Source organism: Bubalus bubalis, chromosome 4 (assembly GCF_019923935.1).
Source record: "Bubalus bubalis isolate 160015118507 breed Murrah chromosome 4, NDDB_SH_1, whole genome shotgun sequence".
Lineage (NCBI taxonomy): Eukaryota > Metazoa > Chordata > Mammalia > Artiodactyla > Bovidae > Bubalus > Bubalus bubalis.
Genome location: NC_059160.1, coordinates 44224562 through 44295128, shown reverse-complemented (window position 1 = coordinate 44295128; position 70567 = coordinate 44224562). Strand labels below are relative to the sequence as shown.

General features: G+C 49.5%; 2 protein-coding genes across 4 annotated transcripts; both read right to left on the bottom strand.

Moving 5' to 3' along the window:
- Positions 1-8835: 8835 nt before the first annotated feature.
- LOC102392192 (interleukin-2 receptor subunit beta) lies at positions 8836-25874 on the bottom strand. Of its 2 annotated transcripts, XM_025283507.3 has the most exons (11): positions 25726-25846; positions 22468-22564; positions 22210-22330; positions 21665-21881; positions 20745-20847; positions 20088-20193; positions 18303-18451; positions 16716-16881; positions 16054-16174; positions 14623-14707; positions 8836-11077 (listed from the first exon to the last, which is right to left on the bottom strand). In XM_025283507.3, the coding sequence occupies exons 3-11, from the start codon at positions 22295-22297 to the stop codon at positions 10322-10324; spliced, it is 1791 nt and encodes a 596-aa protein (XP_025139292.2). In that variant the 5' UTR covers positions 22298-22330; positions 22468-22564; positions 25726-25846; the 3' UTR covers positions 8836-10321. The 2 variants fall into 2 exon arrangements, with proteins under 2 accessions (XP_025139292.2, XP_025139291.2); XM_025283506.3 differs by lacking the exon at positions 22468-22564 and having other exon boundaries at positions 25726-25874.
- A 17184-nt stretch (positions 25875-43058) lies between these two features.
- Positions 43059-52022, bottom strand: LOC102391873 (interleukin-2 receptor subunit beta). 2 transcript variants are annotated; one of them, XM_006056997.4, is made up of 8 exons: positions 51911-52022; positions 49627-49747; positions 49078-49294; positions 48162-48264; positions 47483-47588; positions 45633-45781; positions 44129-44294; positions 43059-43849 (listed from the first exon to the last, which is right to left on the bottom strand). In XM_006056997.4, exons 2-8 carry the CDS (start codon positions 49712-49714, stop codon positions 43794-43796), a joined length of 885 nt encoding a protein of 294 aa, XP_006057059.4. In that variant the 5' UTR covers positions 49715-49747; positions 51911-52022; the 3' UTR covers positions 43059-43793. The 2 variants fall into 2 exon arrangements, with proteins under 2 accessions (XP_006057059.4, XP_044797290.2); XM_044941355.2 differs by lacking the exon at positions 51911-52022 and adding an exon at positions 49967-50112.
- Positions 52023-70567: the final 18545 nt, after the last annotated feature.

Here is a 70567-nt window from a genome sequence, read left to right as displayed (position 1 = left end):
CCTCTCAAACGCTGGAGTTGACCAACACCAAGCCCTGACCCAAGCGATCCCAAGTCCCTGCAATCCAATGTCTACTTTGAACAGTGCCGTGCACACAGTAGGAGCTCAATAAATACATCAGAATGAATGGGGATGGGTTGCTTGCAGCAGACTGGGCTACCAATCATGCCACACGAGGTTTATCTAATTAGTATCTCCCCTGGGTACTTAACATTGAGACGGGGGTTGGGGAGGAAAATTGCCAAGGCAAATTTTCTGGGTCATTTTTAGCTGAGTGAGTGGGGACTCCATCCAGAACAGACTGGTTGAGTCAGAAGAGAGCTTTAAGGTTAGACAGACTCCCCTCCCCCTGCACCTTTCACTCCAGTTTACAGTTGAAGAGACTGAACCTCAGAAGGGATGAGTGGCTCAGAGCTGGGACAAATGGGACAGACTGAATGCCCTTGACCCTGGACTTGGCTGGCAGCAGCTCATGTGGATGGATCTGAGAGGCAGGCAGAAGATGCAGATTTCCTTCTGCCTTTCTCACACCTCTGGAATCCCCCCTGTTAGAGACTGATCCCTTGGGGCATTTGCAACCCCTAGGGAGGGTCACACCTTAACCCATTATCCCCCTGAGACTTACCAGGTGCTTGGGGTAGATAGACACTGCAGTGACATCCAGGTCAGCCCTGCCCCAAACAGCAGAGAGCATCTGAGAGGCTGCCCAGCAAGTCAGCTGCCTCCACACTTGCAGCCCTTGGGTTTTCCCTGGTCACAGCCCTGTATCTGTCTGTCCTATCTCCCCGAAGCCAGCTCATCTCTTTTAAATACTTTGTATACACTTGTTTCTTTAATCCTGACAACAGTCCCTGTCCTTCCCTCTGCCTTTTACAGATGAGAACACAGAGGCACACAGAAGTTTAGGCACTTGCCCAAGTTCACAGCTGGGAAGCGGCAGAACCAGGATTTAATCCACACCACCTGGGTCTAGAGTGAGAGCTTTAACCACCAATCCGTGGTCCATAAGGGGCTGTAGGAGGCCTCCAGGCAGGCTGGACTGTGTTTCGTCCACTGCTGCATTCCCGGCAACTAGCACTCGCCCTGCACATAAAAAGCCCTCAGTAAATACACACTGAGTGAATAAATGAATCTCTCAGAACACTTCCTCCAGGACCAACTTCGGTCAACTACAGTAACCCCCCTGTATCTGCAGTTTCAGTTGCCCGTGGTCAACCTCAGTTCAAAAATATGCAATGGGAAATTCCAGAAATCAACAAACAACTCCTAAGTTTCAAATCATTTTCTACCTCAGCTGGGCCATGAAATACTCCTTTATCCAGCTTATTCTGTCGTTAGTCACTTAGTAGCCACCTTGGTTATCAGATGGACTGTCGAAGTATCTCAGAGCAGTGGTCAAGTAGCCCTTGTTTACTTAGCAATGGCCCTAAAGTTCAAGAGTAGTGATGCTGGCGATTCAGATATTCTCTTATTGTGCCTCATTCATTTATTAAAAAAAAAAATTTTTTTTTAATGTTTTGGCCATACCATGCTGCATATGGGATCTTAGTTCCCTGACCAAGGATTGAACCCATGTCCCTTGTATTGGAAGGCAGAGTCTTAATCACTAGACCCCTGGGGAAGTCCCCTGGGCCTCATTTATAAACTCTATCATAGGTATGCAGGTACAGTATAGGTAAAAACAGTATATATGGGATTCGGTTCTCCAGTGTTCTTGCCTGGAGAATCCCACGGACAGAGGAGCCTGGTGGGCTACAGTCCACGGGGTCTCAAAGAGTCGGACACGACTGAAGCAACTTAGCACACAGCGCTATCCTCAGTTGGAGGCATCCACTGGGGGTCTGGACTGTGTCTCCCGGGGATAAGGGGAGACTGCTATTTGTGTATCTGAAACCAATGGGGCTGAACTCCTCTTGTTAAAGACCTGTACAAAATTTCACCCTCCCTCCCCAAGCTAGGAGACTTTGGAGGTTTCCCAGGTCGGGTATTTCCATAAAGGCTCTGATTGACAGCACTCCAGAGTAGGAGGGTGTGACTGTGTGTTGACTCGTCCATCCCTCCCCCAAGGGCTGGAGTCTCTGCTGGCTGGGCAGCAGGCAGTCTTTTCTTTGTGGCTGGGGCTTGGCACTCGGCCAGATGCACAGAGGACTGGAAGCTGATGCATCTCCCGCCAGCTCCTCCCTCCCCTCTGCATCCTGACTTCCTGGAATTGTAGACTGGGTACCTTTTCTCCCCGCAGGCAACTCTCCCCCCATTCAGCACTTCCGGCCTTGCTTTCTCACAGCTCTGTCCAACAGCCTCCCTCCTGGGCGCTGTGATGGGACGTGTGTCATACCTGCGGTGGTGGAAAATGTCTCAGAGCCACCCAAGGGGATGTCCCGGGGCTGTCACAGGGGCCAGGCCCAGGCTGTTGGTGCTGAGCTCAAGTTTAATCAACAACCCAACCACCCTCCCCACCCCCAGTGACAAAGGCCAGGAGACAGCAGGCTCCAAGGGTGGGAGTCTGGGTTTCCAGTCATTCCCCGAGTCAAATTCACTGAGTGGCCTGGCACAGGGCACCCTCCTCTCAGGATTGCATGTCTGTATCTGTGATGCAGAACCTGGAATCTTCGTAATTCTTGTCATGCTGGGTTGCTGAGAGATTGTATGAGATCTTTGAGTGCATACACTTTAAAGCAGTAAAGAGCTAGCCTGTGTGAGAGCTGAAGACTGCCTGGGTTCAAATCCTTGGTCTACTGTGTTCCAGTTGTGTCCTTGAGCAAGTCATTAACTACTCTGTGACTTAGTCTTCTCACCTGCAAAATGGATAAGAATAGTCCTTCCCTTGTGGCAATGTTGTAAAGATCAAGTGAGTTAGTAACACAATGCATTCAGAACAGAGTCTGATGCCTGCTAAGTGCTCAAAAAATGCCCCTTTGATGAGACCCTCAAGGATGGAGAACATTCCACTGTGGCCCTCACAGGTCCTTGTCCCTGCACCTGCCCCTCCCACACTGCCTGTTGATAAAATCCAAATTGCTAAATGGTAGCTGCTGATATGTAAGAACAGTTTCTCTTTCAAGAACCACCCTCAAACAATTGTTTCCAATACAAGCTGAACTCCAGCAGAGCCCCTACTACAGCCCCGCGCAACATTCTGCCTTCCGTCCCTGAGTCAGAAATTCTTTCATTGTCTTCTCGTGCCTGGTATTTCCAGATAAAGGCTTGTGCTAGTGGGGCTCTAGCTGGTTTTCTCCCATTGCTGTTATTATCAGCTCTGTAGCTCCAGAATCTAGCTCAGGATCTCTCTGGCCCATAGCATGAGAGATGGTTAAGAGAGGGATCTCAGGAGGGGCACTGTAGGAGGAAGTACTCAATCCAACTTGGAATGAATTAGAGGGTCTTCCAGAAGTGGGGATGCTTGAAGGTCCTGATGGATATGTAGGAGTCCAGGAGTGAATTGTTTGGGTGGCGGGTCTGCTTCAAACCCAGAGACCAGCATGTCCCAAAGCAAGTGAGTCAGGTGTGGTCTCTGTCCTCATCCCCACCCTCAAGCCCTAGCCTCCCACTCTTGAAGAGAAATGCGTGTAATCCCAGCCACCAGCCACATTCCGTGTAACACCTGAAACTACAGACTATCAGGGCCTGGAGAGCACTTAGAAATCATCCATCTGATTACACCATTCACAGATGGGTGAATGAGCCATGAAATCAGATGGGACCTGCATGGAGTCCCCAAGTCATTCATTATTACATTAATGCTTTCAGCTAGTGTCCTGAAAACAACAGGGATTTGTTGGGGATTTAGGTGGGGATGTGGCATGACCCAGATGTGCCCATGATAAGATCACCCTGGAAGGGCTCAGAGGTGGAAGAATGGGGGGCACGTGGAGGGGGACCGGTGGACCAGGAGGAGGCTGAGCAGGAACCTGAGTGAGAAGTGATGTTTCCAGGTCACAAGAATGGGATGGTTTTGATCACAATCAAAATCATGGAATATAGGCTGTTTTTCTTTTTTTAACTGGTTACCAGGAAGCATCCAGTCCCATCATTTCATGGCACATAGATGGAGAAAAAATGAAAACAGTGACAGACTTTATTTTCTTGGGCTCCAAAATCACTATGGATGGTGATTTGCAGCCATGAAATTAGTTTTCATCCCAATCCCAAAGAAAGGCAGTGTCAAAGAGTGCTCAAACTACCGCACAATTGCACTCATCTCACATGCTAGTAAAGTAATGCTCAAAATTCTCCAAGCCAGGCTTCAGCAATACGTGAACCGTGAACTTCCTGATGTTCAAGCTGGTTTTAGAAAAGGCAGAGGAACCAGAGATCAAATTGCCAACATTCGCTGGATGATGGAAAAAGCAAGAGAGTTCCAGAAAAACATCTATTTCTGCTTTCTTGACTATGCCAAAGCCTTTGACTGTGTGGATCACAATAAACTGTGGGAAATTCTGAAAGAGATGGGAATACCAGACCACCTGACCTGCCTCTTGAGAAATCTGTATGCAGGTCAGGAAGCAACAGTTAGAACTGGCCATGGAACAACAGACTGGTTCCAAATAGGAAAAGGAGTACGTAAAGGCTGTATATTGTCACCCTGCTTATTTAACTTCTATGCAGAGTGCATCATGAGAAACGCTGGACTGGAAGAAACACAAGCTGGAATCAAGATTGCCGGGAGAAATATTAATAACCTCAGATATGCAGATGACACCACCCTTATGGCAGAAAGTGAAGAGGAACTCAAAAGCCTCTTCATGAAAGTGAAAGTGGAGAGTGAAAAAGTTGGCTTAAAGCTCAACATTCAGAAAACGAAGATCATGGCATCCGGTCCCATCACTTCATGGGAAATAGATGAGGAAACAGTGGAAACAGTGTCAGACTTTATTTTTTGGGGCTCCAAAATCACTGCAGATGGTGACTGCAGCCATGAAATTAAAAGACGCTTACTCCTTGGAAGGAAAGTTATGACCAACCTAGATAGCATATTCAAAAGCAGAGACATTACTTTGCCAACAAAGTTCCGTCTAGTCAAGGCTATGGTTTTTCCTGTGATCATGTATGGATGTGAGAGTTGGACTGTGAAGAAGGCTGAGCGCCGAAGAATTGATGCTTGTGAACTGTGGTTGGAGAAGACTCTTGAGAGTCCCTTGGACTGCAAGGAGATCCAACCAGTCCATTCTGAAGGAGATCAGCCCTGGGATTTCTTTGGAAGGAATGATGCTAAAGCTGAAACTCCAGTACTTTGGCCACCTCATGCAACGAGTTGACTCATTGGAAAAGACTCTGATGGTGGGAGGGATTGGGGGCAGGAGGAGAAGGGGACGACAGAGGATAAGATGGCTGGATGGCATCACTGACTCGATGGATGTGCGTCTGGGTGAACTCCGGGAGTTGGTGATGGACAGGGAGGCCTGGCATGCTGCGATTCATGGGGTCGCAAAGAGTTGGACATGACTGAGCGACTAAACTGAACTGAACTCCTTGCAAGAAAATCTATAAAAAACATAGACAGCATATTAAAGAGCAGAGACATCACTGCCAACAAAGGTGCATATAGTCAAAGTTATGGTTTTTCCTGTAGTCATGTATGGATGTGAGAGTTGGACCATAAAGAAGGCTAAGCATCGAAGAATTGATGCTTTCGAACTGAGGTGCTGGAGAAGACTCTTGAGAGTCTTTTGGACAGCAAGGAGATCAAACCAGTCAATCCTAAAGGAAATCAGTCCTTAATATTCATTGGAAAGACTGATGCTGAAGCTGAAACTCCAATACTTTGGCCACCTGATGCAAAGAGCCAACTCATTGGAAAAGACACTCATGGTGGAAAAGATTGAGGGCAGGAGAAGGGGATGACAGAAGATGAGAGGGTTGGATGGCATCACTGACTCAATGAACATGTGTTTGATCAAACTCCAGAAGATGGTGAAGGACAGGGAAGCCTGGTGTGCTGCAGTCCATGGGTTCATGAAGAATCGGACGTGACTGAGTGACTGAACAACAACAACCAGGAAGCTTAGAATGGAATTTTGCTTGTTTTTTTTCCCATTAATTGTCCCCTGTGCAGCCTTGTATATGCAAAAGGGCCAAAATCTCTGGCACCAAATGCACCGAGTTTGAATACTGGATCCACCAACAACCAGCTGCATTTCTTAACCTCCATGAGCCTCAGTTTCCTAATCTGCAAAATGTGGAGCGTGTCACCTGCCTCACAAAGTTCTTTTCAGGTGATGAAATGCTGCTTGGAAAATGTCTGGCACTGTGTCTGGAACATAAAATATTAGCTGCCTTCCCACTTTTAAAGGTGCTTCTTGATCATTTTTTAAGTTATCTAGGATGTCAATAATTCGGAGGACAGTGGTAAGTGATTCATCCTAGCCATGAACTGTTTCGACAGTAATTTGCTTGATAACTGTGGACAGTTAAAGTTGCTTGGAGTGGGAATTGGTAGGTAGGGAGAGAGCAGAGGTATTGGGGGGTTGGGGAGGTGAAGGAATAAATACAGCTCAAGACATTGGAGACCTGAAGGGCTGGAAGGCCCTTCTCACCTCTCCTCTCTGTTCTTTTATTCCCCAATCAGCTCTGGCTGCCTCATACTTACTGCTCCGCACCTGACAGTTCTTTGAGACCCTAGGCTGCCTGGTCCCCAGCTGGTGCCTCTCCTCTCTCCTACAGTCTGACCCAAGCAAGCCTGTCTTTCCTTCATCTCTTCTGCCCCTGCCAGCTGCCCCCTCCTTACCCCATCTCCCAAGACCCATACCCTACTGCACACTAAACATGCCACACTGTGGCTTCCAGCCCGTCAATCCATCTCCGCTTGGTGTAAGGTGACTCCCTACTCTGCTCACTGCTGGCTCAGGTCTCCTGTCAGACTGCGTAGGGACAGCTGGGTTCCCTGGGTGTGCCTGCTCATAAGCCCTTCTCAGCTTTCCTCTCTCCATCATCTCAGCCTCAGTTTTACCTGCCAAGAAAATTGGAGTCGGGAGCAACAACTTCTGTTGTGGAAGAAACCTGAGGAGTTATCTGGTCTAGAGCTACCACCAGGTGCCAGCTATGATCAATTGGGACCTCCCTACAGAATCTAAGACTGTGTCCAAGCACCAGAGAAAGGAGGACTGTGGTCAGCTAGGAGTGTCTGCCAAGCACCAGTACTATTGATATGGTTGATTAGCAATGTCTGCCCTGAGTGCAGCTTAATGAATGCCAAACATTGCTATTCATGATCCTGGCCAACTTTTCAGAATCAAGGATACTGAAAAAAATAAAATTATATTTTCAGGAGATCTGGGTTCGACTGCTGGGTTGGAAGATCCCCTGGAGAAGGGGACAGCTACTCACTCCAGTATTCTGGCCTGGAGAATTCTATGGACTACAGTCCATGGGGTTGGTTGCAAAGAGTTGGACACAACTGAGCAATTTTCACTTACATATTCAAGTGGAATATTTTTCCATAAGACCATGTCAAATGGTGCCTGGACACAGAATAAGATAAGTATGATTCCTTTTAGTGAAAAAGACATTCCATTTATAATCCTTCTGCATTTTCTCAAGAAAGAAGTCTCTGTTTGGTTTTCATATGCCTTCATCAGCTTCCCAACACTTGTTTATCTCCCCTTTACAATAAGAGAGCAGATTTTCAGCAGGCAATAAATGGAAACATTCTGTTTTACCATATTTACTTTGTGCCCTTGCCTTTTATTTATACTGAATATTGGTTTTTCAATTTACAGAATCAACATAAAGATTTTTCGTTAAATAAAACTATTTAAACAAAAATTGAACTGATTTAAAGAAAAATACCAAGTAAACAGTAACAAACATGATATACACAGATAATTAAAATATATACATATATACACATGTGTGAGATTATATATATATATATATATAACCTCACACAATGATCAAGCCCTGAGAAATGTAACCTGTGGAGAATTTTGCAAAGTTGAAAATCACTTGCAGAGAGATTTCCTAGTTTGCCCCAGAACACACAGCACAGGTGCAGGCACTGAGTCTGGGACTGGTGCTCTCCTCAGGACTGAGATGACTCATGGTCCAGAACACACAGCATTGTGAGACAAGAGGCAGGAAGAGAAACAGGAAGGTAATTAAGCTATTTTGTGGTAAGTATCCAAGATTCAGACGTCCTCAGGAAAAGGGGAGTTTATTTTGGACATAAAAGCAACAGGAATCCTGAGTGAAGGCAGCAGTCCCCTATGGAGCAGGTGTATCCGTACTAGGAGCCCAGACACCCTCTGCTAACTCCCCTCTAGCCTTTTCCGTCCCTCCAGTCGCTGTTCACATGGCACCTGCTCCCAGGGGCTCCCCGCCTGCTCTGTATTCAAATACCCGACTGAGAGAAACCTGATTGGCCAATTCAGGTCCAGCCTTCCTGATTGGTCAGAGCTTCTGTTCTCAGTCATCTCATAGGCTGCTGATGAACTAATGGGTGGGCTTGTGTCAGGTGCCCAATCAGTTGAAAGCAGGGCCTATAAATGCAGGCACTGTGCTCTTTCACACCTTGGCTGATTAGCGGGAACCGCCTGTGGCCCTCACCTCCGGGAGAATTCTTGTCATCACAAGCGTGATCAATGCCAGGGATAGAAGGACGAGAAGTGGACGGGTAGTGGGAACATCGAGAAGGAAGAGGCTCGCTGTGTGTGGTGGGGCAGGACTGCCATGTGAGGGGATGAGCCTCTTGCTGGGGCGGGCATGCCGGAACCTAATGGATATGGACTGCCTGCCTCTCCAAGGCTTGACCTCAGAAACGTCAAAGTGCCAGGGGTGCCCCTGAGAGGTCGATGATATCCACCCTGCATGAAGGCAGCAAGGGCACAGGGAGACCAGGCATGGTGATGCCAGATAGTTTATTAATTCACTCAGGGACTATGATAGGATGTAAAGTCCACTCTATCAAGGGCGGGGAATGGAACTGCCATCTGGAGGCAGTGTGCCAGCCTTTGAGCTGCAGAAAAGACCCCTCCAGTGGAGGGTGGAGCAAGAGGGGCCTGAGGGAGGCCTCCTACAGCATCAGGACCCGCCACTTGGAGGGGTTTACTTTCCAGCGGCTTGCCATTGTGGAAAGATCCAGCCAGCGTCCCCTTTGCTGGGCATTTGTGCACAGACGGGCCACAGCTGTAGGCAAGCATTCCGAGGTCACGAGAGATCCCAAAGGGGATGTGACAGAGACACTTTGTCTCGCCACCCTGTGTCCCTGAGAGCCTGTCCCTCCAGCACTGAATCTCGAGTTTGGGCACATGAAAGGAGGCAGTGTTTCCCTGCAAGGGAAGCAGAACTGCCACCTGAAGGATAAGGGGGGTTTGTCAGCCAGATGAGGGAGGAGATGGCCCCCCAGGAACAGGAAATCACACGTACAAAGGTGTGGGGAAATGAAGGAGTTCCAAGTGGCTCTGCAGGACTGTTGTTGTTCAGTCGCTCAGTCATGTCCGACTCCTGAGACCCCCATGGACTGCAGTATGCCACGGTCCTCTGTCCTTCACTATCTCCAGGAGTTTGCTCAAACTCATGTCCGTTGAGTCAGTGATGCCATCCCACCATCTCATCCTCTGTTGCCCCCTTCTCCTCCTGCCTTCAATCTTTCCCAGCATCGGGGTCTTTGAGTAGGACTGTTGGGAGGGTTCTAGACAGGAATGTCCCAGCATGATGCTGGAGGACCAACGGGTAGGCCAAGAAGTTGTACTGAGGGCAGTGGTGAGCCATGGTGGGATTTTAAACTAGGAGCAGCTCATGTATGGTCATTTGCTCTGTTGTGTCCAACTCTTTGCAATCCCATGGACTGTAGCCCGCCAGGCTCCCCTGTCCATGGGATTTTCCAGGCAAGAATAATGGAGTGGGTTGCCATTTCCTTCTCCAGGAGGAGCGGCATAGCTCCATTTATGTTTTGGAAAGATTCCGCTGATTGTCCTGTGGTGGGTGGGTGGGAAGGGTGTGATCAAGGCAGGAAGCCCAGTGAGTAAGCCAGGGTGAAGACCACTGGAGAACCACAAACTCTCCCTGAAAAGTAGCTGCAGGGCTGGAGAGGAGAAATGGTTCAGAGGTAAAACCCACAGTACTCCACGACGAATGAGGGAATGGGGGAGTCAAAGGACCCCACCCCCAAAGTTCTTGGCTTGGGCTGTAGGACCAGGGAGCAGCAAATGAGGTTTGGAAATCAACAGCTGAGTGTGCAGGGCTGGGTGAGGCCCTCTGGGCAGGGATGTCCAGAGGCTGCTGGACACCGTGTCTCAGCAGGGGAAAAGCTTCATGGACAGAGAGTCCTCAAGCAGGCCTGGCACAGCAGTGGATGGCCACCTGCCTCCCAGCTCTGCCTGTCTGTCTATACCAAGTAAGCTGGGTCCTGATCCTGGAGCTCTTGAAGGGATAAGTAGGCATCAGTGTTCAGGGTCAGGCAGACAGTGGGGGCCCTGACTTGGCCTTGCCCGGGAGGGCTGGCCCAGGGGAAGCTGGTCCCCTCCCTTGGACTGGGGCCAGGTACCTTCTCTCTTGCTTCTCCCAGCTCATGCTCTGGGGGTGACTGCAGATCCACCAGGTCAGGGGCTTCCAGAGCAGGAGGCCCCAGGGGCTGGGGGGTCCAGTCTCCAGGGACTCCCTCCTGTGGGCTGGAGACCAGCCTCTCTTCACCAGCCCCAGTGCCCCACTGGGCAGTGTTCGGGGGACCTGGGCCACTGAGGAGACTCGGAGAGAAGAGTAACAGGTCTTCCCCGGGGGGGAAGGTGCAGTAGGCATCGTCATCCCCTGGTGGAGTCGGCAGGGGTGGAAGGAGAGCTCCCTCGGGGGCCCTGGGCCCACCTTCATCAAGCTCCTCTGTGCAGGGGTCGTAAGCGAAGTACACCTGGCAGGCCTCAATCTCCAGGGCATCTGGGAGGTGGAAGAAGAAGTAGCCTTGGTTGGTGAAGCAGCTGGTCACCGAGTGGCCACTGGTCTCAGCTGAGGACGATGAGCCCTTGTCCTGCTGCAGCAGGAGCAGCTGTGTGGCCTTGGCGTCCCTGTCCAACACCTCCAGAGGGGAGATCTCGGGGTCCAGGCCACTGCGGCTGAAGGAGGACGAGGGGAAGGGTGAAGAGAGCCACTTCTGTAAAGAGAAAGGACAGTGGGAGGATGAGGGGGCCGTCCCTTCCAAACTCAGCAATAACCCCTAACTCCTCCTTCTTTAGCAGTAGACTCAGGGCTGCCACCTCTGGGAAGCCCTCCCTGACTGCAAACCCACCCCCACCCCACCCCCACCCCTGCTGCCCTACCTCCCAAAAGCACACACATGCACACACACACAAACTCTGCCCATTGGTTTGGGGAATGTTCCACATCAGTGGGTGTGCCTGCTTCCCAGCCTCAGGGGCCCAGGGGATGTGTTGGGTCAATACCTGACTGCTTATTGAGCAGCTAGTATATGCTCTTGCCTGGAAAATCCCATGGACAGAGGTGCCCGGTAGGCTGCAGTCCATGGGGTTGCTAAGAGTCGGACATGACTGAGCGGCTTCACTTTTACTTTCATGCATTGGAGAAGGAAATGGCAACCCACTCTTAGTGTTCTTGCCTGGACAATCCCAGGGATGGGGGAGCCTGGTGGGCTGCCATCTCTGGGATCGCACAGAGTCGGACACGACTGAAGTGACTTAGCAGCAGCAGCAGTATTGGGAACCTAGCGCTGCTCCAGGTCCCAGGGACACAGCGACAGGTGGAATCCTCAGAATGACTCGTGGGGACCAGTGTGAGTGTGTGAACCAACCAACCAACCACTGCCGAAGCAGAAAGAGCCCTGAGAGTACATCACGACCACCATACAAATGCCCAGAGAGAGCCTGTGTCCTGGCCCTGATCACACAGCCAGCAGGTAGAAAAGCTGGGCTTCGGGTTCCCCACTCACACTGCCATGGAACCATCTCCAGCGGGGAACTAATGGTCCTGGCCCCTGCCTCCCACACCCTCCACCCACTGAGAGAGGCAAGCACTTCTCAGTTGCTCTGGAGTGTGGAGAGCCCTGGCAAGGAGCAGGGAGACCCAATTCCAGCCCTGGCCCTGGAACTCATGAGCTGTGTGACCCTGGGCAGGTGACTGCACCTCTTGAGCCTCAGTTCTGTAATAGTTAGCTGCCTCCTTCCTGACTGCCTCACTCTGGCCAGGCAAAGAGATGTTAAAGAAGAAAATGAAGATGGAAACTCCTGGCACAGGTAACATGCACATGCCCAGCAGAGGTGTAGGGGACAGTACCTGCCTGAGGACAGGGTGATGGGGCTTCAGGAGGGTGCACTTGAGAACCCCAACAGCCTTCTGTCCTGGGAGCCCTCTGCAACTGGACTGTGGCCCCCTGAGCACAGGGGCCAGGTGTGACGGGTCCCCCTGCACCCTTGTGCCCAGCGTGGGGATCCAGAGGCCCAGTGGATATATTGCAGGTGAATTAATGACTGAACCACTCGACAACATCTACCCTCTTCCCCAAACCAGGTGTTCGTGTTACAGGAGAACAGGCCAAGAAAGAAGGACAGTGACGGCCGACTAAGGATGGCAAAGGACAGAGGCGCTGGAGAGAGGGCAAGAGCCAGGCCGGGTGGGGCTCCAACCCTCCAAGAGGCAGTGGAAGGCAGGGCCAGGCAGCAGTGCTGAGCAGCGGCCAGAAGAAAAGGGCAGCCCTGTGGCCTGCGCTGGTGTGCTGGGCCTCAGAGCTGTGTGGTCAGCCACTTCCGGGGCCTGGGCTTCCATCCACAATGCCTTGAAGTGGACGTGGGCAGGGGAGGGGGGATTGTGGTGCGACACAGGAAGAAATTCATCCTTATCACACACAATGGCACATGCACTCCTAGCTCCCACAGGCAGTGGGCCCTGGGGTCTTGGAGCTTGGGGTTCTGGGGCAGAGAGACAGAGAGGAGCTGGCCTGTCACCCAGATGCAGAGGAGAGGGTGGGGTCCCTCTCGGCTGTCTGTCGCCCCGAGTCACATCTGCATCCCCAGGGCCTTTTCAGGATACCCCCCACCACACACAGAAGGACTGGGCCAGGCATTTCGACCTGGGGTTGATCTCATGGGAAGATGCAGCTCTCTAGAAAGGACCCCAGTCCTGCCTCAAAATGTCCCAAGCCCATTGACTCAGAAGGACCTCAAGCTGGAAGAGGTCTGAGGCTGCATCTAGTCCAGCATCCCACCAGGAATCCCTTCTGCCATGTGACCAACACATAGTCAGCCAAGGCTGGCTTGAATACCTTTGTTGGTGAGGAGATCACTACTTTTCAGACTAAAGGAAGAGTTTTAAGGAGATGGGGTCGCTGAGGGTTGGACACGACTGAGCGACTTCCCTTTCACTTTTCACTTTCCTGCATTGGAGAAGGAAATGGCAACCCACTCCAGTGTTCTTGCCTGGAGAATCCCAGGGACGGAGAGCCTGGTGGGCTGCCGTCTATGGGGTCGCACAGAGTCGGACATGACTGAAGTGACTCAGCAGCAGCAGCAGCAGCAGCAGCATAACCCCACATAAAGAGCACTGCAGGCAAGATGTGACCAGACCTGGGAGTTTTCCAGAGACTTCCAGAAGGGGCCCTGATCAGCCCCGATAGAGAACGCCAAAGCCAGATTGTGACAGGTCTGCTCCAGCATGGCTTTCCAGCCTCTGGGCATTTCTCTCAACCTCTGTCCACTCCCGCCTCACCCCCCTCCACCAACACCAATCCAGGGAGCCTAGAGTATGGGGTGGGGTGGTATAATTGGCCCACCACTCCCCCCTCCCCACTGGAAGCTTCCTGAAGCACGTGTGGGCTGAGGGAGACAACTGAACTCTGCATGGCATTCAGAGCGTTCCGACATACAGGGGTGCACTTTTAAAATGAATCTGTTTTGTAACTAGAAATGCCTAAAGGCCTTGCTAGTGTTTGTGATAAATCATGGAGACTGGCTGGGAGGATTTTTCAAGAGCAGGGAAAGCACTAGCCCCTCAGAGCAGATCTGCACAAGAGACAGGGTTGAGAACTTGGACCTGGTGAATCCTGCTCCAACAGCAGCCCAGTGCGGGTAATTCCAGTGAGGGTTTTGTGAGCATTAACTGTGTGCTGGGCTATGTCCTTGGGATTGTAAGCATATTAATATTATCTCACCTTACCCACCCACACATTTTACAGGTGAGGAAACTGAGACACAGGTTCTATAACTTGCCCCAGGCCACACAGCCAGGAAGTGGCGGAGCCAGAATTAGAGCCCAGGTAGGCTGGCTCACTCAGATGTACACTACCATTCAGCCGGAGAACTGTGCCAGAACTGGGGAAAGGGGTCCAGGGCTTCCCCGGTAGTGAAGTTGTTAAAGAATCTGCCTGCCAGTGCAGGAGATGCAAGTGACTTGGGTTTGATCCCTGGGTCAGGAAGATCCCCTGGAGGAGTTCATGGCCACCCACTCCAGTATTCTTGCCTGGAGAATCCCATGGACGGATGAGCCAGGCTGGCTACAGCCCATGGGGTTGCAAAGAGTCCAACACGACTGTGCACACACATACCCACGAGGCAGCTGACTTTACATTTCTTCACCCAAAGTGCAAAACCCGCTGTTCTGCACCTCCTCCCCACCCTGTCCACAGCCCAGCCCACCCTCTGGCCAGCCTGCGTCAACTGCCTGCCCTGTCCTCCTTCGCCAGACTCCTACCTGGAAATCTCCTCCATGCTCAGAGCTCAGTTGGGAAAAAAACTCCGAGGGGTCTGGGATGTGACACTTGAGAATATTCTTCAGCCTACAGAGGGGAGAGGAGGGAAGAAAGAAGGGTGAGAAGGGAAAGGGTCCCACAGTGCCCTGCCATCAGTCCCGCAGCTCTGAGCGCAGGGCACAGAGCCTCACCACACACATTATTTTGTCAATGTTGATTGCATGCCCAGTAAGGGAGGGTATTGTGCTGGGCGCTGGGAACACAAGAAGAGTCAACAGAGGAGGTCCCTGCTCTTAAGAAGCTGACATTCTAATGGGGAGCCAGTCAATAAACCAAGTGTGCAAGTATACTGTTTGTTCTGTGGAGACAAAGAGCAGAAGGACGTGAGGGTGACTGGAGCAGAGTGAACCACGAGGAGGCGGGTAGGAGAGAGGCCAGACCATGGGCCTCCTAATCAAGGCTGGCGTGGACGGTGGTTCAAGTTGTGCACTGCCCAAGGGTGCCTGGGTTTTTCTTTTTTTTTTTAAGGGGGAGGACCGATGCTGATTGGAAGCTGAATACCAGCCCATGCACTGCTTGCCAAGCTGAGTGCCCCAGTGTCTGTGTGCATCCACTTCAAGATGTATGTCTCAAGACCCCAGGAAACCTTGCTGCTGCCCAGAAGTCCAGGCTCAGATCCCAGACTTCCTTCTGGTCTCTGACCACACCCACTTTCCTATACTCTCTGTTCCTGGAATGCTCCTCCCTTGTTCCCACCCAAGGTCTTTGCACAAGCTTTTCCTCTGCCTGGAATGGATGAGCTCCTGACCCTTCCCTGCCTGGTTTGCTCCTCCTCCAGATTTCAATGCCATCATCACCTCCTCGGAAATGCTTACCCTGGTCACCCCTGAGCTGAGGCTGCCCTTCCTGTTGTCTACTTCTAGTACATCTAGCACCTTCTTTCCTTCACCACCCTAATCTCATGTCATTATAAACCTGCATGATAAATATCTGCCATTCCCCATGCGACAGTGAGTCCATGAAAATGTGATGCCATGCCTGTGGCTGTGCTTACGTTCCCAGCACTCAGCACCATACCTGGTTCTGAGCTGGGACTCGGAAAATAAAGGAAAGAACAAATGAATGGTCAGACCCATAATGACACTCCATCCCCCACCACAGGCAGCTGGCTCGTATACATATACATACTCAACTCCTGAACCTAATGCTCGGGGCAGAGCTCCCATGGGGTTCTCCCTGTGCCTCTCCTCTTGGGCTGGTCCCTTAGGCCTCCCTCTTTGGGAGGAAAGGCCAGATGGTAGGCAGGGAGGACCCTTGGGATGGCAGAGGGAGCATTGGAGTGTCAGAACACGGGGCTCAGCCCAGAAGCTGACCTGGCCATGGGGGATGTCATACCGAAACGTGAAAGACGGGGAAGGGAGCATTCTCCTTACCATAGCCTGATGCACCGGAAGCTGCCCAGAAAGTAAACCAAGAGGACAAGACCAAAGAAACTGCCAACTCCCAAGAAGATGTGGTTCAACCAAGGGAGAGGTGGGATCTTCTTCTTGGTTTCTGCCCGAGGAGTAGAAAGAGGAGAAGAGGAGGGGTTAAAGAAGTGTGCCCTGCCCCGAGTCACTCCAGCATCCCCCACCCATAACGTGGTGCTGAGGGACAGGATGACCACTGACCCAAGGCCTTTATAGGGTCCCAGCTGGTCCAGCAGAGCTGCTGTGTACCTGGCCGACATGGGGCATCGCATGCCTTCATCACAGCAGCCCTGCCGTGGTACCATGGTACCCACTTCATAGACGAATAAAAAGGCTAACAGGTGAAAACAGCCCACCCCAGACCTTGGCAGAAACCAAAAGCTTGAGGTTAAATGGTGGAGAAAAAGGAAAGAGCCTCCCCACTAACTCACAAAGCCTCTGAGAAGTCCCACCCCAACATCAAATCCCTGTTCCCATCTGCAAAACTTGCCTACATTTCCCACCCTACAGGTCACATCCAGTGAGCTAAAGATGATCAATGGGTGCTGTACACATACCCCAAGACTGCCCCGCCAGTCCCTGCCTCCTTCCCAGGCTGCATCCCCACCTCTGCTCCCCATAAGTACCTGCAGGGACCGTCCTGAAGGCCAGGGGCTGGCTCCAGTGGCTCCAAACCTCATGGCTGCCTAGCCGGGGCTTGGCCCGCACCTGAAGCTCATATTCCATGCCTGGAGCGAGATTCTCCAGGGAGATCCATTGCTGGTTCTGCCTGAGGGTCAGTAGCTGGGCGTCCTGGGGCAGAGACAGGGCTGTCAGAACAGAGGGGTCTGCATTGCCCCCTCACTTCCTGTGGCAGGGCTGGCTGAGAGTATGAGCAAAGCAGTGCCTTCCTTTATCCCTTCTAGCCATCCACCCTGCACTGTCCCCCCTCCTACAGAAAGGCTCCCCAACTAGCCACTTGCAGGGGCCCTAGGAATCAGGGTCTTCCTGAACTCCTCCCCCTCTCTCAACTCCAGTATCCAAAACCATCTGTCAATCAGCTGGCTCCACCTCCAGAACCTATTCTGGACCCTTCCCTCTTCCCTCCACTCCTTCCTCCTGCAGGTCTGAGCTCCCACGACCTCTGAACCCCGTCCAAGGTCTCCCTCCTTCCCTGCTCCCTGCACCCCTGTGCTCTGCAGCAGTCTCTTCTCCACTCAGCCATAAAGAGGGGTTTCCCATAGACCTCTCCCTGCTTGGTGTCACCCTTTTTGCTTTTTTCTTCAGTATGCCAGACACACAGGCCGTGTCTTGCCTTTGCAATGGTTTTTTCCTCTGCCTGGAAGACCCTCCACAGATCCTCAAATAATCAGCTCCTACTTGAGCCCCAGATCTCAGAAAGGACTGGTCACATGAGTCTGAAGGAGCCTCTCCCAGGCCTTCTCAACTGTGTTATCACAATGAAATTTCATGCTGCTGCTGCTGCTGCTGTCTTTTCAGTTGTGTCCGACTCTGTGCGACCCCATAGATGGCAGCCCATCAGGCTCCCCCGTCCCTGGGATTCTCCAGGCAAGAACATTGGAGTGGGTTGCCATTTCCTTCTCCAATGCATGAAAGTGAAAAGTGAAAGTGAAGTCGCTCAGTCGTGTCCAACTCTTCGCGACCCCATGGATTGCAGCCTACCAGGCTCCTCCATCCATGGGATTTTCCAGGCAAGAGTACTGGAGTAGGGTACCATCACCTTCTCCAGAAATTTCATGAAAGTATGTAAAAACATCGCAGAGTTGGTTCCTATCCCCCATGTGAGTTTCTTCAGAAGCAGCTTGTCAGGCTCTCCCTTCATTCTCTCCCCAGAATCCAGCACATAGTAGGTACTCAGGGAATGTTTGTTGAGTAAATGAGCAAATAAAGGAATGGGTAAGTGAATGAATAAGTGATTAACCTCTGTGGCTTAGACCACACTGGATTTGAAGAGGGCACAGTGGCTGCCCAGGGCCTCTGAAATCTTCAGAGGGGGAGTCTGCTGCCTCTTAGCTTTGTAAATCTTGCCTAGAAATTGCCACCGGCAGGACCCCTGGGGTGTCAGGGGACATCAGAGGGATGGTGTTGGGGGGCAGTTCCAAGGAGCAGCAGGGGTTGATTAGGGGCTTCTGTGGCTTTGCTGAGATGAAGGATGGATAGGGTGACCAGGACAGGGAGGAGTTAGGGCAGATGGGACGGAGCCAGGTACTCACCTCCCAGCTATGGCCCTCAGACCTAGTCCGGGCCTCAAACTCCACATCGTTTTGGATGTAGTGGGATACCTGGGAGACGGTCCAGGTTATGTTGCACCTATGGGTCTCTATGTGGACGACCTGGAGTGAGTGGGGTGGAACCAGACGAACTGGAGACAGGAGAGAGACAAAGGCAGAGAGAACAAACTTGGGGGATGCCACATGCCGAGCTCCCACCTCCACCTTTGTACCTGCTGTTCCTCCCTCCTGGTGCTCTCTTTTCCCAGGGATCAGCATGTCCCTGCTCAAATATCACCATTCAGAGAAGCTTGCCCCAACCACCCACCACTCTCTGTCCCCATCGCTTGTCATTTTTCTCCCTAGTACTTATCATCATCTGATATATTAAATATCTACTTCTGATTCTTTATTCGTTTTCTGTCTGCCCCACCAGACTGAGCTCTCTGAGGGCAAGGACTTGATCTCTGGAGTATCCTTGGTGCCTGGAACGTTACCCAGCACGTGGTGGGCACTTGATTAGATATCTGCAGAATGAATGAATCAAGGCAGCCTTTCTCTGCACTCAGATTTGATCAGAGATTTACCTGGATCATCGCATTTATTTAATTTAATTCTACTTCAGCAATCTTGTATGATAATAAGATTGTATGATTCTGAAGTTCAATTGATCTAAATTTTTATACTTCTGAGATTCTATAGAACTCCACAAATAATAATAAGCAAATGTTTATTGTGATATTTCTGTGTCTTGGCTTATAGATTCCTAAGCAACCATGGTGTTGTGGTTGTTCTTTAGTCACTAAGTCGTGTCTCTTTTCGACCCCATGGACTGTAGTCCACCAGGTTCCTCTGTCAGTGGAATGTCCCAGGCAAGAGTACTGGAGTGAATTGCCATTTCCTTTTCCAGAGGATTTTCCTGATCCAGGAATCAAACCCACGTCTGCTGCATTGCAGGTGGATTCCTTACCTCTGAGCCATCACAGAAGCCCTACAGCAACTATAGGCAGCAGGTAACTGGTTATCCCCACTTTACAGGTGAGGAAAGTGAGGCTCAGACATGTTAAATGACCTGCCAGTCAGATTACACTCAGTTAAAGTAGGGTTGCGTTTAGAACCCTGGATCTCACTCTATGCTTCCATCTCTTTCCTAGAGATGACCTCCAAGGTTGGAGATGGAAGGGGGGATAGGCTAGAGGTGGGGGAAGCCACTTAGTCATTCACCAACCTTCCCCCAGCACCACCCAGGTCAGCCCTGATGCTGAGTATTCAGAACAGAGATGTAAGGAGGGCAGAAGCTCTGCCCTCAGGAAACTCACAGCCCAATGAGGGAGACAGACCCTCAGGCAGCAAAGACCCAGAACGTAAACACCTTGAAAGAGGAGGTACCAAGGGCCCCAGGAGTCTGGGAAGGCCTCCTGGAGGAGATGACTCCTCACTGAAATTCAAGCGTGAGTGGCAATTTTCGGGGTGACAAGAGCCTTTCAAGCAGTGGGTCCATGGTGTGTGAGTATTTAGAGGCATGGAAGGGCAAGTTGAGCCTGGAGAGCTGGCCCTTGGTGTGGCAGGTATATAAGACACAAGAGGAGGCATCTGGAGAAGGAAGCCAGGCCAAGTGGCCTTGAACACTAGGGTAAGTGTCCGGGACTTCATCCCAAGTTCAGTGGGTAGTGAGTTGCTCAGATGGGGATGTGGAAGTTGATGGGGAGAGAGTAGAAACTAGAGAGAGAGACAGGGAGGGAGGTGGCTGCCCACCCCACACCAGCTCTACCTGGAGTCCTCACTCACTGTAATCAAAGGGCTTGATAGCCTGGGTCATCATCCTCCTCCACTTCCCGCCTTCAGAGCACATCACCGTCAATTTCATGACATCCACTACGGTCAGTTTCTGAGCCTGCAAGGGAAGGAGGCTGGGGATGTAACTGCCAGTAGCTGGTATGGGGATGGAGAGGCTGCTGGGATGTGGATGGCAGGGGAAACCACGGCTGTAATAAGCTGGACCCTCTCCCTGAGATCCTCCATCTAAGGCACGGCTCAGCAAACTTTATGAAAAGGGTCAGATAGTTAATATTTTTGACGCTGCAGGTCATGTGATCTCTATCACGACTATTCAGTGTTGTCATTGTTGCTGTCCTGCAAAATCAGCCATAAAAAAACAAGAGAGCAAACGGGTGTGGCTGTGTGCCAATAAACCTTAATTTTTAAAAGCAGACAGTAGGCAGGAGCAGAGCTGAGTGGCTGATACCTCAATAACCTTGGATCCCTCCGCCCCTGGGTCAGTCATCTGCTCTCCCTGGATGCTGCCTCCTTCCTCCTGCCTCCCCAGCCCAGGAAGCCCACTCTGCTGCAGCCCCTGACCACTGGGTGTGCTGGCACCTCCACCAGAAAGATGCTCCTCTGCACCTCCCCCCACCCCGGCTGCCCCTCCCAGCTCTGACTACTCACTTCTGGAGAATGTCCCAGGACCAGGTTGCATGCCCAGGATCCTGGCCTCACTGGCTGCAGCTCACAGGTGTGGTTCCACTGTTTTGTAGGAAAAAGCACCTCTCTTTGAAGAAAAAGAGGGACCCCCTCAGAGCTGGCCTCAGGAGGGTCCCCATGCAGCATTACTGTTCTAAGCCCGGGCTTTATGCCAACCCCACCTGCCCTGCTTCCCTTGTGAGCATCTCTCCCTCCCTCCTCATCTCAGTCAAGCCCCAGGGCAGCTAAAGTGATCCAGAAACAAATCCGTTCAGGGCACATGGCCCTTTCCACCTAAAGCCCTCCAAATTCTCCCCATAGGGTGCAGACTATCCTTGACAGGCCCTCCAGAGCCCCTTAGAATCACCACCCACCTGGGAGCCAAGGTCAAAGCCACCCTGCTGGCTGCTACCAGCAGGATGTTTGGATCAGTGACCCTTCACTGGTTCCTTCCCAGCGGGCAAGTTCGTTCCCCCAGCCTCTCCCCAGTCCCCTGTCCCCACAGCTGCCCTAGGCATCTCACAAAATCCCAGGTTACTCAAACACTTTGGGGAACCCCATTCGGTCCTCCTTGCCTCTAACATCGAGTCCATCCTCAGCATATCAGGCGAGCGGCCCAGTGTCCCCAAACTACCTAGTCTGGCTCATGCCCAGCCCTGCTACTGCAGCCCGGACCCCACACCCCACTGCAACTCAGGCTCCAGGAGTCTAAATATCTGACCCCTCCGTTCTTCCAGACTCCTGTGACACCAGCAGTCTGTGGGTCTTATTAGCCCAAAATTCTCAAAGTGCAGAGTTCTTGGAGTCTGAGAGCTGTTAGTAAGATTTCAAGAGTCTAAAAGTCAGGATGACAAGATCTCAGCACCCTGCAATTCTGTACATTTGCCCGTCAAGCCCACACGCACCTCTGAGGCTGACGGCTGTGCAAGCAGCAGGTGGTGGCCCGCAGGCCCTCATCATGGCTCCAGACGCAGGAGACGTTGGCTCTCGAGTTATAGAAGCATGTGATGTTGGAAGCATATGCCGTGAAGATGTGGCGTGTGGGACTGGCTGTAGGGCACCCATGGCCTTCAAGGGTTCCCCCGCCACTCCTGTTCCTACCAGGTGAGGAGATGCTCAGTGCTGGTGGGCAGAGAAAGGGTTAGTGGGTCCACTTCAGAGAGGACAAAACTGAGTCCCACAGCCCGCAAGGACCCCCAGACTGGTCGAGGCAGGGCAGGGACAAGAACACATTGTCTTCCAGGGATTCGGAGAGGCCCGTGGATGCAGTGTAGACAGGATGGTCGAGGGAGAAGGTAGATACCCGGTCCCTCGTCTCATTGGTCCCTCCCCCACCTCCTGCCCCTGCTGATGGGGCTTCTGCCAAGAAGGGGTCTCAGAACAAGTTCTAAAAGGGCCTCAGCCTCCCTCCTGAGGGAAAGCCCAGCTCTCCAGATGCCAGGGTCCTCACCGTTCACTGCTGTAGATGTCTGAGGGATGGTCAGCAGCAAGAGGAGGATGAGGAGGGACAGACAGCAGGACAGAGCCGGAGCCGCCATCACATCCACGGGCGGGGGCTGGGGAAGGGAGCCCTGGATGGAGGAAGAAGGGGAGAGAGCACGAGTGAGCAGCCAGCCACCTCCTCCCCCACCCAAGAGACAGGCTGGGCTCTGCCCTCCCAAGGTGCACCCATCAGCTCCCCACCATGCCAGCCTCAAGGATTTTGTACCTGCGAGTCCCTCTGCCCCACACATGCTCTTTCCTTTCCTTTCAAGATTCAGGGACCCATGTTGTCATTGCTGAAAGGACTCTCTAGCATGTCCAACCTTGTTCAAAAGTTGGGGAAAATAAGGCCCAGAAAGAGGAAAGACCTGCTTACATCCACGTAGAGAGGCTAGCACAGAGCTAGAATTAGAACCCACCTCCTCTCTAGCCAGCTACCCCCTTAACCACACCAAAACCATTTGCCAAGAGATTCCTCTATGCCAGTCTCTATTTTAATTAAACCTTTAACCATGGCGATCAGGGTATCTACTGGATATACACTCATTATTCCCATTTTCAGATGAGAAACTGAGGTGCAGAGAGGTGAAACAAATTACTCAAGGTTGCACAGCTCATAAGAGGCAGCTGTGAAACCAGAGCCAAGGAACACTGCTTGGAGCCCAGTAAATCGTGCTGATCACCTCATAACAATACCTCATAGCAGTTCTAGAGGAGGTGAGTGCAGTCGGGGATGGGAACTAAGCCCTCACGCTGTGCTAGGGTTTCTTGTGCACCAGCTCATCTAATGGAGAAGGCAATGGCATCCCACTCCAGTACTCTTGCCTGGAAAATCCCATGGACGGAGGGGCCTGGTAGGCTTCAGTCCATGGGGTCGCTAAGAGTCGGACACGACTGAGCGACTTCACTTTCGCTTTTCACTTTCATGCATTGGAGAAGGAAATAGAGGCCCACTCCCAGTGTTCTTGCATGGAGAATCCCAGGGATGGGGAAGGCTGGTGGGCTGCTATCTATGGGGTCACACAGAGTCGGACACAACTGAAGTGACTTAGCAGCAGCAGCAGCAGCTCATCTAATCTGCCAGCAGCAGGGGCTGGGGGTGTGTATTTTCTCTTTATACTCAGATGAGGAGGCCAAGGCTGTAAGCCATGAGCCCACCCAAGGTCACATCGCAGAAGAAGCAGAGCTGGATTTCCACCCCCGGACTGCACCCTGAGGCCCATTCCCTCCCATCATTCTGCCCCACCCAGACTCTGTCCCAGAGGTACGGCCCACAGCTTCCCCTCCCTGGGGAGTCAAACCCTGGCAGGGGCAGAGAGCATCTGACCTGGTTGTGGAGAAGGGCCCAGAGAGGTACCTGGGGGCACCTCCTTGCCTGGCCCACTGTCTCCTCAGGGCAACGCTCCCAGGATGGGGCTATTTGCCTCTTTCTTTGGATCCTCCAACCCGAGATAGCACAGAGCACAGGGCTGGGACCCCAGAGGCTGGGAGCACAGGAAAGCAGCTCCAACAAGCCCCTGGTGCCCTCTCTTTGTGGATCATGGCCCTGGAGCCCCCCAGAGGGAGTTGCCTAGGGATAGACCTCCACCAGCAGGGTCACCCTAGGCCCAGGACAGGATCTGGCACAGAGCCTCTGTGTAAGAGGAGAAGGGTAGAGGCAAAGGTGTGCAATATCACAAGAAGGTCAGGGCCAAACCACAGACCCAGCCTGTGTGAGTCGGGCAGGAGAAGACGCATCATCGAGAATGAGTTCCCGCCACCCATAGCCAAAAGGGTGCAGCGGAACCCCGAGAGGGCAAAGAGCAAGGAGGATGGGGTGAGGAGGACTCCCAACTGTCTCTGAGGCTGCCCCCTCCTGTAGAGGAGGAGAGAGAGTCTCAGGTCAATTAAGAAACCTGCTCAAGCTCGCAGAGGAATGATGAGGCCCAGCCTCAGAGAGGGCAAGTGGGATCTCTGAGTCCCCAGCTGGCTCCATCCTGGATTCTCACACACATCCACGCACCTGTGCCCTGCCCTTCGTGACCGCACAGCCGAGCACACTCACAGACTTATTAGGTCCCCACCTCGCCCTGGGAATGTGTGTTGTTATCCCCATTTGATAGGTGTCAAGACTGTCAGAGCTGCCCAAGGAACTGGACTCTAACGCAGGTTATCTGATGTCAAGTTAGAGGAGGATAATGATGATGGTGATGGTGATAATGATGGAGTTGATGGCGATGGTGGCGGCGATGGAGTAAATGATGATGGTGACGGTGATGGTGGTCGTGATGCTAGTGGTCATGATGACTAATGCTCAGCCCTCACTCTGCCCAGCATTGTCCTTAGCACTTTCAGATATTACCTCATTCAAAGCTCACAGCAACCCTATGAGTAGGTACTGTTATGACTCCTTTTCTCAGATGAGGAAACTAAGGCCCTTGTAAGCCTCTTGGGCTGGGGTTGGGATTTGAACCCAGTCAGTATAGCCTGAGGTTCTGCCAGGGCTAATATCGTGGGATGTGGGGTACCGAGGGGCTGGGGGAGGGTTTGAAGCAGGGGCTCGGTAGTCCGAGTCACATCCCACCTGACCTTTGAAGCAGGGGCTCCATCTCCCCTCGGCTTCTCTGGCCAATCCCTCATCTCCCACACTAGGACTCCCTCTTGCTGTTTAAGTTTGGGAGCATCGCCCCAGCTGGGTGTGGGATGCTGGCTTTGGGGGAAGAAAGGGGACCCTTGGGGGTGGCTCTAACCCTTAGGTGTTCCAAACACAGTTCAGGGTGGGAGGCCTCGGCCCCCAGGAGTGGAGGGAGATCCTGACCCGAAGGGAGTCCTGCCCCGTTTGGGGGTACCTGGAGACCCTCTTGACCTGCTGGGTCACACATACAAGTAAGGGACAACAAAGATGAACTCAAGCTCAGGAGTCTGGCCTCCAGCCCAGGGCTCCCAGAAACCTCCCAGAACACCCACTTCATAGCCAGGTTTCAGAGGGGTCCCTCTCCTTTTCCCTCACCCGACAGCCTCCTGAGGCGCTCTTTACACAGGGGCACCTCCCCGGTGCAGACTACATCTCTCCCACCCACACCCCACACCCTCTCTGGGCACCCAGCACATCTCAGTCTCAGCCAGCCTTCCCCTTCCCAGGCTCGAACCTCCTTCTCCACTCCTCTCGGTTGGGGGACCCAGCACAGGGCCTGGGAAAGCCCATCATCCCAGTGTAGCTCCCGGTCTCCCACAGGGAGAGTTGGGAGGGAGGGAAAGACTAGAACCTGAAGCCAGAGCCATGGGAACAGGGCCTGCCCCATCCCTGGGGGATTCTAAGATAAGCTTGGGGGCAAGGGCTGAGAGATGGCAGATCAGGCAGAAACTTCTGGTGGGTCTGAGTCAGAGCTGAAAGAAATCCCCGTGACCTTCATCTCCAGCCCCATGGCTGGTGGCAGGGGTCAGGAGGGAGGCTTTGGCTACCTGGGGACCAGGCCAGGCAGGGCCAGGGCAGGGTGGGTTTTACCTGGCTGGGACATGGAGCTGGGACGCGCTCTCTCTGCTTCTCTCCGCTGCTGGGACCGCAGCCATCTCCCCAGGGCCGGGCTCCGGCTCCCTCGGCCCAGGTAGTAGACGGCTGACGGCCGAGCAGGCAGAGACTAAAACCCCAGGGCCAGCCCACTTCCTGTGCAGAGGATGGAGGGGGTAAGGCCTGGGGGTGGGAAGGCGGGGGAGATCTGACTGGTTAGAAAGCCTGAAACTCCTGCAGCACCAGGGGCCAGATAAAGATCTCCCTCCTCCGCTGGGGGCGGCCGGGGTATGGGGGGGTCGGGGGGGCCACTGTGGGTGTTGCGGCAGCAGGCGCGCGTGTACAGTCACACACATGCCCTCTCTCACTCTCAAATAGGTGCCGCGCTGCACACAAGAGCCCATGGGGACAAGGTCCCTTCTTTTCCCTCTCATGCCACCCCCACCCCATCTCACAGGCCACCTCAAGCCTCTGACACCTTCGTCCAGTCACACACATGTCCACTAACACCCAGGCCTCACTCAAACCCGACCCTTTAGGTGTACCCCAGCCATGGAATGAGACACCCCAACTACCTCAGACACCCTTTCTCACCGGCCTTCCAATAAGCCCCTGACTCAGTTTAGCATTCAGGGGTGACTATCTGGGGGGCCTTTGCAAACAATTGCAATCAAATTGGCCACTTATTGAACATTCTAGAACCTTCCTCTGCCTCTCAAGTCACGGTTTGTAATCCCCTTTCTCCTCCTTTCTTTGGCAGAGAGAATCAGTTCCAGGCTTTTTCTTTTTTTTAATACCAAGCAGTTACAGACCCCCTGTTCGGGAAGGTGCATGTCCACCTATTCCCAGTGTCACAGGCCTAGGGACCCCGTGACATTCCATCCAGTGTCCGAAGAAGCAACTCTGCTGTCTCTTGATTCTAAACTCTCTGCCTCGGGGAAGGTTTTCCTGTGAGCTGCCACCTCTTTCACCACAGGGAATGGGGTTAGCAGGACGAGGAATAAAAAGAGCAGTTCTGCAGAAGTTTCTGTCAGCAGAGAAGTAAGAAAACAGAGTTGAAGACCCTGAGAGACAATCAGGCCGACTCCCTTCTGAGCAGGAGGCAGGAACCAGTGTGGCCGAGAAGAACAAGACCAGATTCGAGGCTCCTGGAAGCTGAGTGACCTGCTCGCCTGTGCTTCCCTGTCCACGCCTGTAGAATGAGGGGTGGGTGTTCCTGCGGGGATGTCAGGAGGACTGAAGAGCAGGAGGGCGTGAGTCTCTCACCTGGTGACCCCTGGAGTGGGCCCTCAAGAAGCCCATCTCCCCTCTCCCCTAGAGCAAGTCTTCTGACTGCGGGTGAGAGTGACAAACATGAGCACCACAAAGATAAGGATAATAGCCGAGATTTATTAAGGCTAGAATAGTTCTGGAAGCTTCTCAGGAAACGAGGGATGCAGATTCTCCCAGGCAGGAAAGCCGGCTCAGGAAGGGAGAGGAAGGCTGCTTTTTGCTGTAGACCCTTTTATACCACATGCATATATTTCCTGTCCCCAAACTCATGAATCCATGCATATAAAGAAAAATCCAAGGAAGACAAATACCACATGGGACTATCATGTGGTATTTCATATATATCACTTATATGAGGTGGTAAGTCATATATATCACTTATATGGACTCTAAAATATGACACAAATGAACCTATCTATGAAACAGAAACAGACTCCTAGACATAGAGAATAGACGCAAAGCTGCCAAGGCGGAGGGGGGAAGAGGAGGCATGGGTTGGGAGCTTGGGGTTAGCAGAACTTGCAAACTCTTACGTGTAGAATGGATAAATAATGAGGTCCTACTGTACTGCACTCTACAGGGAACTATATCCAATCCCCTGGAATAAACCATAATGGAAAAGAATATTAAAAAGACTGTCTATGGGTATATACCTGAGTTTACTATACAGCAGAAATTAACAACATTGCAAATTAGCTATGAAAGTGAAAAGTGAAAGTGTTAGTCTCTCAGTCATGTCCAACTCTTTCCAACTCCATGGACTGTAGCCTGCCAGGCTCCTCTGCCCATGGAATTCTCCAGGCAAGAATACTGGAGTGGGTTGCCACTCCCTTCTCCAGTGGATCTTCCCAACACAGGGATCGAACTCAGATCTCTGGCATTGCAGGCAGGTTCTTCACTGTCTGAGCCACACTTCAGTTTAAAAAAAAGAAAGATAAAATCCATCTGCAGGTGAAGGCAGAAACTGTGGACCCAGCTTTGTCCATGCTCAGGCATGGCTGCTGTCAGCAAGCATGCCAAGCACCCCATCTCCACCCCCAGCCCCTGTGTACACACTGATGCCCACCTAGCTGGTTCCATGCTCCTTGCAGAGCTAATGCCTTCCTTCCAATTTTATAGGCAAGGAAACTGAGGCTAACTGGTCACCCAACCAAAATGCAGCAGGACTGGGATTAGAACCAGTGTCTGTCTGATGGACGACATCAGATTCTCTCTGAGATGACCTGAAGAGGAATCCAGGAACTTCTCCAATGGCAGGAGCCTGACAGAGCCCCTCAGGCCTGCCCAGACCTTGGTCTCAGGAGATTGGGGGTTACACCCAGCCTCCTCCAGCCATCCTCCTTCTGTCCCAGCACCCAATATACAAAGCCCCTTAAACCCTGTCCTGGGCCTTCCACAGTGTCCTCAGGGTCCCACTGTGAACCAACTTCCCTGCACCCTTGGCTCTCATGGACAGAGCCATGGCTCCTGCCCAGGGACCCCACTTTCACAGGAGCTGTGGGGCATGTGTATTTGGGCTTTTCTGGTTCCTGTGTCCTTTCTGACCATGATATTTCCACCCATCACAGGGCTGCCTCTTCTGGAGATGCCAGACCCTGTGCCTACCTCAGCCGTGGCCTCTACCAAATGCTCCCTCCCTCTTCCTCTGTGTTCCAGCTCCCAGGTAACTTCAGGGCCTCATAGCAGCCTTCAGACTTCTGCACCATCTTCTCCCCAGGGACCCTCTGCTGACTCCACATTGCAGCCCAGGTCCACCCTGGGACCCCGTCATCACCCTGACTTGTGCCACCCCAGACCCCCTTGCGGCCACCACCCCTTCCACTCTGCAACAATGTCCCAGTTTGCGTTGAGTCCAGCTGTGTCAAAAGAGAATTGAAGAGCGTAACAGGACCTTAAAGTAAGAGAGCAAGTTTATTTCTTTTTCACATAAAAGCCATCAAGGGACTTCCCAGGTGGTCCAGTGGTTAAGGGTCTTCTGATCAACGTGGGGGACATGATCAGGGAACTAAAGATTCCACATGCCACGGAGCAACTAAGCCCATGTGCTGCAACTACTGAGCCCACGTGCCACAACTAAGACCCGACAGAGACAAATAAAATACAAATAATTTTTAAAAAGTCGTCAGAGGAAGGCTGTTGAGGGCTGGTGGAGGGGCCCTATGATGACATCAGAATCCTCAGTTCACGCCGTTTTGCTACTGGGGCATCCCCAATACCTTTCTTCTATCTCGTGGGCCAAGAAAGCAATTCAAGCTCCATCCATCACATATGCATTCCTGCAGTTGGACAGTGGAGGAAGAAGCAAAGAAGGATATCCTCTGCCAGGTAAGGATCTTTCCCCAAAGTTGCACTAGACACTTCCAACTTACATCCCATTGGCTATAACTGAGTCACATGACCATATGTTTGCATTCCACCATGAGTGGCCTGGTTCATCAGCCTTTCCAGCACCAGCCCTGAGCAACTCATGTCTCATGCAAATCATGACATTCACATAGAAAGTCATTCCCTGTTCCTGTTCCTCACCAGCACGGCTCCAGGGGAAGCAGCTGTCCTGCTCGGCCTGAGGCAGTTTCCAGAACACAGGACTTTCAATGCTAAAACTAGGACAGAGCTGGTCACCCCCATTGCCAGCCCACTCTTCCAAACTAACTCAACTGGCTGATTTAAAATTGATTCTTCCCGGAACCACCACCCAAGCCTGATCAGATCCAAGACACACATCACTTGCTTATTTTGGGTCATGACTTTCCGTTCAGGTGTCTACATTAGGAGTTGCCTGAGAAGAGGGATCATGTTTGATTCACCCAGATTGTCCCAGAGCCTCAAAAATGACCTGACACAAAGAGGTGTCAAGCTGCAGGAAAGGAAGGAAAAAAAGGAAAAGGAAAAGGAAAAGAACTGAGTGCTGGGAGCCACCACGGGAGATCCCACCTATGACAAAGGTCATGCGGAAGAGACCTGACAGGCAAAGGCAGATCAGGCCTCGAGGGACCCCCTGAATCTGCTCGAGCATCTACTCCAAAACCAGAATCTGTCTGTCTTACTATTTTGTGCCTTTCACCAACTCTTCTGACATTAACAGGGGGCTATCCCCGACCACCTTTCTCTGGAAAATATCAGCTTATGGCTTTAGTTAATAAGTCTCCTGAACAATAAAGGAATATTTCTATTTTAACCCCTCTGATGGCATTCTAGCTTGTCTGACAGGTTTATCCATACTCTTGCAATTAACACACATGATTGTTCACAACTCCCCAACCTTGAAAGGCATGGGAAGCCAAAACATTCTAAAAGTCCTAATGAGTATAGAGTCCTTTAAGGGATGAAAAATTATTAGAATAGATAGTACTGGTAAAGGGCTTCATTACTGGGCCAATGCTTGCTGCCAAGTTCCCATATCCCTTATCCATTGTGCACCTGGGAGTGCATTGGTTAACATAGTTGGAATGTAAGAAAAACAAGTAGCAGCCTTGGAATTAACCACATCAGACCTTTGAGCTAAATGGTTCTTTCTTTCTTGTGACCCACTGCACCTTTGCTCCATGAGAATGTAACTCTGTTTAGTACTTTCTGAGGCTGGGAGAAATAAAGAAGAAACACTTTAAGGGAAAACTAGTTTTCTGGCTGATCAGCCTTTATCAATAAAGGGTCATAAAATGTCCACAGGCCTCCAAGGCCAGAAGATAATGTACACAACATTGTTTATGGGAAAGGTATGCAGAAAAAAATCCTGGTTCTGATAAAGACAAAACAGATGTACTGTTTGGGCTGACTCTGTATGACTTTGTATCTTTCATTTCCCTCTGTGTATAAGTCAAGGTATAAAAGTTCCTTTGGAAAATAAAGTTATGGGCCTCGCTCACCGAAGCTTGGTCTTCCCGTGTCATTCTTTTTTTCCTTTTCCCTCCTTTTCTCTCTCTGTTCTTCTTTCAGGATGACTCCTTGGAACACAGGAGCTTTATTGGCTTTCTGTGTTTATCAAGGAAGATCAAGCCCTGCTCTCCGCTTTGCTATCCTTATCTCCTAGGCCGTCATCCTGAGGGTACCCCTGGATCCTGCTGGGGCTGGACCCCAGCAACTGAGGTTTCCAAATCTCTAATGCCCTAAAGGACCCAGAAGTGGCAGATTAGAAACAACACAGAGAATATCAGTATTTGAAGCTTCAAAAGGTTTGCCAGGGCTTCCCCGGTGGCTTGGTGGTAAAGAGTCCACTCGCCAGTGAACACCGAGTCAGTCCCTGGCCTGGGCAGACCCCACCTGCTGCAGAGCAACTAAGCCCGTGTGCCACCGCTGTCAAGCCTGTGCTCCAGAGCTCGGGAGCCACAACTACTGAAGCCTGAGCTCCTCAGCAAGAGAAATCACTGCAGTGAAAAACCTACGCAGCACAACTAGAGAAAAGCCCAAGCAGCAACAAGGACCCAGCAAGGCCAAAAACAAACACATAAAATTCATTTTTTTTTTTTTTAAAGGAAGAGACAGTTGTCTACTCCTGATGTGGAACAATCCCCAGGATGTGCCAGTGGGTGAAATCAAGCCAAGTTCAGTTCAAAGTGTGCAGTGGAAGGGTGTAACTGCATGAGCGTGTGACCGTGAGAGGACATGTGCCAGGGTGTGGGTGTGTGTGTTTGTGAGGGTGTGTGTGTGGGGGGGGAGTGGGTAGGTGTGAGTGCCTATGGGTGTAGGGTGAGTCTGTCTGTGTGTGAGAGGGTGTGCGTGTGTGAGGGGGAGTGGGGTGTGTGTTTGTTGTGCGTTTGTGAGAATGTGTGTGCAAGTGAGTGTGTGTTGTGTGTGTGCGTCTGTGACCTGGCAGGTACAGGCACCGGGTTGTTCTGGAACTAATTCTTAGGGACTGGATTTACCTAGGGAGGGAGCTGGGAGACCCAAGAAGCAGTGGAGGGTGGGGAATATTTCCTGAATAACCTTTGGTACATTTTGAACTTTGCTTCATGGGAACATAATACCTATTTAAGAAAATAAATAAAATAGGAATCAAAATTAAACTCTAAAAGCATGGGACCCTTGGAGGGGGCTGGGGTTCTCCTCAAGGATCACCAGACACCAGACCTCCTACTGCTGCTGCTGCTGCTAAGTTGCTTCAGTCGTCTCTGACTCTGTGTGACCCTATAGACGGCAGCCCACCAGGCTCCCCCATCCCTGGGATTCTCCAGGCAAGAACACTGGAGTGGGTTGCCATTTCCTTCTCCAATGCAGGAAAGTGAAAATTGAAAGTGAAGTCGCTCAGTCGTGTCCGACTCTTAGCGACCCCATGGACTGCAGCCTACCAGGTTCCTCTGTCCATGGGGTTTTCCAGGCAAGAGTACTGGAGTGGGGTGCCATTGCCTTCTCCGAGACCTCCTACTACTCCTGTTTAATTCCAACCTCTACAGAGGAACGCTGGGGTCACGTCCCTGTGCCGATGGAAGGGAAGCGTTTTGTCCACAGTCACACCAACTCCTCACCCCCGTCTCCTGACTGCCAGGCCAGAGTCCTGCTATGGGGACAGTCAGGAAAGCTCTGAGGACCCTTTGACAGCTCCCACAATGGTTTCCCCCCCTTTCCCGTGAGAAACAGGTAGAAAAAAGATCTTTTCACTTGCTCTTATTCTTAAGTAGGTTTCACCAAGATCTGTGATCTTTCTCAGAAGACAATCTAGGTGTTGCAGCGAGGAAAGAGGACGTGTGATGTTTGCAAAGTGTCTGTGAGAAGTTCCTCTCTATCTAGAGGTTATGTTGCTTGCTTTTCTTTTCTGGGTGTTTTTATAAAGGAATGGCAAAACATTTAAATGTCCCTTTGCTTAGATTGTCCCCAGCTGTCAGTATTGTCTACAGCGTCTGCTTGGAGGAAAGCAGTAAACAGGGTCAGAAGCTCACCCAGCTCTGGAATGATGGCCCCAGTCAAGCCTGGCCACAGGGGTGGGAACCCTAGATGGCTGCCTCCACCCAGAGAATGGGAACCCTGAACTCCCCTGAGCAGTTTAAATGCCTGCTTCAGGCTGTAGGCACGGGCAAGGTGAGGCACATCTGGCTACCACCTGGCCCAGGATCATACAGAGAGACTGTGAAACCTTCCCCTGGCCCTTGATTCTTGGCATCCTGGTATGTGGGTCTCATTGCCACCTCAAGGATCTAAATAAGGTGGGACTGAGAGAAGAGAGGCAACCATATTTTAGCAGATTCTGAAACAACCATGATGAGAGTATAGAAAAGACCCTGAGTCTCCTTCAGAACAAAGGGGCTGAACTGAGCCAGATGAGGGGGAGCTCTGGGCAAGTGCAAAGCCTCGAAAGGTGTTGGGCCAGCATCGAGAATTCATGGAGGAGGGCCCCTCTGGGTGGCACTCTGGGAAGCATGCTGGTGGGGGGAGGCCCTGTCCTTATTCCCCCACACCTGCAGCTCGAAGCTTTCCCAGCTGTGTGCTTCTACAGGGGCTCCACCAAGTTTAAAACAGGATTCTCTTGACATCATTCTACTCACTCAGGTTCACAGGCCCACTCGAGGGCCACCCCAGCTGTACTGTAGAGATATCAGGGATCAAGTAGAGTTTTTGGACAATCGGCAATTCACTAAAATACATCCAACTCCCTCAGCCTCCCAACATCAAAGACTTTTCTTTGGGTGAGGGAGGTGGCCTCGTCTCCCCCTCCCTGTGGGTTTGGGTGGGGGACCCCAACTCAGATGCCACAGGGGCCAGACAGGAACCCACGCTTGAGGCTGGCAGGAGGGGACCATGGCAAACTGGGGTCTCCACTGCTGTGGGAGATGGCAGATGGGAACAATGGTTCAATACTGCCAGGAAATTCTCAATTTTCATAAAAAGCAGAAAATTGAGAATTGTTTTTTTAAACGTGAAATTCTCTTACTTAAAATAATGGTCATTTATTTTAACTTCAACCCACAGCAAGACACCCACCACCAGGCCTGCCCCAGAGAGAACACACTGCCGGCCACGAAGTGTGAGGAAGCCGACTTTAGGAGGGAGGGGTGGGGCTGAGGGCTGACAAGGACCCTCTGCTGGGGATGTTTCTTCTTAGGTACTGGCCGGATATTTATTTTTCATCGTGGTCACACTGCAGCTTTGCAAACCTTTCCTGTGTTTGTGGTGTTTACCTCTTTAGGAGCCCTGGGTCCCAGGCAACAAGCTCAAGCTTTACTTTCCCAGTCTCCCTTGCAGCGGGGGCAGTGAGCACGTGATCGGGCTCACCCATTCAGGAGTGTCTGCTGCAGACCTTCCTCGGGATGGGAGCCAGGGATGCAGTTTAGGAGGCAGAGAACTCCAGGAGGCTGGAGAAGGTGACAACAGAGCCTTTCAGAAGCTGTACCCCTTCAAGCCTGGTTTATAGAGATTCTTGAGCTGCAGAAGATCCTGAACCAAACGCTTTTCTAACGAAAGTGGCCAGGTGGGGCTCTTTGGTTTGCATTTGAGATTCCTGACTGACATAGGTGTTTTGAAGCTGGGCAGGGTGGACAATCACTTAGAATGCAGATTAAGACTTGAAATCATCTTTAATTACTAGCCCCCCACCCCATCCCGGGACTTGGTGGCTCAGACAGTAAAGAATCCACCTGCAATGCGGGAGACCCAGGTTTCATCCCTGGGTTAGGAAGATCCCCTGGAGAAGACAATGGCAACCCACTCCAGTATTTTTACCTTGGAAATTTCATGGATAGAGGAACCTGGTGGGCTACAGTCCATGGGGTTGCAAAGAGTTGGACACCACTGAGGGACTAACACACACACACACACACACACACACCATCCCACTCTTCATGTAGAGCTGACCAGCTATGGCAAAGTGGGAACCAAGTGAGAGGGCACAAGAGGAATGTGTCTGTGTGGGGTTTTCTCTCTGCCGCAGCCCTTGGAATAAAATCTGTGTTGTAATGCAGATCTGATGGCCAGGCGTGAGCACTAGCTCTTGAGGGCAAAACAGGGGGGTTTAAGACAAAAACCTGCCTTGTGTTCTCCAGTTGTAGGTGACTCTAAAGAGGCAGTCACAGCTGGATGTCCTCCTAGCTGATTCCATGATCGAATGCCTGGGAGGCCCATGCACACTTAGTGGGCTGGCTGACATTGAATCTCTCTCACTGACTGGTTTCCACTTTGGGTGCTGGTTAATAAAGAGACAGCCTGCAGGAGGCCCCCATGTTTGGTGGGTGGCTGGTTTCGCTTTCAGGATGAGTTAGACTCAGCCCATTGTGAATCCTCCCACTGCACAGAGTCACAAACCCACCCTGACTTGTCTGAACCAGATCAGCGCATGCTCTGTTTACCAATTCCTCCTTCCCTGGGGAGGGCCTGCACTACCTCATCCCTACCTGGAGGGAGTTTCTACCACGTGCCAGGGGTTCTGAGCAGGGCCAGGGCATGTGTGAGGGTGGCAGGGAGCCTCCAGCACTGGCTGACTCCCTCCCACCTTCACACCCCTCCTCACACTCTGCCCAGCAGTCAAACCACCAACACCCCCACCCAACACCGGGCTGGAGCTAACACATGTATCTTCTCTATGATTCTACTTCATTTCAGTGCTGTCCCTCCTGCCAGGCCAGGGTGCCTTTCAGGGGACACAGGCTGGGAATCTAGGGAACTGGGTTTGAGTTCCAGGAGCGCCCCCAACCCCTAAGTCACATGTCCTCCCCACGGTAATCAGCATTCTGGGGCTGCAGACCACAGGAACAGGCTGTGGCTAACTCGGGCGTTACAGAAATGAAAAGATCTGGAGTGGTTCCCAAGACCCAGACCTCAGGGGAGCAGATTCCAGACCATCTTCAGGGACCTGGCTGCATCTTGCCTTCAAGGCACCAAACTCCAGCTGTTTCCTGGCCTCATTCCACTCCTCTTCAAAGAGTACCATTGGCTATGATGAGGTCAAATGGCCACCCCTTGGCTGGAGAGGTTGGATGGGGTACTTTGATTGACAGCTTAACCAAGATGTCTTCTAAGGCAAAATGTTAACCTCCAAAGAGAAATGAGTGATGTTACCAGAAACAGGGGGCCAGATGATGCTGAATAAGCAAGAACCAAATGGGTCAGACCACTCCTCTTTGGGCCCAGCCTCCCAGCCCTACAAGGACAGGATCAGGTCAGATGGATTCTTCCAGGAAAGGCATCCTCTGATTGGAGGAATCCAAACCGGGCACCTTGCTTTCCTGATGGGGTGGGGAGCAGAAGGGTGAGGGGGGAGCCACAGGGTGGTGGGAGAGGCTCTTCTCAGCCCTCAGAGGGGGCTCCTGGCATGAGGGTGCATTACCCACCCACCCTGAAGCCTCCTTATTTAAGAGAGAACCAGGCAGGTTCAAGGCAGCTGCCTGAGTGGGAAGGAGGGACACTTACCTCCTCCCCCACATGGGGCTTAAACCAATGACCTTGCTGTCATGGGCCCCGGGGAGCTTATGAGCTAACTTGAAAGCAGCAAAGGATGAAGGGCCCCAGGCTGCATCAGCCCATCTGAGGGCAAGGCCAGAGGAACACTGTGACTAGCTCGTTCCTCAGGGCCTGGAGCCGGGAAATAACCTAAACTGGAACTCGGTCAGCAACTGGCTGTACCCGCCAGGAGGCCCTCACCTGCTCCTGACTGAGGAAGGTGATTTGTATACCCACTTTTCATGGGTCACCACATGGCACCCTCTGGAAACAACCCTATTAGGTAGAAAACAAAGACCGTGGGATGAGGGAGCAAAGGGAGGGGCAGGTCTCGAAGGCAGAGCTGAGTCAGATGCTCAGCCATCCAGGCCCCCAACACAGAGTTATCTGTCCACAACCTCTTGGCTCTCCCATCCCCCAACCTCCACCTCTGCAGAAGCACCCAGGAACCCCAGCCTCACCACCACTGTCCAAGCCAGGACTCAAGGACCAACCAGGCCTGGCCAGTGCCCCAGAACCCAGGTGGGGTGGGGGGGCCTGGGCAGAGCAAGGAAGGGACCAAGGGGCACTTCCATCGAGAGGATGTGGCCAAGGGCTTCGGGCCTGCGGTTCCAGCCAGAGCGCTGCTGGCCCCTGGCTGAAGTCACCTGTGCCCTTCCCGCAGGAAGCAGGGGGCGGCAGGAGCGGAGGGGGCAGGGGAAGCTGCGAGGTGTGTGGTTTAGACTGTGAAGCTCATACCAGGGTGAGCCCGGACACTAGAGTGAGTGGGCCTGGTGAGCTGCTTCTGCTGCCAGGCCCTCTTCCTGTGTCTCTCTTCTCAGTTCTGTCCCGAAACCTGCCCACTAACACCTGTCCCTCCTCAGCACCCCCAGCACAGACCACCAAGAAGGTTCAGAACAGCCCACCTCAGACAGCAGAGGCGCCAGCATCACCAAGGCTCCAGAGAGCAGAGCACTGCGAAGGTGCACTGAAAGAGGCCAGAAAGTCCTCAAAGCCTTCTCTGAGGCACCAGGTACCAGTGTTGACAACACTGGCCTGGTCCCTACCATGCTCCAGGCCCTGTTCCTAGTTCATGGGTGTTAATTCCTGAATAGGCCAAGTGTGGGTTGAGGTCCAACAGCACCAGTATTCCCAGGTGCTTGTCAGAAACGCGGTATCTCAGGCCCCACCCCAGACTGAATCTGAATCTGCATCTTAACCAGGTTCCCAGGTGATTTCTGCACACACGGAAGTTTGAGAAGCATCATATTAATTCATTTAACCCTGATAACAGCACTTGGTACCTCAGACAGTAAAGAAAGTGCCTGCAATGCAGGAGAAACAGGTTCAATCCCTGGGCTGGAAAAATCCCCTGGAGAAGGGAATGGCTACCCACTCCAGTATTCCTGCCTGGAGAATTCCATGGACAGAGGAGTCTGGTGGGCTACAGTCCATGGGGTCACAAAAAGTCAGACACGACTGAGCAACTAACACTTTCAGGTAGGTATTCTTATGATCCTCTTTTACAGATGAGGAAACTAAGGCACAGGTTAAACAGCTTGCCCACGGCCACACAGGGGGTTAGTGCCAGGGCTGGGACTTGAACCCAGGCCATCTGGCTCCAGAGGACACACTCCTCACTGCTGGGAGGCCACTGCCTTCGGAATGAGAGGACCATGGGTATTCCAGTCACTGCTGGCCATTCGGCATCTGTTCTACCTGTGCTGCCCTGCCTTCCAGAACCCACTCCAGCCTTCCTGCTATTTTTCTGTCCTCTGAGTCATGGTTTTCTCAGGCATAGAAGGTAAGAACACCCACCAACTGCATGGACCATTCGTCAAGCATGTGTCATCCGGGGAGTTACGACCTTTGCAAAAGATGCTCAGGATTCAAATCTGCCTCCGGGAGTCCAGGGCCTAATAGAAGAGGCAGAAGACAGGAATGGTCACATGGGTGAATAAAACTTTATCTGGAGGTGTTCAGACACTCCCTGCGTGGCTGCCTCTTTAAGGCAGACTGCAGGGAGGAGGAAGCTTTGAGCCAGACCTTGAAGGCTGAAATATCTAACACAGGACAAGGGTCAGAGACCAGCTTGAGTGAAGGGGCAGAGGGGGGTGTAGATACAGGTGTAAAGCGGCCTGTGTGGCTGAAGTAGGTGCACGGAGCTTAGCTTAAGGCATCCCCCCATCCAACCCTCAACTGATGCCTAGCTCCCTTCCACAGAATCTCACCCAGAGTGCCCAGACTCCCTTGAATGCCCCCCTATGATGAGGAGACCACTCCTTCCTATAGCAGTAAGCCCAGGCTATCTCTGGTGTGCCCACGGATGTGTTCATTCTAGCCAGCACACCTGTGTACAGGTAGATGTCCTTCAAGCACACCTGAGCCATGCAGATCCAGCCAGTCCTGCTGCTAACTGGGGAATAAGAGATGCCTAAATGCCCAAGACATCTGCTGTACTAGACAGGCCCCCACCTCTAGAGCCTTGAAGTCCTGGCTCCGTGGTACACTGCACCAGAGTATTGGCCTGCACAGGAAAGGGGCCCTTAGCATCTGGACTCCACCCTGCTTGGAAGAACCATGGGGCTGGCATGTCCACACACAGAGTAGGGAGCCCCTCTGGATGGTGCTCTTTGCTGAGGGCACTGAGCATACACATGTAATAAACACAGCCTACTTGTCCTGGGCTGAAGTGATGCTGACAGGAGGTCCCCCTACAATGCCATTTAACACCCATTGCAGCCACAGGACCTCCCTCCACCATGACTACCACTAGACATGAGGACACCCAGGGCTCCCTCGTAATCGGGATCTGAGCTCAGGTCGGCGACCCTAGAGTTGAGTTCTGAGCACCTACACAAGATTCTTTCCCTCCTTCCCCTCATTGCCCACCTCCTCCACACTTGCCTCAGTACTTTGCACACAAAGGGCACTCAGTAATTGCTTTAGAACATTTGAGTTAAGGGACTTCCCTGATGGCTCAGCGGTTAAGAACCTGCCCGGCCATGAAGGAGATGGCCACACGCCATCCCACATGCCAGAAGCCCACATACGGCATGGGCCACAAGGAAAGATCCCACGTGAGGCAGCAAAGATCCTGCATGCTGCAACTAAGACCCTACAGAAGTGAAATAACAAATGAATATTTAAAAAAACACACAAAAACACAGAGTTATGGGCCCAGAAGTTGCCACCAGGGGGCGATGCGTGCCGCTCCCCAGCCTCCACATTGGAGGGAGCTGAGACGAAGGCAAGGAGAGTGACCCAGTGTGGACAGTGGCTGTTTCTGCCCTGAACAGGGCAGGTGCCCACAGGACAAGACAGGGAAGCAAGCAGGGCCCGTCAATTCCAGGCAGGCAGCATGAGGGGAACCCAAGGAAAGAGAAAGCCAAGAAAATGACCCACAAGGGATCTTGGAGACTCTCAGAACTATCCTGTCCCTGTAAAGATGATAAGCCTAGGCCCAGAGAGGGACAGATGTCAGCCTTAGATCACACAGCAGGGTGGAGGTTTAAGCCCTGCCCTGCAGCCTCCCAGAACCCTTCGTCCCACTTAACCCCCAGATACAGAGAAGGAAGCTTAACTCAACAGATCCCTCGCCTTCCTCCAGTTGGTACAGATCAGAAATGGGTTCCTGAGACAGCCCCAGACCCCAGCCCTCTGCTCCTCCTGCATCTCTTTCCCAAACACCCTCACCTCCAACCCTAACTACCGAAGGATTCACAGTCCTGAAGCTCTTGCTCTGACCCACCTCCTCAGCCCTCCATCTCCCTTGTTCTGCTCATCTGGCCATCATTCTGTCCCCCAAGTACCACTGCCAAGCCTTTGGCATCAGCTGCTGTCCTCTTAGAATGAAAATCAGTTGACGTCCTGTCCTTGCTTGAACCCCCGCCCAACAAAGGCTTCCCGCTGCCCTTATGATACAACCTCACCTGCTCACCCTGCAAGTCTCAGCCCTGCCACCCCTGCCCCTGCCTCCCTGTCAGGCCCCGGAGGGCTCTAAGCTCAAACCTGCCGGACCCTCACCATGGTCCCTCTGAGCTCCTACTACAGTCTTCCCAGACCAGCCTCACCCCATCTAAAGCCGATATGTGCCTGTTAAGTCCTGGCACCCACCTGTCTCCCCAGAGCACTCACTCTCATTTTTAATTGGTTGGACACTGGAGAAGGATTTGCTTGGGATCTGTCCTCCTGGCTGGACTGTGGCTCCTCAAGATCACAGGTCAAGTCCATGGAGTCCCACGGCTTCTCTGGCAAGTAAAGCCCTTTGTGATTCAGGGAAGGTGCTCAGATTGTAATTGTTGAAAGAACTGATGGAGGGAGGCGATAGCTTACGGTGAGCAGTCTCGGATTCATGATCTCCAAAGGAAAGGATTTCACTTCAGGACCGAAGACGTGGCTCCAGTCATTCAGAGCTTTGCAAAAGTTTCATTACAGTGAAAAAGAGATAGAGAAAGCTTCTGACATAGACATCAGAAGGAGGCAGGGAGCACCCCACTCACTAGTTGGGATGGGGTTTTATATACTTTATCAATTGGTTAGTAACAATAGATTAAAAGAATGTTTCAAGGTTTTAAAAGTCTTACTAGACCCACTCCCATAACATACATTTTCAGTTCAGTTCAGTTCAGTCGCTCAGTCGTGTCCGACTCTTTGCGACCCCATGAATCGCAGCATGCCAGGCCTCCCTGTCCATCACCAACTCCCGGAGTTCACTCAGACTCATGTCCATTGAGTCAGTGATGCCATCCAGCCATCTCATCCTCTGTCGTCCACTTTTCCTCCTGCCCCCACTCCCTCCCAGCATCAGAGTCTTTTCAAATGAGTCAGCTCTTCACATGAGGTGGCCAAAGTACTAGAGTTTCAGCTTTAGCATCATTCCTTCCAAAGAAATCCCAGGGCTGATCTCCTTTAGAATGGACTGGTTGGATCTCCTTGCAGTCCAAGGGACTCTCAAGAGTCTTCTCCAACCACAGTTCACAAGCATCAATTCTTCGGCGCTCAGCCTTCTTCACAGTCCAACTCTCACATCCATACATGACCACAAGAAAAACCGTAGCCTTGACTAGACGGACCTTTGTTGGCAAAGTAATGTCTCTGCTTTTCAATAAGCTATGTAGGTTGGACATAACTTTCCTTCCAAGGAGTAAGCGTCTTTTAATTTCATGGCTGCAATCACCATCTGCAGTGATTTTGGAGCCCCCAAAAATAAAGTCTGACACAGTTTCCACTGTTTCCCCATCTATTTCCCATGAAGTGATGGGACCGGATGCCATGATCTTCGTTTTCTGAATGTTGAGCTTTAAGCCAACTTTTTCACTCTCCACTTTCACTTTCATCAAGAGGCTTTTTAGTTCCTCTTCACTTTCTGCCATAAGGGTGGTGTCATCTAGAGCTTAAAGAAAAACATACCCTTCAGCAAGATGAGCTGTTTCGTTGTGTAGTCATTGCTGCTGCTGCTGCTGCTTAGTCACTTCAGTCGTGTCCGACTCTGTGCGACCCCATAGACGGCAGCCCACCAGGCTCCCCCGTCCCTGGGATTCTCCAGGCAAGAACACTGGAGTGGGTTGCCATTTCTTTCTCCAATGCATGAAGGTGAAAAGTGAAACTGAAGTCGCTCAGTCGTATCCGACTCTTGGCGACCCCATGGACTGGAGCCTACCAGGCTCCTCCATCCATGGGACTTTCCAGGCAAGAGTACTGGAGTGGGGTGCCCTTAGCTATGGGCTTAAATAAAGTTAGTATTAGGCAATATTTTTAATTAGTTTTAATTTAGTTGTTATGATCGTTTCCATAACAACTCAGAGCTTAAGAAAAAAGTCTTATGTAACTAAGATGAAGGAATGTAGAAAAAAACATTTGTCCCTTTGTCCTCCTTGAGGGCCCCAGACTCCTTATCAACCTACCTAAGAATAGCTCTCTCAGAGGGATGGATGGATAAGGGATGTTGTTATTCAGTCGCTAAGTCATATTTGACTCTTTGCAATCCCATGGACTGCAACACACCAAGCTTCCCTGTCCTTCACTGTCTTCTGGAGTTTGCTCAAACTTGTGTCAATTGAGTCGGTGATGCTATCCAACCTTCTCATCCTCTGCCGCCCACTTCTCCTCCTGCCCTCAATCTTTCCCAGCATCAGGGTCCTTACCAATGAGTTAGCTCTTTGCATTAGGTAGCCAAAGTATTGGAGCTTCAGCATCAGTCTTTCCAATGACTATTGAGGGTTGATTTCCTTTAGGATGACTGGTTTTGATCTCCTTGCATCCAAAGGAACTCTCAAGAGTCTTCTCCTGAACCACAGTCTCAAAGCATCAATTCTTTGGCACTGAGCCTTCTTTATGGTCCAACTCTCACATCCGTACATGACCACTGGTAAAACCATAGTTTTGACCATATGAACCTTTGTTGGCAAAGTAATGTCTCTGCTTTTTAATACACTGTCTAGGTTTGTCATATCTTTTCTTCCAAGGACCAAGTGTCTTAATTTCATGGCTGCAATCACCACCCACAGTGATTTTGGAGCCCAAGAAAATAAAATCTGTCACTGCTTCCACTTTTCCCCCTTCTATTTACCATGAAGTGATGGGACTGAATGCCATGATCTTAAATTTTTTGAACATTGAATTTAAAGTGAGCTTTTTCACTGGAGGATGGAGGGATAGATGGATGGATTGAGACAAGGATGAAGGATGAAATAAAGGAAGGTCTTGACATTGGGTTGAGAAAGGGTCTATTCATCCATTTATTAATCTAACAGTGATTTACTGAGTACCTACTGGCAGCATGTGCTGGGCACTCTGGGTGTTAAAGAATGCATGAGACTTGAAATCTGTCTAACCCAAGGAAACATCTCTTAGTATGGGAGTAGGGCAAACATGCAAATAATAACAACAAAGGGAGGCTGTCAGTACAATAACCATTGGGTTAAATTTTCACAACAGTCCTAATATTAAATGATAACAGTAAATACTACGTTTGATTCTAAATCCTTCAAGGTTTTATCTAAATAAAGTAACAATGCAGGAAAAAAATCATTTTTCAGACTATATAGGCAATTTTGTCTTTAGAAAATGTGGTCATATTAAGTATAAAATGCATACAGTAGGCCAGTTCAAATAAAACATATGCAGAGAGAAAAAAATAGATCCTTGCTTGACTGAGCCAAGAAGGGAAGACCTTTTAGATACCTTCTAAACCTTCTATATAATGTCTTAACCTTCTAAAATTCTAGACTTGCACTCATTCAATCAACAAATTTTTATTGAGTACCTACTATGTAGCAGCTCTCTTCTAGGTTCCTGGACTATAACAGTATAGAGCTTACAGTCTGGTGGGAGTGGGGGTCAGGGGAGACAATAGCAGTGGGTGGGCAGACAGTAAATGCAAGAGCCAAGTAAATTCCATAAGGAGGGGCTTCCCTTGTGGCTCAGAGGTAAAGAATCCACTTGCAAACTCAGGACACACAGGTTCGGTCTCTGGTCCTATAAGATCCCATATGTCTCAGAGCAACTAAAAGAAATCAGAAGTTTGAGGTTTCAGGGTGGAGATAGTGGAAAGAATCTCACTGGCCCCACACTAACTCACAAGCCCACTGGCAAGTTCCACTCCCTCTCTGAACCCCTGTTCCCATCTGTAAAACACGCCCACGTTACCACCCTGCAGGTCACATCCAGTGAGTTAATGATGGTCAAAGGGCACCGTACCCACACTCCAATGCTGCCCCAGCAGCTGCCCCCAGTCTCTGCTTTCTGCCCAGGCTGCATCCCTACCTCCGCTCCCCATCAGTACCTGCAGGGACTGTCCTGAAGGCCAGGGGCTGGCTCCAGTGGCTCCAAACCTCGTGGCTACCTAGCTGGGGCTTGGCCCGCACCTGAAGCTCATATTCCATGCCTGGAGTGAGATTCTCCAGGGAGATGCATTGCTGGTTCTGCCTGAGGGTCAGTAGCCGGGCGTCCTGGGGCAGAGACAGGGCTGTTAGACCAGAGGGGTCTGCACTGCCCCCTCACTTCCTGTGGCAGGGCTGGCTGAGAGTATGAGCAAAGCAGTGCCTTCCTTTATCCCTTCTAGCCATCCACCCTGCACTGTCCCCCTCTCCTACAGAAAGGCTCCCCAACTAGCCACTTGCAGGGGCCCCAGGAATCAGGGTCTTCCTGAACTCCTCCCTCTCTCTCAACTCCAGTATCCAAAGCCATCTGTCAATCAGCTGGCTCCACCTCCAGAACCTATTCTGGACCCTTCCCTCTTCCCTCCACTCCTTCCTCCTGCAGGTCTGAGCTCCCACGACCTCTGAACCCCGTCCAAGGTCTCCCTCCTTCCCTGCGCCCTGCACCCCTGTGCTCTGCAGCAGTCTCTTCTCCACTCAGCCATAAAGAGGGGTTTCCCATAGACTTCTACCTGCTTGGAGTCACCCTTTTTGTTTTTTTTCCAGCACTCCAGACACATAGGCCATGTCTTGCCTTTGCAATGGTTCTTTCCTCTGCCTGGAAGACCCTCCCCAGATCCTCAAAGGCTCAACTCCTGCCTAAGCCCCAGATCTCAGAAAGCCCTGGTCACATGAGTCTGAAGGAGCCTGGCCCAGGCCTTCTCAACTGTGTTATCACAATGAAATTTCATTAGAGTATGTAAAAACAGTGCAGAGTCTGTTCCTATCCCCCATGTGAGTTTCCTCAGAGGCAGCTTGTCAGACTCTCCCTCCATTCTTGCCCCAGCATTCAGCACACAGTAGGTACTCAGGGAATGTTTGTTGACTGAGTGAGCAAATAAAGGAAAGGGTAAGTGAATGAGTGGTGGTTCTACAGTAAATAATTTGCTGCATACAGGAGACCTGGGTTGAATCCTTGGGTCAGGAAGATCGCTGGAGAAGGGAATGGCAACCCTCTCCAGTATTCCTACCTTGAGAATCCCATGGACAGAGGAGTCTAGCAGGCTACAGTCCCTGGGGTCACAAAGTATCGGACACATCTGAGTGACTAACACACGGTGAATGAGTAAGCGATTAACCCCCATGGACGTGGACCACACTGGATTTGAAGAGGGAAGAGTGGCTGCCCAAGGCCTCTGTAATCTTCAGAGTGGGAGTCACCTGCCTCTTGGCTTTGTAAATCTTGCCTTGAATACGATGCCAGCTGGACCCTTGGGGTGTCAGGGGACCCCAGAGGGGGGTGGTGGGGGGCAGTTCCAAGGAGCAGGAGGGGTTGATTAGCGGCTTCTGTGGCTTTGCTGAGATGAAGGATGGACAGGGTGACCAGGACAGGGAGGAGTCAGGGCAGGTGCGACGGAGACAGGTACTCACCTCCCAGCTGTGGTCGGCGTACCTTAACCGGGCCTCAAACTCCACGTCGTTTTGGATGTAGTGGGATACCTGGGAGACGGTCCAGGTTATGATGCACCTATGGGTCTCTATGTGGACGACTTGGAGTGAGTGGGGTGGAATCAGACGAACTGGAGACAGGAGAGAGACAAAGGCAGAGAGAACAAACTAGGGGGATGCCACATGTTGATGTGGAGATGAGAAAGCCGAGCTGAGCTCCCACCTCCACCTTTGTACCTGCTGTTCCTCCCTCCTGGTGCTCTCTTTTCCCAGGGATCGGCATGTCCCTGCTCAAATATCACCATTCAGAGAAGCTTACCCCAACCACACACCACTCTCTGTCCCCGTCGCTTGTCATTTTTCTCCCTAGTACTTATCATCATCTGATATATTAAATACCTACTTCTGATTCTTTATTCATTTTCTGTCTGCCCCACCAGACTGAGCTCTCTGAGGGGGCAAGGACTTGATCTCTGGAGTATCCTTGGTGCCTGGAACATTACCCAGCACGTGGTGGGCACTTGATTAGATATCTGCAGAATAAATGAGTCAAGGCAGCCTTTCTCTGCACTCAGATTTGATCAGAGATTTACCTGAATCATCTCATTTATTTAATTTAATTCTACTTCATCACTCTTATATAATTATAAGATTATATGATTCTGAAGTTCAATTGATCTTAATTTTTATACTTCTGAGACTCTGTAGAACTCCACAAATAATAATTAGCAAATGTTTATTGAGCAAGTGCTAAACAATTTCTGTATCTTGGCTTATAGACTCCTACAGCAACTATGCTTTTGTTGTTGTTTAGTCACTAAGTTGTGTCCGACTCTTTTCGACCCCATGGACGGTAGCCCACCAGGCTCCTCTGTCAGTGGAATGTCCCAGGCAAGAAAACTGAAGTGGATTGCCATTTCCTTCTTTGGGGACTTTCCTGACCCAAGGGTTGAACCTGCATCTGCTGCATTGCAGGTGGATTCTTTATCGCTGCACCACCACAGAAGCCCTACAGCAACCACAGGCAGCAGGTAACTGGTTATCCCCACTTTACAGATGAGGAAACTGAGGCTCAGACATATTAAATGGCCTGCCAGTTAGATTACACTCACTAATGCAGGATTGCATTTAGAACCCTGGATCTCACTCTATGCTCCCATCTCTTCCCGAGAGATGACCTCCAAGCTTGGAGAGGGAGGTGGGGATAGGCTGGAGGTGGGGGAGGGCACTCAGTTGTTCAACAAACTTTCAGCCCAGCACCACCCAGATCAGCCCTGATGCTGAGTATTCAGAACAGAGATGTAAGGATGGCAGAAGCTCTGCCCTCAGGGAAACTCACAACCCACTGAGGAGACAGACCCATTATCAGACAGCAAAGACCCAGGTTGTAAACACCCTGAAAGAGGGGGTACCAAGGGCTCCAGGAGTCTGGGAAAGCCTCCTGGAGGAGGTGACTCCTCACTGAACTTGATGGGAGAGTGGCAATTTTCGGGGTGACAAGAGCCTTCCAAGCAGGCTGAGGCTGCTTGGTGTGCAAGTGTTTAGAGGCATGGAAGGGCAAGTTGAGCCTGGAGAGCTGGTCCTTGGTGTGACAGGAATATAAGCCACAAGAGGAGGCATGCTGGAGAAGGAAGCCAGGCAAGTGACCTTGAACACTAGGGTAAGGGTCCGGAACTTCATCCCAAGTTCAAGGGGCAGTGAGTTGGAAGCTGATAGGGGTGTGGAAGCTGATGGGGAGAGACTAGTGCTGGGCGATCCCAGAGGGGAAGACAGGGAAGGAAGTGCCCACCCTTCCCACCCCACGCCAGCTCCACCCTGGAGTCCTCACTCACTGTAATCAAAGGGCTTGATAGCCTGGGTTATCATCCTCCTCCACTTCCCACCTTCAGAGCACATCACCGTCAATTTCATGACATCCACTACGGTCAGTTTCTGAGCCTGCAAGGGAAGGAGGCTGGGGATGTAACTGCCAGTAGCTGGTATGGGGACAGAGAGGCTGCTGGGATGTGGATGGCAGGGGAAACCACGGCTGTAATAAGCTGGACCCTCTCCCTGAGATCCTCCATCTAAGGCATGGCTCCGACTCTGTATGAAAAGGGTCAGAAAGTTGATATTTTTCACACTGCAGGTCACATGATCTCTGTCACAACTATTCAACGTTGCTATTGTTGCTGTCCTGCAAAATCAGCCATAAAAAAACAAGAGAGCAAATGGGTGTGGCTGTGTGCCAATAAAACTTAATTTATAAAAGCAGAGGAGCAGAGCTTTTAATTTAATTTTAATTTATAGGAGCAGAGCTGAGCAGCCGACACCTCATGAACCTTGGATCCCTCCGCCCCTGGGTCAGTCATCTGCTCTCCCTGGATGCTGCCTCCTTCCTCCTGCCTCCCCAGCCCAGGAAGTCCACTCTGCTGCAGCCCCTGACCACTGGGTGTGCTGGCACCTCCACCAGAAAGATGCTCCTCTGCACCTCCCCCCGCCTGGCTGCCCCTCCCAGCTCTGGCTACTCACTTCTGGAGAATGTCCCAGGACCAGGTTGCATGCCCAGGATCCTGGCCTCACTGGCTGCAGCTCACAGGTGTGGTTCCACTGTTTTGTAGGAAAAAGCAGCTCTCTTTGAAGAAAAAGAGGGACCCCCTCAGAGCTGGCCTCAGGAGGGTCCCCATGCAGCATTACTGTTCTAAGCCCGGGCTTTATGCCAACCCCACCTGCCCTGCTTCCCTTGTGAGCATCTCTCTCTCCCAGTCAAGCTCCAAGGCAGTGAAAGTGTCCAGAAACACTTTTGTTCAGGGCACATGGCTCTTCCCACCTAAAGCCCTGCAAATTCTCCCCACAGGGCTGAGGGTGCAGACTATCCTTGACAGGCCCTCCAGAGCCCCTTAGAATCACCACCCACCTGGGAGCCAAGGTCAAAGCCACCCTGCTGGCTACTACCAGCAGGATGTTTGGATCAGTGACCCTTCACTGGTTCCTCCCCAGCGGGCAAGTTCATTCCCCCAGCCTCTCCCCAGTCCCCTGTCCCCACAGCTGCCCTAGGCATCTCACAAAATCCCAGGTTACTCAAACACTTTGGGGAACCCCATTCGGTCCTCCTTGCCTCTAACATCGAGTCCATCCTCAGCATATCAGGCGAGCGGCCCAGTGTCCCCAAACTACCTAGTCTGGCTCATGCCCAGCCCTGCTACTGCAGCCCGGACCGCACACCCCACTGCAACTCAGGCTCCAGGAGTCTAAATATCTGACCCCTCAGTTCTTCCAGACTCCTGTGACACCAGCAGTCTGTGGGTCTTATTAGCCCAAAATTCTCAAAGTGCAGAGTTCTTGGAGTCTGAGAGCTGTTAGTAAGATTTCAAGAGTCTAAAAGTCAGGATGACAAGATCTCAGCACCCTGCAATTCTGTACATTTGCCCGTCAAGCCCACACGCACCTCTGAGGCTGACGGCTGTGCAAGCAGCAGGTGGTGGCCCGCAGGCCCTCATCATGGCTCCAGACGCAGGAGACGTTGGCTCTCGAGTTATAGAAGCATGTGATGTTGGAAGCATATGCCGTGAAGATGTGGCGTGTGGGACTGGCTGTAGGGCACCCATGGCCTTCAAGGGTTCCCCCGCCACTCCTGTTCCTACCAGGTGAGGAGATGCTCAGTGCTGGTGGGCAGAGAAAGGGTTAGTGGGTCCACTTCAGAGAGGACAAAACTGAGTCCCACAGCCCGCAAGGACCCCCAGACTGGTCGAGGCAGGGCAGGGACAAGAACACATTGTCTTCCAGGGATTCGGAGAGGCCCGTGGATGCAGTGTAGACAGGATGGTCGAAGGAAAAGGTAGATACCCGGTCTCTGGTCCCATTGGCCCCCTCCCTCACCTTCTGCCCCTGCTGATGGGGCTTCTGCCAAGAACCAGGGGTCTCAGAACAAGTTCTAGAAAGGCCTCAGCCTCCCTCCTGAGGGAAAGCCCAGCTCTCCAGATGCCAGGGTCCTCACCGTTCACTGCTGTAGATGTCTGAGGGATGGTCAGCAGCAAGAGGAGGATGAGGAGGGACAGACAGCAGGACAGAGCCGGAGCCGCCATCACATCCACGGGCGGGGGCTGGGGAAGGGAGCCCTGGATGGAGGAAGAAGGGGAGAGAGCACGAGTGAGCAGCCAGCCACCTCCTCCCCCACCCAAGAGACAGGCTGGGCTCTGCCCTCCCGAGGTGCACCCATCGGCTCCCCACCATGCCAGCCTCAGGGCCTTTGCACCTGCTGGTTCTGAAATCATTTACCTCAGTTGGAACTCAAACCCACGTGACCAGGACTTGAACCCAGTCAAAATCCACAGTACCTGTGTTTAGGCCCTAATGAAGCTCAGTTCTTGATGTCTCAAGAATGAGTGTAGGCCATCTCAGAAGGCGAGTGCAGACAGGAAGTGTGATGTGGTTAGTTTTTATGGACTGAGTACTTTCATATGTAAATGAGTGGGAGGATTATTCCAACCATTTTTGGGAAGGTTTCCAGGAACTGGGCCACAGCCCACTCCTTGGTCTTTTGCCTCTGGGTATGTCATTTAGCTTGCTGATCGAAGATCAAGGTTTCAGTTCAGTTCAGTCACTCAGTCGTGTCTGACTCTTTGTGGCCCCATGAACCGCAGCACGCCAGGCCTCCCTGTCCATCACCAACTCCCAGAGTTCACTCAAACTCACATCCATCCAGTCAGTGATGCCATCCAGCCATCTCATCCTCTGTCGTCCCCTTCTCCTCCTGCCCCCAATTCCTCCCAGCATCAGAGTCTTTTCCAATGAGTCAACTCTTTGCATGAGGTGGCCAAAGTACTGGGGTTTCAGCTTCAGCATCATTCCTTCCAAAGAACACCCAGGACTGATCTTTAGAATGGACTGGTTGGATCTCTTTGCAGTCCAAGGGATTCTCAAGAGTCTTCTCCAATACCACAGTTCAAAAGCATCAATTCTTCGGTGCTCAGCTTTCTTCACAGTCCAACTCTCACATCCATACATGACCACAGGAAAAACCATAGCCTTGACTAGATGGACCTTTGTTGGCAAAGTAATGTCTCTGCTTTTGAATATGCCATCTAGGTTGGTCATAACTTTCCTTCCAAGGAGTAAGAGTCTTTTAATTTCATGGCTGCAATCACCATCTGCAGTGATTTTGGAGCCCCCAAAAATAAAGTCTGCCACAGTTTCCACTGTTTCCCCATCTATTTTCCATGAAGTGATAGGACCGGATGCCATGATCTTCATTTTCTGAATGTTGAGCTTTAAGCCAACTTTTTCACTCTCCACTTTCACTTTCATGAAGAGGCTTTTTAGTTCCTCTTCACTTTCTGCCATAAGGGTGGTGTCATCTGCATATCTGAGGTTATTGACATTTCTCCCGGCAAGGTCTAATCAAGTCCATTTATCTGCAATCTTGGACGCATTTGATTCTAATCAGTTTATGTTGTGCCCTTGGGCTATGTCAAAGTTGTGCCCTGACCCTTTCCCTCCTATTACAGTCCCTCTGCCCCACACATGCTCTTTCCTTTCCTTTGGAGATTCAGGGACCCATGTTGTCATTGCTGAAAGGACTCTCTGAGTGGGCCCAACCCTTATTGAAAAGTTGGGGAAAATAAGGCTCAGAAGGAGGGAAGACCTGCTTACATCCACATAGAGAGGCCAGCACAGAGATGGAATTAGAGCTCACAGACTCAGGTTAGATCCCTGGGTCAGGAAGATCCCCTGGAGAAGGAAATGGCAACCCAAATCAGTATTTTTGCTTGGAAAATTCCACGGACAGAGGAACCTGGCGGGTTACAGTCAGTTGCGTTGCAAATAGTTGGCCACGACTGAGTGACTGAACACATCCTCTCTACCTGGCTGCTCGCTCACCCACACCAAAACCATTTGTTAAGATGTTTTGAAGCCATTAACCTCAGGTTAGGACAATGGCACCCCAATCCAGTACTCTTGCCTGGAAAATCCCATGGACGGAGGAGCCTGTTAGGCTGCAGTCCATGGGGTCACTAAGAGTCAGACACGACTGAGCGACTTCACTTTCACTTCTCACTTTCATGCATTGGAGAAGGAAATGGCAACCCACTCCAGTGTTCTTGCCTGGAGAATCCCAGGGACGGGGGAGCCTAGTGAGCTACCGTCTATGGGGTCGCACAGAGTTGGACACGACTGAAGTGACTTAGCAGCAGGACTTGAACCCACGTGCCCAGGACTGGAACCCAGCCAAAACCCAGGTTGGGACTTGAACCCACAATCTTTTAATTAGAATCACTCACCTGATGTCTGGACTTACTGAGGCTCAGGTTCTTTGTGTCTCATCACAGAAAGAATTCCGTGAGAGACAAAGTGATAGGTATGAAGGGGATTTATTCAGACTCAGAGAGAAGCATACTCCACAGACAGGGTATGGGCCACTGTGAAGTGGTAGTGAAATGTGGCCTGGTTAGTTTTTATAGACTGGGTAATTTCATATGCTAATGAGTGGGAGGATTATTCCAACTATTTTGGGGAAAGGGTGGAGATTTCCAGGAATTGGGCCACCACCTTGCTCTTTTGACAGTGCCTTGGAACTGTCAGGGGTCTCTTGTTATGTCATTTAGCTTGCTGATTGTGGATCAAGGTCTAATCAAAGTCCACTTGTCTGCCATCTTGGACCCATTTGATTCTTAATCAAATGTGCTTATGTTGTGTCCTTGGGCTATGTCATTCTTTCAAAAGTTGTGCCCTGCCCTTTCCCTCCTGTTACAGTTCCTCTATGCCAGGCTCTATTTCAAACCTTTAACCATGGCGATCAGGGTATCTACTGGAGATACACTCAGTATTCCCATTTTCAGAAGAGAAATTGAGGTGCAGAGAGGTGAAGCAAATTACCCAAGATCACACAGCTGATAAGAAGCAGCTGTGGAATCTGAGCCAAGGCACACTGCCTAAAGCCCAGTAAGCTGTGCTGATCATCTTGTAACAAAACCTCATAGCAATTCTTGAGTAAGGGATGGGGTGGGGGAATGGGGACTAAGCCCTCATGCTGTGCCAGGATTTCACGTGCACCAGCTCATCTAATCTGCCAGCAGCAGGGGCTGGAAGCATGTATTGTCTCATTACTCAGATGAGGAGACCAAGGCTCTAAGCTATGAACCCACCCAATGTCATATTGCAGAAGAAACAGAGCTGGGATTCCACCCCAGGGCTGCACCAAGAGGCCCGTTCCCTCCCATTATTCTGTCCCACACAGATACTGTCCCAGAAGTAAGGCCCACAGCTTCCCCTCCTGAACCTCACTGGCCCACCAGAAGGCATCTGGCCTGAGTGTGGAGCAGGGCCCAGAAAGGTACCTAGTTGCTCCTCCTTGCCCAGCACAATGTCTCCCTAGAGCAACGCTCCCTGACCAGGCTGGTTGTCTCTTTGGATCCTCCAATCCCCTATAGTACAGAGCATAGTCTCAGTACTTTGCACACAAAGGGTGCTCAATAATTGCTTTAAGGGCTTTCCTGGTTGGAGAAGACTCTTGGGAGTCCCTTGGACTACAAAGAGATCGAACCAGTCAATCCTAAAGGAAATCAATCCTGAATATTCATTGGAAGAACTGATGCTGAAGCTGAAGCTCCAGTACTGATGTGAAGAGCTGACTCATTAGAAAATACCTTGTTGCTGGGAAAGATTGAAGGCAGGAGGAGAAGGGGACGACAGAGGATGAAATGGTTGAATGACATTACCAACTCAATGGACATGAGTTTGAGCAAGCTCTGGGAGATGGTGACAGACAGGGAAGCCTGGTATGCTGTAGTCCATGGGATTGCAAAGAATTGAACATGACTTAGCAACTGAACAACACTGAACAACGCTGCAGTAAAACTAAGCCTACGTGCAGCAACTAGAGAGTCCATGTGTCACAAGGAAAGATCTGGCATGACACAAGGAAGATCCTCCTGGCCTCAACTAAGATCTGGCATTCTGCAAAAAAAAAAAAAAACAAACAAAAAAAAACACCACCAATTATGAGCCCAGAAGTTGCCACTAGAGGGCGATGTGTGCCTCTTCCCAGCCTCCACACTGGAGCAGGAAGGTGAGATGAAAGCAAGGAGGGGCCCAAAGTGGACAGGGGCCTCTTCCTCCTTGGGAGCTCCAGGTGCCCACAGGACAAGACGGGGCTGCAAGCAGGGCCGGTCAGTTCCAGGCAAACAGCATGAGGGGAACCAAGGAAAGAGAAAGCCAAGAAAATGACCCACAAGGGATCTTGGAGACTCTCAGATCTATCCTGTCCCTGTAGAGATGGTTAGCCTGGGCCCAGAGAGGGGCAGATGTCAGCCTTAGGTCACACAGCAGGGTGGAGGTTTAAGCCCTGCCCTGCAGCCTCCCAGAACCCTTCGTCCCACTTAACCCCCAGATACAGAGAAGGAAGCTTAACTCAACAGATCCCTCGCCTTCCTCCAGTTGGTACAGATCAGAAATGGGTTCCTGAGACAGCCCCAGACCCCAGCCCTCTGCTCCTCCTGCATCTCTTTCCCAAACACCCTCACCTCCAACCCTAACTACCAAGGATTCACAGTCCTGCAGTTCTCACTCTGACCCACCTCCTCAGCCCTCTATCTCCCTTGTTCTGCTCATCTGGCCATCATTCTGTTCCCCAAGTACCACTGCCAAGCCTCAGCTGCTGTCCTCTTGGGCTTCCTGGTGGTTCAGATGGTAAAGTGTCTGCCTGCAATGCAGGAGACCCGGGTTCAATCCCTGGGTTGGGAAGATCCCCTGGAGAAGGAAATGGCAACCCACTCCAGTACTCTTGCTGGAAAATTCCATGGACAGAGGAGCCTGTAGGCTACAGTCCATGGAGTTGCAAAGAAATGAAAATCGGATAACATCCTGTCCTTGCTTGAACTACCTGCCGCCCAACAAAGGCTTCTTGCTGCACTTATGATACAACCTCACCTGCTCACCCTGCAAGTCTCGGCCCTACCACCCATGCCCCGGCCTCCCTGTCAGCCCCTGGAGGGCTCTAAACTCAAACCTGCCAGATCCTCACCATGCTCCCTCTGAGCTCCTACTACAGTCTTACCAGACCAGCCTCACCCCATCTAAAGCTGACGTGCCTGTTAAGTCCTGGAACCCACCTGTCTCCCCAGAGCACTCGCTCTCATTTGTAATTGGTTGGACATTGGGGAAGGATTTGCTTGGGATCTGTCCTTCTGGTTGGACTGTGGTTCCTCAAGATCACAGGTCAAGTCCATGGCATCCCATGGGTTCTCTGGCAAGTGGAGCTATATGTGGCTCATGGCAGGTGCTCAAATTGTAGCTGTTGAAAGAATGGATGGATGGATGGATGGAGGGATAGATGAATGGAGAGAAGGACAGAGGGTGGAAAGAAGGAAGGTGTCGGTACTGGATTGAGACAGTGTCTATTCATGCTTTCATCAGTCTAATAGGGATTCATAGAATACCTACTGCCAGCACCCTGTTGGGCACTGTGGGAGGTACAGGACATGTGGGACTTGAAGTCTGTCTAAATCAAGGAAGCATCTTTTAGTATGGGAGTAGGAAAAGTGAAAGTGTTATTCTCTCAGTGGTGTCTGACTCTTTTGCAACCCCATGGACTGTATCCTACCAGGCTCCTCTGTCCATGGAATTCTCCAGGCAGGAATACTGTAGTGCATAGCCATTCGCTTCTCCAGGGGATCTTCCTGACCCAGGAAGATTTCCCACATTTCAGGCACATTCTTTACCATCTCCCACATTTCAGGCACATTCTTTACCATCTGAGACACCAGGGAAGCCCATGGGAGTAGGGCAAATATGTAAGTAACTACTAAGGGACTATGTCAGTACCATGTCCTTTGGGTTGAATTTTCAGGACAAGTATCAAATGATAAGAGTAAATATATATGATTTGATTTTAAACCTTTCAAGTTTTTAACTAAATAAAGTAATAAGACAGAATAAGTCATTTTTCAGACACATTTTGTCTTTAGAAAATGTGGTCATAATGAGTCTAAAAGACATAGAGTAGGTCAGTTCAAATAAAACACATGCAGAGGGAAAAAAAGAAAGCAGATTCTTGCTTGATAGGGTCAAGCAGGGAATACCTCCCCACCTATGCCCTGAACCTTCCCAAATCTAAGACTTAATTCAGGCAACTAGCTGTTGAACAACCATTGGCAGGAAGACACTGGAACCCACCAAAAAAAAAAAAGATACTCCACATCCAAGGACAAAGGAGAAGCCACAACAGAATGGTAGGAGGAACACAATTATAATAAAATCAAATCCTATTACCCACTGGGTGGGCAACTCACAAACCAGAGAACAACAGTATCAAAGCAGTTCTCGCAGTGTTGTGAAGGTTCTAGACCCCCACATCAGGCTGCCCAGCCTGAGGATCCAGCCAAGGGATTGGGACTCCCCAGGGAATCTGATTTAGAAGGCCAGTGGGATTTGATTATAGAGTTTCCATAGAACGGGGAGAAACAGAGACTCTTGGAGGGTAACAATATCTTGTGCATACCAGGACCTAGGGGAAAGGAGCAGTGACCCCAGAGGAGATTGAGCCAGACCTACTTATGAGTGTTTAAGGGTCTTCTGCAGAGGCATGGGTCAGCAGTGGCCTGCCATGGGGATGGGGGCACTGGCAGCAGCAGTCCTAGGAGATGCATCTTTGCATAAGTCCTCTTGAAGTTTATCAATAGCCCTACTATAGAAGTCTACAGACCCCAGGACTGAATTGCCTCAGGCTGACCAACTAATAGGGAGGAAGCCCAGCCCCACCCATCAGCAGACAATTGGATTAAAGTTTACTGAGCAGGAGCCTGCCCACCAGAGCAAGACCCAGTTTTCCCCACAGCCAGTCCCTCTCATCAGGAAGCTTGCACAAGCCTCTTATCCTCATCCACCAGAGGGCAGACAGAAGAAATAAGAACTACAATCCCAACAGCCTCCTGAACTAACACCACAATCAGAAAGCTACTCAAAATGAAAAGAAATAGATTATGCCCCACATGAAGGAACAAGATAAATCCTCAGGAAAACAACTAAAGCAAGTGGAGATAGGCAACCTTCCAGAAAAAGAATTTGGATTAATGAGAGAGAAGATGATTCAGGATCCTTGAAAAACAATGGAGGCAAAGATTGAAAATATGCAAGAAATGTTTACCAAGGACCTGCTGCTGCTGCTGAGTTACTTCAGTCGTGTCCGACTCTGTGCGACCCCAGAGACGGAAGCCCACCAGGCTCCCCCGTCCCTGGGATTCTCAGGCAAGAACACTGGAGTGGGTTGCCATTTCCTTCTCCAATGCATGCAAGTGAAAAGTGAAAGTGAAGTCGCTCAGTCGTGTCTGACCTTCAGCGACCCCGTGGACTGCAGCCTTCCAGGCTCCTCTGTCCATGGGAGTTTCCAGGCAAGAGTACTGGAGTGGGGACCTAGAAGTACTAAAGAACAAACAAACAGAGATGAACAATACAGTAGAAGGAATAATAGCAGAATAACTGAGGCAGAAAAGTGGATAAGTGATCTGGAAGACAGAAAGGTGGAAATCAATACAGCAAAACAGAATATAGAAAAAAGAATGAAAAGAAATGAAGACAGCCTAACAGACCTCCAGGACAACATTAAACACACCAATATTCACAGTACAGGGGCCCAAGAAGGAGAAGAGAGAGAGAGAAAGGACCCAAGAAAATATCTGAAGAGATAATAGCTGAAACTTCCCCAATATGGTAAAGGAAATAGTCAACCGTGTCCAGGAAGCACAGAGAGTCCCAGGCAGGATAAACCCAAGGAGGAACACACCAAGACACATGGTAATGAAACTGACAAAAATTAAAGACAAAGAAAAATTATTAAAAGCAACAAGGGAAAAAAGACAAGTAACATATAAATCAGCCGATTTCTCAACAGGAACTCTACAAGCCAGAAGGGAATGGCATGATATATTCCAAGTGATGAAAGGGGAGAACCTACAACCAAGACTACTCTACCCTACAAAACTCTCATTCAAGTTTGATGGAGAAATCAAAAGCTTTTCAGACAAGCAAAAGTTAGGATAATTCAGCACCACTAAACCAGTCTTACAACAAATGCTAAAGGAACGTCTCTAGGCAGGAAACACAAGAGAAGGAAAAAATCTATAAAAAAGAAGCCAAAAGCAATTAACAAAATGGTAATAGGATCATATATATCAATAATTACCTTAAATGTAAATGGATTAAATGCACCAACCAAAAGACATAGGCTGGCTGAGTGGATACAAAAACAACACCTATATATATATATATATAGTCTACAAGAGACCCACTTCATACCTACAGACACTTACAGACTGAAAATAAGGGGATAGCAAAAGGTATTTCATGCAAATGGAAATAATAAGAAAGCTAGAGTAGCAATACTCGTATCAGACAAAATAGACCTTAAAATAAAGACTGTTATAAGAGACAAAGAAAGACACTACATAATGATCAAGGGTTTGATCCAAAAAGAAGATATAATAATTATAAATATATATGCACCCAACATAGGAGCACTTCAATATGCAAGGCAAATACTAACAAAGATAAAGGGGAAAATTGACAGTAACACAATAACAGTGGGGGACTTTAATACCCCACTTTCATCAATGGACAGATCATCCAGACAGAAAATCAGTAAGGAAACACAGGCCTTAAATGATACTTTAGACAAGTTGAACTTAATTGATATTTATAGAGCATTCCATCCAAAAGCAGCTGACTACACATTTTCCTCAAGTGCACACGACATTCCCAAGGATTGACCACATGCTGGGCCACAAGACAATCCTTGTTAAATTTAAGAAAATCGAAATCATATCAAGCATCTTTTCTGATCACAATGCTATGAGATTAGAAATAAACTACAAAAAAAAAAAAAAAAAAAAAACCGCTAAGAAACACAAACATGTGGCAGCTAAACAATATGTTACTAAACAACCATTGGATCACTGAGGAAACCAAAGAGGAAATTAAAAATACCTAGAGACAAATGAAAATGAAAGCACAATGGTCCAAAACCTATGGGATGCAGCAAAAGCAATTCTAATAGGGGAAGTTTATAGAATACAATTTTACCCTAAGAAAAAGAAAAATCTCAAATAAACAACCTAGCTTTACACTTAAAACAACTTGAGAAAGAAGAACAAATAATACCTAGAGCTAGTAGAAGGAAGGAAATCATAAAGAACAGAGCAGAAATGAATGAAATAGAGACAAAGAAAATAACTGCACAGATCAGTGAAACTAAAAGCTGGTTCTTTGAAAGGATAAACAAGGTTGACAAACTTTAGCCAGACTCAAGAAAAATTGGGAGAGGACTCAAATCAGTAAAATTAGAAGTAAAAAGGGAAAGTTACAACTGACTCCACAGAAATACCAAGGATCATAAATGATTACTATGAACAATTGCATGCCAATATAATGGACAATCTGGAAGAAATGGAGAAATTCTTTTTTTTTTTTTTCATTTAAGATTTTTTTTTTAATTTTACATAATTGTATTAGTTTTGCCAAATATCAAAATGAATCCACCACAGGTATACATGTGTTCCCCATCCTGAACCCTCCTCCCTCATCCCTCCCCCTACCATCCCTCTGGGTCGTCCCAGTGCACCAGCCCCAAGCATCCAGTATCGTGCATCAAACCTGGACTGGCAACTCGTTTCATACATGATATTTTACATGATTCAATGCCATTCTCCCAAATCTTCCCACCCTCTCCCTCTCCCACAGAGTCCATAAGACTGATCTATACATCAGTGTCTCTTTTGCTGTCTCGTACACAGGGTTATTGTTACCATCTTTCTAAATTCCATATATATGCATTAGTATACTGTATTGGTGTTTTTCTTTCTGGCTTACTTCACTCTGTATAATAGGCTCCAGTTTCATCCACCTCATTAGAACTGATTCAAATGTATTCTTTTTAATGGCTGAGTAATACTCCATTGTGTATATGTACCACAGCTTTCTTATCCATTCGTCTGCTGATGGACATCTAGGTTGCTTCCATGTCCTGGCTATTATAAACAGTGCTGTGATGAACATTGGGGTACATGTGTCTCTTTCCCTTCTGGTTTCCTCAGTGTGTATGCCCAGCAGTGGGATTGCTGGATCATAAGGCAGTTCTATTTCCAGTTTTTTAAGGAATCTCCACGCTGTTCTCCATAGTGGCTGTACTAGTTTGCATTCCCATCAACAGTGTAAGAGGGTTCCCTTTTCTCCACACCCTCTCCAGCATTTACTACTTGTAGACTTTTGGATCGCAGCCATTCTGACTGGTGTGAAATGGTACCTCATAGTGGTTTTGATTTGCATTTCTCTGATAATGAGTGATGTTGAGCATCTTTTCATGTGTTTGTTAGCCATCTGTATGTCTTCTTTGGAGAAATGTCTATTTAGTTCTTTGGCCCATTTTTTGATTGGGTCATTTATTTTTCTGGAGTTGAGCTGTAGGAGTTGCTTGTATATTCTCGAGATTAGTTGTTTGTCAGTTGCTTCATTTGCTATTATCTTCTCCCATTCTGAAGGCTGTCTTTTCACCTTGCTAATAGTTTCCTTTGATGTGCAGAAGCTTTTAAGGTTAATTAGGTCCCATTTGTTTATTTTTGCTTTTATTTCCAATATTCTGGGAGGTGGGTCATAGAGGATCCCGCTGTGATGTATGTCAGAGAGTGTTTTGCCTATGTTCTCCTCTAGGAGTTTTATCATTTCTGGTCTTACGTTTAGATCTTTAACCCATTTTGAGTTTATTTTTGTGTATGGTGTTAGAAAGTGTTCTAGTTTCATTCTTTTACAAGTGGTTGACCAGATTTCCCAGCACCACTTGTTAAAGAGATTGTCTTTAATCCATTGTATATTCTTGCCTCCTTTGTCAAAGATAAGGTGTCCATATGTGCGTGGATTTATCTCTGGGCTTTCTATTTTGTTCCATTGATCTATATTTCTGTCTTTGTGCCAGTACCATACTGTCTTGATAACTGTGGAGAAATTCTTAGAAAGGTACAGCCTCCCTCGACTGAACCAGGAAGAAGTAGAAAATATGCACAGACCAATCACAAGCATTGAAATTGAATTAAAACCTCCATGATTAAAAACCTCCCAACAAACAGAAGTCCAGGACCTGACAGCTTCACAGGCAAATTTTATTAAACATTTAGAGAAGAGTTAACACCTGTCTTTCTGAAACTGTTCCAAGAATTCACAGAGGAAGGAAAACTTCCCAACTCATTTTATGAGGCCACCATCACCTGATACCAAAACTAGACAAAGATACCACCAAAAAAAAAAAATTACAGGCCATATCATTGATGAACATAGATGCAAAAATCCTCAAGAAAATACTAGCAATCCATATCTAACAATACATTAAAAAGATCATACACCATGATCAAGTGGGATTCATCCCAGGAATGCGAGAAATTTTCAGCATCCACAAACCAATTAACATGATACACCATATTAAAAATTTGAAGAACAAATGCAGATCATCTCAACAGATGCAGAAAAAGGATTTTGACAAAATTCAGCATCGTTTTATGATAAAAACTCTCCAGAAAGTGGGCATAGAGGGTACATACCTCAACATAATAAAGGCTATGCATGACAAACTGACAGTTAACACCGTACTCAACGGTGAAAAGCTGAAAGCATTCCCTCCAAGATCAGGAACAAGACAAAGATGTCCACTCTCACCACTTTTATTCAGCATAGTTTTGGAAGTCCTAGCTACAACAATCAGAGAAGAGAAATAAGTAAAGAGCATCCAAATTGGAAAAGAAGTGAATCTGTCACTGTTTGCAGATGACATGATACTAATCATAGAAGATCCTAAAGATGCTACCAGAAAACTACCTGAACTCATCAGTGAATTTAGTAAAGTTGCAGGTTATGAAATTAATACATAGAAATCTATTGCATTTCTATACACTAACAATGAAAGATCAAAAAGAGAAATTCAAGAAGCAATTCCCTTTACCATTGCATCAAAAAGAATAAAATACCTCGGAATAAACATACATATGGACACAAAGACCTGGAGGAATCAAGCTCCCTGACTTTGGACTATATTACCATGCTACAGTCATCAAAACAGTATGGTACTGGCACAAAAAATAGAAATATAGAACAATGGAACAGAATAGAAAACCCAGAAATAAGCCCATGCAGCTACTGTCAATTAATCTATGACAAAGGTGGCAAGACTACACAATGTTGGAAAAACAGTCTCTTCAACAAAGGATGCTGGGAAAACTGGACAGCTATATGTAAGAAAGTGAAATTAGATCATTCCTTAACTCCATACACAAAAATAAGCTCAACATGGATTAAAGACCTAAATGCCAAACCAGACACTCTAAAACTCTAAGAGAAAAACATAAGTAGAACATTCTCTGACATAAATCACAGCAACATCTTTTTAATCCATCTCCCAGAATAATGGAAATGAGAGCAAAAATGAACAAGTGGAACCTACTTAAACTTTAAAGCTTTTGCAAAGCAAAGGAAACAATAAATTAAATAAGAAGACAACCCACAGATTGGGAGAAAATATTTGCAAATAATGTGACTGATAAGGGATTAGTCTCCAAACTTTACAAACACCCAATGACACATAATAGCATCAAAACAAACAATCCACTCAAAAAATGGGCAGAAGACCTGAATAGACATTTCCCTAAAGAGGACATACAGATGGCCAATAAGCACATGAAAAGATGTTCAACATCAGTAGTTATTAAAGACATAAATCAAAACTACAATGAGATATCACCTCACACCAGTCAGAATGGCCATCATCAAAAATTTCACAAACAAGTGATGGAGAGGGTGTGGAGAAAAGGGACCCTTCTCACACTGTTGGTGGGAATGTAAATTGGTACACCCACTACAAAGAACAATATGGAGGTTCCTCAAAAAACTAAAACTAGAGCTACCATATGACCTTGCAATCCCACTCCTGGGCATATATCCAGAGGAAAACATGGCCTGAAAAAATACATGCACCCCAGTGTTCACCCCAATGCATGCTTATTGCAGCAGTGTTTACAACAGCCAAGACATGGAAACAAACTAATTGCCCACCAACAGAGGAATGGATAAAGAAGATGTGGTACATATATGCAAAGAAATATTACTCAGTCATTACAAAGAATGAAATAGTGCCATTTGCAGCAACATGGATGGACCCAGAGACTGTCATACTGAGTGAAGTAAGTCAGACAGGGAAGGTGAAATATCCTATGACATCCCTTACATCCCGAATCTAAAAAGAAATGATACAAATGAACTTACAAAACAGAAAGAGACTCACAGACTTAGAAAACAAACTCATGGTTGCCAGGGGGAAGGGATAGTTAAGGACTTTGGGAAGGTCATGTACACCTGCTATGTTTAAAATGGATAACCAACAAAAACCTATTTTATAGCTCAAGGAACTCTGCTCAGTGTTACATGCCAGCCTGGATGGGAGCAGGGTTTGACAGAGAATGGATACATGGGTATGTATGGCTGAGTGCCTTTACTGTTCTTTTGAAACTATCACAACATTGTTAATCGACTACACCCCAATAAAAAATGATTTTGGTGTTGAAAAAATAAAATTTAAAAAAGTTTATTCCCATCAAAAATGACGAAAATAAAAAATAAGACATATTCATTCAGTCAACAAATTTTTATTGAGTACCTACTATGTAGCAAGCTCTCTTCTAGGTTTGTGGACTATAACAGTCTGGTGGGAGACTAGGGGTTGGGGGAGAGAGCAGCAGCCAAAGCACAGAAACAATAAATACAATAGCCAAGAAGGGCTTCCCTGGTGGCTCAGTGGTAAAAAATCTGTCTTCCAATGCAGGTTCGGTCCCTCATCCAGGAAGATCCCACATGTCTCGAGCAACTAAGTCCAAGCAACACAGCTATCGAGCCTGTGCTCTAGAGCCTGTGCTCCCCAATAAAAGAAGCTACTGCAATGAGAAGCCCATGTAGTGCAACTAGAGAATAACCCCCACTCGCCACAATTACAGAAAAGCCCTGGAAGCAACCAAAAATAATAAAATTATCTTTAAAATCCCATAGGGAGTTAGAAGATGACGAACACTGTGAGAAAAGAAAGCAGGACACAGGGAGTCAGAAGCACAGGTTTAAATAAGGCAGCCAGAGACCTCATGAGAAGGTAATGCCAAAATCTGGAGCCAGGCAGAACTGGAGGAGGGATCAAAAAAACAAAGCAAAACTGCACAGCAACTGATAGCTGCCTGAAACACGCCCTGTGATCCCCAGTCCATGCCTTTGCCCGCACCAGCTGGTGAGTTCCAGATGGGATGAAACAGACTTGCTCTCAAAGAGTATTTACAGGATTTGTGAACTAGATTGTCCAGAATGGAAAGCTGCTTTTTCACTTCTTCCTAGCAAACTCCCACTCATCCATGAACACCCAAATTTACATGGGCAGAGTTGATTGCTCTTTCTTTTCAGCTACCCACATTTATACAAATTTTGCACCCCATACAAAGTTCTTTTATAGCCCCCAAATGCACTGTGGGCTTCCCTGGTGGTTCAGTGGTAAAGAATCCACCTGCCAATGCAGAGACTCAGGTTTGATCCCTGGGCCAGAAAGATCCCACAGAGAAGGAAAGAGCAACCCACTCCAGTATTCTTACCTGGAGGATTCAATGGACAGAGGAGCCTGATGGGCTACAGTCCATGGGGTCGCAAAACAGTGGACATGACTGAGGGCTCTCTCTCTCTCTCTCTCTCTCTCTCACACACACACACACAGAACTTGGAAAGGTGTTGAAGTCTCTGAGAAATAATAGCTCAGAATGTGGGTTTGAATCCAGGTCCACCTCTGATCCAATGACCTTAAACTCCTTCAAAGATCACCTGCCAGATAGATGCAGAAGCCCAGGTCCTGCCTCAATTAAGTCGCTCAGTCATGTCCGACTCTTTGTGACCCCATGGACTGCAGCATGCCTGGCCTCCCTGTCTATCACCAACTCCTGGAGTTTACTCAAACTCATGTCCATTGAGTTGGTGATGCGATCCAACCATCTCATCCTCTGTCATCCCCTTCTCTTCCCGCCTTCAATCTTTCTCAGCATCAAGGTCTTTTCAGATGAGTCAGCTCTTCACATCAGGTGGCCAAAGTATTGGAGTTTCAGCTTCAGCATCAGTCCTTCTAATGAATATTCAGGGCTGATTTCCTTTACAATGGACTGGGTGGATCTCCTTGCAGTCCAAGGGACTCTCAAGAGTCTTCTCCAACACCTCAATTCAAAAGCATCAGTTCTGCGCTCAGCTTTTTTTATAATCCAACTCTCATATCCATACATGACTACTGGAAAAACCATAGCCTTGACTAGATAGACCTTTGTTGGCAAAGTAATGTCTCTGTTTAATATGCTGTCTAGGTTGGTCATAACTTTTCTTCCAAGGAGTAAGTGTCTTTTAATTTCATGGCAGCAGTCACTATCTGCAGTGATTTTGGAGCCTGCCAAAATAAAGTCTGTGACTGTTTCAGTGAAACAGTGTACCAAGGCCACAGAAAAGGAGCCCAGATTGAAGGTCATACCTGGAACTGACGGAGCCCTTTTGTAACCATTGCCAAAAGCCCCCCTGATTACTCCTTGGAAGGAAAGTTATGACCAACCTAGATAGCATATTAAAAAGCAGAGACATTACTTTGTCGACAAAGATCCGTCTAGTCAAGGCTATGGTTTTTCCAGTGGTCATGTATGGATGTGAGAGTTGGACCGTGAAGAAAGCTGAGCACTGAAGAATTGATGCTTTTGAACTGTGGTGTTGGAGAAGACTCTTGAGAGTCCCTTGGACTGCAAAGAGATCCAACCAGTCCATTCTAAGGGAGTAAGTCCTGGGTGTTCATTGGAAGGACTGATGCTAAAGCTGAAACTCCAGTGCTTTGGCCGCCTCATCTGAAGAGTTGACTCATTGGAAAAGACTCTGATGCTGGGAGGGATTGGGGGCAGGAGGAGAAGGGGACGACAGAGGATGAGATGGCTGGATGGCATCACTGACTCGATGGACATGAGTTTTAGTGAACTCTGAGAGTTGATGATGGACAGGGAGGCCTGGAATACTGTGATTCATGGGGTTGCAAAGAGTCGGACACGACTGAGTGACTGAACTGAACTAAACCGATCAGACCCAGCAAGCTTCCTGACCCCATATTAGGCAAAAATGCCCACCCCAGTACCTACCCTATAGCACCCTACAATTGGGTGTGCATGCTCTGTCATGTCCAACTCTTTGGAGCTCCATGAACTAGAGCCTGCCAGGCTCCTCTGTCCATGGGAATCTCCAAGCAAGAATACTGCAGTGGGTTGCCATTTCCTACTCCGGAGGATCTTCCTGACCCAGAGATAGAGCCCATATCCCCTGTGTCTCCTGCATTGGCAGACAGAGTCTTTAACACTGAGCCACCTGGGAAGTCCCACCTTAATCAATCACCTAATGCCACCCTTCTAGCCCGAATTTTCTTTTCCTTGAGCTATAAAAATTGGCCACTAGCCCACGAAAAGCACAGCCCGCTGAGTCAGCCCGCTGTTCTAACAGTGTCTTATAAGCGCTCCCTGGCCTGCTGCATCTGCAGAACCTTCATTATCCCTGCTCCCAGCTCTTATTAAACTCACTCCCTTCTGAAATGCTCTGTGTCTGGAAATTCCTTTCCAACCTGTGTTCGGTCTGCCATGACAATGCCAACCTGCTCCTTCTTGCCTCCTAGCCTTTGTTCAGTTTCCAGGACATGCTGTGCAGTTTCCCAGCTCCAGGCCTTTGCCCATGGGGGTCCCTCTGCCTGTAGTGCTGGTACCCCCTCTCCCCATCTGGGGCTTGGCTGAACCACCTCTTCCTCAGAGAGACCATCTCTGACCATCCCCCAACCTCCAAATTGGCTTCTTCCATTATTACTTTGAGAGCACTGACCCTAATTAGAGATCCTAGTGTGATGATCTATAAGAAACGGAATATTTTCTGCAATATCAGTAAACAAGGATGTCACAGTCATCAGTTACTGCAGCCCTCCAATGTGAGCAGGGGGACTCCGAGGGAGGGAGTCAGGAGGGACTCAGGAGAGAGAAGAATACCTGCAGTCTATAGACTGTTTCCACTCCCTATGGTGAGCCCCAAAGAAAGAAAGTTCAGTTTGTGAAAAACACAAGATACAGGCCCCAGATGGCTGAGGTACATACTGAAGGAATGATTTAAATGAGCCCAGACTCTTGCATCTTCCTATACACAGAAAAGCACTAAATTCCTTAACTTGGACTATCTGGTTTTAATTATCAATAATCTTCTGAGGTTCAGACTATTTGCCCCTTGTTGCAAAACTTCTATATAACCTGGCTCCTCCCCCATTTCCTTAGGTCAGTTCTCTCAGGGTCACATGAGATGCAATCTTCCAGGCTTCCAGTTATGTTTTATCCAGGGGGAATTTGAAAAATTCCCACCAGTTATGTTTTATCCAGCGGGAATTTGAAAAATTCCCACCAAATAAATCATAACTGTCAACTTTGACCAACTGATGTGAAGAGCTGACTCATTTGGAAAAGACCCTGATGCTGGGAAAGACTGAAGGCAAAAGGAGAAGCAGGCAGCGGAAGATGAGATGGTTAGATAGTGTCACTGTATTGCTAATCCTGTTCGGGATGCCAGTTGTCTCATTGTTCACGCTGTGCGCACTGTTCACTGACCCAGGGTAGGCAAGGCGCAAGCTAAGAGGCTGGAAGGAGACTCGAGGAGCCGTAGGAACTGCAGACACATTTACTCTGTCCTGGCTGGCACAGCAGCCATAACACAGCCTCTCTCTTGGCTGATGCAATAGCTGTAGCAGCAGCCACATTTATGTAGCAATAACATAGCCATGCTGCTGCTGCTGAGTCGCTTCAGTCGTGTCTGACTCTGTGTGACCCCATAGACGGCAGCCCACCAGGCTCCCCCGTCCCTGGGATTCTCCAGGCAAGAACACTGGAGTGGGTTGCCATTTCCTTCTCCAATGCATAAAATGAAAAGTGAAAGTGAAGTCGCTCAGTCATGTCCGACTCTTAGCGACCCCATGGACTGCAGCCTAACAGGCTCCTCCGTCCATGGGATTTTCCAAGCAAGAGTACCGGAGTGGGGTGCCATTGCCTTCTCCGGAACATAGCCATGACATAACCTCAAATAACATAACCATGATGCCACTCCAGTGTAGCCCCAGTGTTGTAGCAGCCAGGGCTTTCCTGGTGAAGCTCTTACAGGTGTATGGCACAAAACAGTTCATGACCAAGTGAGTACCTCATGAGGTACATGCACAGTGCTATGAGTGATCTCAGCTGTTACACTCATTATTTACAAAGCATAAGGCAAAAGCGAGAGGCTGTGGGGTGAGAGAGCCTGACCATACCATCTTGCCTAATTTGCTCTTCCCCTACAATCACTGATTCAATGCACACAAATTTGAGCAAACTCTGGGAGATAGTGGAGGACAGAGGAACCTGGCGTGCTGCAGTCCATGGGGGTCACAGAGTCAGACACGACTTAGCGACTGAACAACAACAACAACAACTCAACTTGTAGGTTGTGAATTATTTTAAAGTCGACATCTGTATGATGTTCACCCTCCCAACTAGACCAAAAGCCCCATGAGAGCTGGGTCCACGTGGGCTTTTGTTCATTGCTTTGCCCCTCTACCCAGCACAGCACAGGGCCCATCATATGCAGTGAAGCCCTAAGTGTTGAATGAATGAACACATGACACATTGAGGAAATTATCTAGTCACAGTTTCTTCTGAAAAATGAATATGATAAAATGCCTACCTTCAAATAATATTTAACACTAATGAAGAGCCAACTGTGTGTCAGGATTTTACATACACTTACACCTTTAAATCCTCACAACAGCCTTCTGGGGTGGATGCTGTTATTATTATTATTTTTTTAATATTTATTTGGCTGTACCAGGTCTTAGTTGCAGCATGTAGGATCTTCGATTTTTGTTACAGCATGCAGGATCTTTAGTTGCTGCAAGTGGGATCTAGTTCCCTGACTAGGGATTGAACCTGGGGCCCCAGCACTGGAAGCATGGAATCTCAGCCACTGGATCACCAAGGAAGTTCCAAAGCTGTTATTATTATCCCCATTTCAGGAAACTGAAGATCTAATATGTCAGATAACCTGCTCTCCTTTACCTGGTTAGAACTAAACCCAGGAAGTGTCTCCAGCAGGCTCAGCTAAACTCAGGGAAGCTCAACTCTTCTGAGGGAGGGTTGGGGAGGAGTCCTGGAGCTGATGATATTTCACTGCTGCTATAGCCCCGGTGCCCCAGGACCTTGCAGCTCAGTGGTCAGGGCTGGTAACTGATGAGTGCTGTGATCGGGGATCACTCGGGGCCAAATCTGTCTCCAAGTCTGAGCAGCCTCCCTAGAACCAAGATACTCTGGCTGAGGAAGATACTCATGTCTAATGATTGTTGGGGAAGTTAAAATGGAGGAAGTCTTGTTCAGGCTTCAGAAGCAGGAGAGCAGGCCTCTGACCTCCTTCTGACCTGCCCAAACACTGCCTGGATTCGGCACCTGCCTGCAAGCATAGTAAGTCAAGTGACACTTTAGATATCACAAAAAAGGGAATGGAACTTGGAATTCTTGAGTCCTTGGAAGTCTGGCCAACCCCCCGAGGTCTAAGAAAATCCTATGTCTCACAAGGTGAAACAAGCAGCATTGTAAAAAGTAGAACCAGAGCTGCATTTTTTGCATGCAAAACTGATGATGATATCAGTTTGTGGCCTGGGATTATAAGCAGGAGACCCTGAAACTGCAATTTGAAATCTCACCCATGGGTTGGATGCACCACCAGGGCCCCTATCCCAATTTGGACTCCAAATTGCTGTTAAGGAGGGACCTCACAGAGCTGTTCAAGTCTGGATGTAGATCTGCCCAGTTTGGTGATATATGTGCTGTTACTTTTCTCTATTGTTTCTTTTCTTTTAATGCCTGTATGTTGAAATTAAGTAAAATAATCTATGAAACATTGAAATTGTTTATGTGTGTAATAAGTGGTTTCTCTTGTTAATGAATCCTTCAAACCTAAATAAAAGTGAAACTTTCAGCAAGACAATGATGTGGCCAGAGACCTTTGATGAGAAATGAATCAGCTGTGCTCTTGACCACTTCTCACCTGCCGCAACCTTTCTGATCTCACTTGGGGGTTTAGCCTAGACCCTTGTGGTTCACCCTAGACCCTTGGGGTTCACTGGTAAATCTTGCTTCCCATCATCCTTCTCTCCTTCCCAGAGGTTGGGTTAGTTGTGGCCCTGAGGGCAGCTGGCTTGAGAACAAAGCTGTTGCACTGAGTGGCCTAAGTGGAAATATGGAACAGGTCAGGGGCCTTAGTGATGCTGCTGAGCTGATGAACTAACCAGCTCCAGAGCTACCTCACCCTGGGATTTAGGGTTATTTTTTTCCTTTTTCAAAGCTCTATGTTCAATATGTGTTTCTTGCACCCAAGATTATCCTAACAAATACAGAAAGGGTATGTAACAAAAAGCAGAGAGAGGAAAGGAGGCTTTTCCAGAGTCTTGTTTCAAAATGAAGCACAAGCTGGAATTAAGATTGCTGGGAGAAATATCAATCACCTCAGATATGCAAATGACACCACCCTTATGGCAGAAAGTGAAGAAGAACTAAAGAGCCTCCTGATGAAAGTGAAAGAGGAGAGTTAAAAAGTTGGCTTAAAGCTCAACATTCAGAAAACGAAGATCATGGCATCTGGTCCCATCACTTCATGGAAAATAGATGGGGAAACAGTGGAAACAGTGGCTGGCTTTATCTTTTTGGGCTCCAAAATCACTGCAGATGGTGACTGCAGCCATGAAATAAAAAGATGCTTACTCCTTGGAAGAAAAGTTATGACCAACCTAGACAGTTTATTAAAAAGCAGAGTCATTACTTTGC

Bases quoted from the DNA above. Each gene is read 5' to 3' on its own strand.
- LOC102392192 (XM_025283506.3), bottom strand. From the start codon at position 22,297: ATGGCGGCTCCGGCTCTGTCCTGCTGTCTGTCCCTCCTCATCCTCCTC. The intron at 20,848-21,664 runs GTGCGTGTGGGC...TTTTCTTCAAAG, and splicing joins CACAGCCGTCAGCCTCAGAG to AGAGGTGCTTTTTCCTACAA. The intron at 14,708-16,053 runs GTAAGGAGAATG...TCCCCTCTGTAG, and splicing joins TTCCGGTGCATCAGGCTATG to GCTGAAGAATATTCTCAAGT.
- LOC102391873 (XM_006056997.4), bottom strand. From the start codon at position 49,714: ATGGCGGCTCCGGCTCTGTCCTGCTGTCTGTCCCTCCTCATCCTCCTC. The intron at 44,295-45,632 runs GTGAGTACCTGT...TCTCTGCCCCAG, and splicing joins ACGCCGACCACAGCTGGGAG to GACGCCCGGCTACTGACCCT. The intron at 43,850-44,128 runs GTACTGATGGGG...GATTTCTTTTAG, and splicing joins CTTCAGGACAGTCCCTGCAG to TTGCTCTGAGACATATGGGA.